This window comes from Mirounga leonina, unplaced genomic scaffold (genome assembly GCF_011800145.1).
Source record: "Mirounga leonina isolate KUSES-001 unplaced genomic scaffold, KU_Mleo_1.0 Mir_115, whole genome shotgun sequence".
NCBI lineage: Eukaryota > Metazoa > Chordata > Mammalia > Carnivora > Phocidae > Mirounga > Mirounga leonina.
Genome location: NW_023270268.1, coordinates 10,356,227 through 10,417,868, shown reverse-complemented (window position 1 = coordinate 10,417,868; position 61,642 = coordinate 10,356,227). Strand labels below are relative to the sequence as shown.

The 61,642-nt window shown below is 55.4% G+C and overlaps 1 protein-coding gene and 1 long non-coding RNA gene across 6 annotated transcripts; one reads left to right on the top strand and one right to left on the bottom strand.

Moving 5' to 3' along the window:
- Nucleotides 1-1,322: 1,322 nt before the first annotated feature.
- Nucleotides 1,323-5,319, top strand: LOC118002389. Of its 5 annotated transcripts, none has more exons than XR_004677032.1 (3): nt 1,323-2,682; nt 4,506-4,663; nt 5,169-5,319. It is a non-coding gene; the product is annotated as an uncharacterized LOC118002389 (long non-coding RNA). The 5 variants fall into 5 exon arrangements; XR_004677040.1 differs by having other exon boundaries at nt 5,130-5,319; XR_004677039.1 differs by having other exon boundaries at nt 4,451-4,663.
- Nucleotides 5,320-10,339: 5,020 nt separating this feature from the next.
- On the bottom strand, nt 10,340-40,956 carry VIPR1 (vasoactive intestinal peptide receptor 1). Its single transcript, XM_034989068.1, has 13 exons — nt 40,857-40,956; nt 30,150-30,261; nt 25,578-25,691; nt 19,604-19,710; nt 18,285-18,388; nt 17,701-17,833; nt 15,294-15,447; nt 14,698-14,758; nt 14,430-14,496; nt 13,972-14,063; nt 11,383-11,512; nt 11,093-11,134; nt 10,340-10,586 (listed from the first exon to the last, which is right to left on the bottom strand). Exons 1-13 carry the CDS (start codon nt 40,932-40,934, stop codon nt 10,395-10,397), a joined length of 1,386 nt encoding a protein of 461 aa, XP_034844959.1. The 5' UTR covers nt 40,935-40,956; the 3' UTR covers nt 10,340-10,394.
- Between the last annotated feature and the right edge of the window lie 20,686 nt (nt 40,957-61,642).

Here is a 61,642-nt window from a genome sequence, read left to right as displayed (position 1 = left end):
AGATGCCCTTGCTGCGCCAGGAGGGCCGCATGCCAGTGCAGGCTGATGAATTGCCTTCCTTTTTCTTGAGCTCCACCCGCTAATGGGGCCCAGGAGCAGAAGCGCCGCGTGACAACTGCCAAACAGCCTCGAGCAGTGCCAGTGAGGAGTGAGGCTCAGAGAGGAAGGGGTCCCCCTGGGTGCCCCTGGCGGGGAGGCGCTGCCTGGTTCTGCAGTCTGCTCTCCGATGTTGCTGGGTCGGATGTGCAAGGCAAACACTAGGAAGTTCACGGAAGAACAGGAAGGAAAGTACCTTTGTGACCTAGGATGGAAAAGTGCTCTTAAAGAAAAATGCTACAGGTACAACCCTTGAGGCAAAATGATTAATCTCATTGCATGCAAATAAGGATGTCACGGGCAAAGTTAAACGAATGGGAGGAGATCTTTAGAATGTCTGAAACCAATAGGGATCACTATACAGCTTCTTACTGTTTTCATGTAATAAAAAGATCTATTTTGAATAAATGATGAGTATGTTTTAACAGACTCTCACACAGTAGTAAAGCCTAAAGCCGTGTTAACGTATGTAAAGAATATTGTATAGCCATAGGTCAGCAAGAAAGACAGCAAGCTCAGTAGAAAAATGAACAATTTACAGAAGAGAAAAACCCAAAAAGCTAAGAAGCATAGGAAGATGTTTAAAATCATTAGAACTACAGAGAATCACATATTTAAACAACAGTAAAATATCACCTCATGCCTATTAGTTTGGCAAAACTTAGAAAGCTGGATGGCATCAAGTGTTGGAGGGTGTGGGGGGATATAGGACTTCGTGCACAGGCCATCTGAAGGGCAATGCACTGTCGTGGGCTGAACTGTGCTCTCCCGCATGCATATGTTGAAGTCCTGACCCCCCACCCCAGTACCTCAGAACGTCTGTATTTGGAGGTAGGGAGAAGGCAGCCATCTGCAAGCCAAGGAAAGAAGCATCAGAAGAAACCAATCCCGTCGATACCTTGATCTCAGACTTCCAGCCTCCAAACCATGAGAAAATAAATGTCTGTTGTTTAGGGGCGCCTGGGTGGTGCCGTCGGGTAAGCATCAGACTCTTGGTTTTGACTCAGGTCATGATCTCAGGGTCGTGAGATTGAACCCCGGGTGGGACTGCACGCTCAGCATGGAGTCTGCTTGAGATTTTCTTTCTCCCTCTGCCCCTCCTGCTTGTGCTCTCTCGCTCTCAAAATAAATAAATCTTTTAAAAAAATTTCTGTTGTTAAACCACCCAGTTTGTGGTACTTGGTTATGGAGGCTCTAGCGAATGAATCTGGCTACCTACCCGAATTTCATGTGCACACTGGGTCCTTCACTCCTGGTTCTATGTCCCTGGAAAATGCTTTGACAGATCCTTGAGGGGATAGGTATGAAGTTAAATTTTACGGAAGAATTACTTGTGTTGGTAGAAAGCAGTCTGTGTCTACCATGGACAGATCAAGTGTGCAGGCTCACCATAGAGCACCACACTGCAGGAAGAAGTACCAGATTTAGATGTAATGCAGCAGCATGGATGGATCTCTAAAATGTAGAACCGAGTAGAAAAATAAGTGTATATGATTAGAAATATATGCACACGAAATGATAAAATACTTTGTAAGAACATATTTTAAAAAAAGATACGTGTTAAATACATTTGAGTGGTTGCCTACAAGGGGCTAGGAGCATGTGAGTTAGGGATAATAAGGAATTTAAAGAAAAGAGAGAAAGCTTGCTAGAGTCAGGGGTCAGGTCTGAGAGCCCTGGGTGAACCCCGGGGGCCTGCATTGCCCCTGGCGATCTTGCCCTGGGTGCGCCCAGCACTCACTGGACTGAGGCCCAGAAGGCCCACCTCTGCGGGGGCTCTAGCCCCAAATGCTGCCAGAGTGTTTGAGCCTCCAGGCTTTTCCAGTGGGCGAGGTGGGGGAACTGAAGCCGAGGCCAGGGGCATAATGGTCAGGGAGGGCTTCTGGAACCGTGGGGGAGGGGAAGGGCAGAAAGCAGAGAGGAGGGGACTCAAGAGGGGAAAGTAGATGCGTGAGCCAGCTCTGGCCACAGGGGACTCCCTCCTTCCCAGATTCTTGCTGTCTGACCAGTAGTTTCCTGGCGGAGACTCTTTCCCACATGAGGCACTCAGCTGAAGGACTCTCTCACAGGGGATTCTCAGGGAAAAAGGAACACAGCTGCAGGAGGGACGGAGGTGCCCCCAAGGCAAGGCCTTCCTCCCACCCCAGAAACAAGTCTGTTCCCTGGCATGAGCCTGGGGAAGTGAAGCCGGAGGGGACTGAGTCTGGGCGGGTGAAGCTAACCAGGACCACCACTGCCCTGAGGGATTATTCTAGGCACATTTTCTGAGGCCCCAGGGGTAAGAGCAGGGGCCAGAAGCAAGGAACACAGGGCTAGCCGTAGGATGAACTTTCTCACAGGGCTGGTGAGCAGGGCTCAGGGAGATAGTGAGCACTCCACTGTGAAGGTGTGCAAACCGAGATGCAATGAGTCGGCCGGGACCTTGGAACACGCTGTCCCCATCTTGGAGACCCTGTCTCGTCCTGGGTGCTGGTGTCCGCAGGGACATCTGCCTGTCTCCCGTCGTGCCTCCTGTTGCGTCCATCCCATGAGGCGAGCCAGACGCCGGTCGCAGGAAACGGCCTGTGCCATCTTCCGTTTGAAAGGGTAAATATTAGTCTTTTCAAGAGCTACCTGTTCTGTGTCACTGGGCACCACTGGGGACACTGAACTGGGATTTGCAAGGGTGGGAGGTGCGTGCTCTTGGTCCCCATGCCCAGACGGAGTCTGTGGGCCTAACTGGTCACTGTTGCAATGGAGGGCAACAAGAAACAAGCCTCCCCGTGTCCAGGCGGGCATCCCCTCCGGGTCACTCAGGAAGCAGTGAGCCCCCGAGCCCCCAAGATGCGCTCTCCTCACATACCGCTCAGGCTGCTGCTGCAGAGGCAGGGGGCTGCATGTTTTGACCTGGATCTTTTTTTTTTTTTTTTTTAAAGTCTTTTTTTTTTTTTTAAAGATTTTATTTATTTATTTGAGAGAGAGAGAATGAGAGAGAGCACATGAGAGGGAGGAGGGTGAGAGGGAGAAGCAGACTCCCTGCCGAGCAGGGAGCCCGATGCGGGACTCGATCCCGGGACTCCGGGATCATGACCTGAGCCGAAGGCAGTCGCTTAACCAACTGAGCCACCCAGGCGCCCTTGACCTGGATCTTAAGGCCTTGGGCCCCGGCTCTGGTGTAAATGGTTTAAAATCCTCTGATTTTGCGGCATTATCGGAAAGGGGAATGACTTGCTTCTACTTCACTGTCACCCCCGGGGAGACCTCCTCTGACCATCCCAACTAACAGAGCACCCCCTCACTCTAGCCCCTCATCTTGCCTTCTTCCTTCTGTAATTTTCCTCATTTATTTTTTGTGAGCATCAATGGTTTATTTTTTATTTTTTGATTATTGGAGTATCATTGACCTACCATGTTAGTTGCAGGTGTACAACAATTCTGTACATTACTCGGTGCTCACCGCACTGTCACCATCTGTCACCGTATGTTATTACGATACTATTGTCCACATTCCCTGTGCTGTACTGTTCATCCTCGAGTAATTTCCTCATTTATGATCTGACTCCTCTGTTAGGGGGGTCAGCGCTGTGAGGGCAGGGCCTTGGTCACGCTGTGCACACCGTCAGCGCTCGGTAGCTATTTGCTGAATGAATATTACGGCATCCATACCTTGAAGATATTAAACCGATATAATTCTCATCTCCTCACCGTCTGGAGCCACTCCATCATTATGACCCAGGGGACAGGCAGGGGTGGGGGATGAATGCCATCTCAGGGAGCAGGAAGGGAGGATGGGGGTGGGGGAGGAAGGAAAACCCACCTTCAGCTGGTGAGGAAGGAAACTCTCAGACATGTCCTGTTCTCATCCTCTGGGATGAAATCTTGAGGTGGGGGGGGAACCCTACACTATGAAAGTGGAGGGGGTGTGGGTCCCACTCTGCACTTGGAATCAGCCTCCCACGCAGCCTGGCGCCCCTCAGGTGGCCCTACTGGGTAAAAACAGTAGAGCTGTGGATTTGATCGCAAGAAAGTCGGAGTGAGCACCACCCAGCCTCCCTCAGCTCCCAGAGGCCTGGAAGGGATCCAGAAGCTCCTGCGTGCTCCCTGGGGCATGAGGAAGATGGCTGAGTTAGAGCCGGTGAGCCTGGCATGATGGCGCCGCCACGGCCAGTGGGGAGGTGAGGGGGGCTCACACCCCGGGCTGGATAGCGGCTTGGCTGAGGGGCCACAGTGAGCCCAGGTGGGGCTGGATCTGCCAGGGCAGGCCCCGGGGCCCCAGCCAAGAGAGCAGGCTGTGGGTAGCTCGGCCACGGTGAGGATCCTAGTACACAGGGTAGCACCAGGACCTTTGTGCAAGGCTCCTTGTCTCTGCCAGCAGGAGGCCACCCGTACTGGACTTGCTGCCTCGTATCCTATGGACCTACTTTTTCCAGCTCCTACAGGAATAACCTGTTCCCTACCTCAGCTATCAACACTTTCTGCCCAGAGTTCCTCGGAAGCCATGGTGGGGACCCACCGGAGAACTCACGCTTGGAAGTATCAGGGTGCTGACGTGGGCGGACCTTGAGCCCTTGACGGTGGGAGCCCGCAGGTAATGCTGTCCTGACCCTCGGGAGGGCGCTTCTGAGGGGCACCCTACCTGCTCCTCATAGACGATCAGAGCAGTGACCGGCACAATAACCCACCTTCCCTTTGGCTTTCCCCATCTCCGTTTCCCACTTCTCTGTCCCCCATTCCTATTTCCTGGCCACAGACTTCTGTCCCAGGCTCTCCCTCTGGGGACTCAGGCTACATGGCCACCTGGGCCTGTGCTAGAAAGCATCCGTTGGCACCCGGCATCCCTCTGCCCCTTCCATATTCCCATGTGTTGCAGGGGCTGGAAGGCTGAAGGCTCCCTTTCCCAGCACCCCCTTGCTGCTGGGGATCTGGACGCAGCCTAGGCTCTGCCAGAGGGACGCACCGCAGGAGGGGGTTGGGAGGCAGAAGGGAGGCCGAGGCCATTCTCCTTGCAGCGTGGTGGCTGCTGGGTGGGATCTGACAGACATGAGTTTTTGCAGCAGCTGGATACGGTGTTCCTTCCACTTTCTTGTCATCAGTTTCGTGGATGTGCAACTAGGAGGTTGGCAATGATTTCCTGCAAGGTGGCAGCTGGGGTGACGTGACCGACCACAGGGCAGAAGTGTGCCCTAACTTCCACTCCAACAAACCTTTCTACATGTAATTCCCTACATTAAATATCTTTCTGCACAAAATACCCAGAGTGTTTTCTGTCTTCCCTGCACTTAACCTTGATTGATTGGGCTTCCTCCCCTCTACCATATGCTGTGCCACCAGGCTCAGGTGGAGGGAAGCTGAAAGCCACGTATCTACCCAAAGAGACATCCAGAAAGAGAATGAGAGTCAGCAGCCTTCCCCACCCCTCCTTCCTTATTAGATCAACTTTCCTTCTGGAAGTTGTAACCAGGGCTTAGGTATGTGAGCTGGTCCCGGCCCAGGACCCTGAGGAAAGTGTGCAGAAGATGGGTTCTGGGATAGCTTCTCTTTCTGATAAAAGGAGTCACACAGGAGACATTCTCTCTGCCACTGGATGGGGTTCTGTGAGAACATGATGCTTGGGGTACTGACCGCCATCTTGTAATCATGAGGGGATACGTCTATGGATGAAAGTCAAAATACAGAGGATGCCAGAGGAGACAGACAGAAACTACTAGGTTGAGCTACTGCATTAACCCCAGAGCTGCCTACTTTTAGTAGGCGTCGCCCAGGCAGGACCTTTGCCCTCTGAGCCACGTAGAGGCTGGTTCAGAACGCTTCAGTTTTTTCCACGCTGCCATGCTGGGACCCAGGGACGCTGGGACCTCTGGGAGCTGGGCTGGGACCAGGCTGAGGCAAATGAGGCATTTGTCTTAGATGCAAAATTTAAGGAGGTGGCAAAAAATAAAAAATAAAAATAAAAATTCAGTAAGCAGGATAAATAAAATTTTAATGCAATATTAAAAGAAAAGCAATGCAAAAAAGACACAATGAACAAGATGCCGAGATCTTTATAAAGAGACTAAAGAATTGGTGTCTCCTGCTAGGTCTGCTCTTGTGTTCCCACACAGGGCACTCTGGATGACTCTCACCTATGACAATCCATATGATGAAGCAGGGCTCCAGGATTTTGAGACTTGAGTTCAAGGACAGGCTCTGCCAATGACCTACTGGCGATTCCAAGTAAGTCCCTTCCCTTCTCTGGACTCTGGTTACCCCAGCTGTCCTGCGTGGAGGCTAGGTCATTGCCAGGATGGCCTCCTGACCCGTCCTCCTCATCCCCATGGCCTGCCGAGGTTACTGTCCCTCTCCCTGGGAGGCTGTGTCTCCTGGGCCATTGACTCCTGGCTATTAATATCTCCACCATCCCTGGCCTGATCAGGGTGTTTAATGACTGTCAGCTGTGGCTCCGCCCCCTCCCTCGGGAGAGATAAGAGCAGTTCCTGTTCCCATATGGGGGGACCTGGGGGGAGGCAGGGTCATGGCTCAGGAAACAGGCCCTGGGCAAGTGGTGGGAATGCAGGGCCTGACGCTGACTCCTCACCCCACTGGGCCCAGCGCTGCTAGATGGGGGTGCCCGCAGCTGGGCCCCCTCCCCCATGGGAGTTGTCCTGGTCTCCCCACCCCTGCCTGCGCCTTGTTGCTTTAGATCCTGAGCTCAGTAGCCTTAGGGCTCTCCCCAGACATCCCACAGACATTACATAAAGCATGTGCCAAATGGGGTCATCATCTCCCCAAGCCCCCTCCTCCTCCTCCCTCACCTGGATGGTGGGTGGGCACCTTTTTCCTCGACTTACCCTTGGGGCCCTTCTCGGGCAGCCAGAGCAGTCTGCCCCAAGTCCACACTCATCCCCTTGGCCTCATTTAAGAAGCCTTCACTGGGTTCCTGCTGCTAAGGGCCAACCGCAGACATCTGCTTACTTGGATTTGGGTGTCCCTGGCATCCATCATGCCCCCTTGGGACCTAGAGATCCCTACTTAGTCCTCAGAGATGCCCCAATGTCTCTTCACCTGGGAAGCTGCTCCCTATCCATTCAGCTGGCACACTGGCCCACCCTCCTTGTTCAGCCTGTGTCCTAGAGTGGCAAGCACTGTCCACATGGTGGCCTCTGCCATCGAATTGATGCTGGTCCTCTGCACCGGGATGGTGGGGGGCTCCTTGCTCCTCTTTCCAGGAGGCACCCACCTGAGTTAACTGGGCTTTGCCCTCAGGAAACTGGGGTCAGGGCTCAGTCAAGGGTCAGGGCCTAATCCGCACCCGAGAGCCCAGCTCTGCAGTTGGGACTCGGACAGGGATCACCGCGTGCCACAAAAGTCAGGGACCTGGGTCTGAGGGCCAGGCCCTGGGTCTCCCTAATCCTAGGCTGCCCCTGGGCTCACCAGTCCTGGGAACTCACTCCCTCTTCCCTCTTGTATTTCACTCTGAAATGGAGCTGAGGAGAGAGGCCTGCCCTCTGTGTCACCTGGCCTTCTGGGGAGGGGCCTGAACCCTGGTGTTTGGGGCCCAAAGGCCAACCTTGGCGAAGTCCTTAAGGTACCCACCAGGTGGCAACAGAGATGAGTTAGACTGGCCTGAGGAGTGCCCTAGGAGGCAGGAGAGAGACTGAGCAGCTGGAGGGAAGAGAGAGCACAGGAGAAATTCTGTTCCAGGGTCACCCCCCCTCCATAGGCAGCTTGGGATGTCTGCCCATGGTCTCTGCTGGCTTCAGACATTGTTTCAGCTTCTCTCTGTTCCTGAATGCCCAATACTGGGCTTTTCACCTACTGCTACCTCTCAGGGCAGGATCCCACCGATAGTCCTCCCTTTTGCTGCCCGTGTCTTGGGTCTCTACATGTTTGCTTCACTTACCACCCTCCTGGCTGATACATCTGGTCTCCCCAGGGCTCTCTCCTTACCCTGAAGCCATGACTCACTAATGGTCGATTTCAGGCACTGTGGTGGACGGGCTGGGTCCAGCTTGGTTTGGTGGCCCCTCCTGGCCTTCCCATAGCCCAGGCAGCCTGTGGGGTCCCTGACTTGGCAGGCGAGGTGCTGCCCTTTTCTCTGCAAATGCCCTGCTTCTAGGATCTGTTAACTCTTTCCATTTGTTTCCCCTCCTCCCCTCGCCACTCCTTCCACCAGCCTGAGCTCATCCCTCAGTTCCAGAGAACTGTTCCTTGTTCTCTCACAGCCTCTGTCCTCTGTGCATCCCTTGTTCCCAGTCTGCTTGGAGGTCTCCCTCCCATTGCTGTCCTCCCCGAGCCCAGAGGACAGAGCTGGTGGCAGAGGGCTCTGGGTAGCCCCTTCCTCCTTAGCCTCTCATGCCTTAGCCAGGAGCTAAGTCTAGCCAGCCACCAGGTGGAAACACTGAGGCCCAGAGAGAGACGGGGAACTGCTCAAGATCTATGAGAACGTCTGAATCAGAACGGGGACTAAAAGATTAGGGCTGGGTCTTCTGGACCTTACTGGTAGACAACGTCTCTGGAACCAGCCTGTAGCAAGACAGCCTCCTTGCAAGTTTGCAGGAAGTGGAAGCCAAGGGGTCAGGTCAGGCAGTGGCTTTGGAGACCTCTTGCTAACTGACATCGATTTCGCCCTCCTGCCTCTGCATCTACCCTTTTCCATTAGTCGTACTGGCTCTGTCACTCATTCTGGTGACGTCTGTTCTGTCCTCTATCTATCTCCTCTCAGCTGAACTCTGGGCAATGTCAACACTGTCGGCTCATACCCCACGCGCCCCTCCCCGTCTGCAGGCATCACTGTGGCCTGGAAAATGCTCCCACTTAACCATTTTGGGGACCACAGGCAGCTCTGGCAGCTGTTTTGCAGTGGTCCAAGAATAGAATTGTCTCCTCTTGGTTGGATTTAGAGGGTCAGGGGACACAATGAGGGCCTTAGGATACCAGGGCCTCTCATCCGAGGGTCCTCATCAAAGAGTGAGGACCTTCATCACTCTCAGAAGGCAGAGGGTACCGCTCAGTGAAACATGAGTTGAAGGCCTTTAGAACTGCGTGCTCCACCCCTGGAAGTGCAGGATTCCCATCCAAAGCCAGAGGGGTGGCGGCGGGGGCCCCGGGGACCTCCCCTCCTCTGAATGCGGGGAAACGGCCGTCCGTTGGAAGCCACATGGGAATATCATCCACCAGAGAAACCAAGCCAATTCAACCCACCATTTATTGTACAAGCCTGCTTGCAGAACTGAGGGGGTCTTCTAGCCGGGGCGCGGGCAGGAGGCCACGTGGCCACAGGGTGCAGGGTCGACGGAGGAAGCTACGACCAGAGGCTCGGGTCCGGATGCCACACGGGCCAGAGGCCTCCGCAGCCACACTCCAGGCTGGGTCGCGTGGGAACGGGGTTGCCAGGAGTCCGGAAGGAGTAGTAGTGAGGGTTCAGCTTGTTACAATATATAAAGTGCAGCAGTTAAAAGAACCTGTGCTTTCACCTTCCGGTGAGTCAGATCCGAGATCAAACGCCAGCTGCGTGACAGGCGAGGCACCGCGCTCCGCGAGGCTGCTTCCTCACCTGCGAGGTCGGGGCCGGACTCCCCACCTGAGTACGCGAGGCTTACGGGGCGCGGGAGTGCGCGCGTCTCTCAGCCGGGTTCTCCCAGCTTCCACAGCCCCGTAGGGCAGTCTCGACTGTTCCGGCCATCCTGGGACCACTCCACTTGGGCGGGGACCATGGAGACGCCGGGCACCCCACGCGCAGGACCGCACCTGCGTGAGGCGGAGGAACGCCTCCACCGGGAGGCGCGGGCAGCTCGGAGGGCGGCGCTGGGGGAGGGCACTGGCATCTTGCAAGCGGTGCCGGAATGGCAATGCTTAACCCAAAGGAACTTGACGGCCGTGGCGGCGGCGGGTGGCCTTCAGGCGCACGAGCTGCGTGTCCTCAGCGCACTCCCCGGTCCCACGTACACCGCGAGGGGACGCGCGGCGGCCTTCCCGGGACGGCTCCTGACCGCGCCGCGCGCCAGTCCCGCGAGCGGCTGCGCACTTCTGGCCCTTGATTGGCGGAGGGGGCGCCTGGGGGAGGAGTCTGACCCCTGAGCTCCACCCCGCATCTGCCCGGGGCCCGAGCGCCCAGCGCACCCGCCTCTGCGCGCCCTCCTCTCCTCAGGAAAACGCTGGGGCAGAGTTCTCTAGGGGCGTCTGGACCGTGCCCTGGGGCGGGGGGGAGAGGGGGGACGGGACAGCCTCCGAGCCCAGGGCTGGGGCTGGCCTCGCCCGGGCAGGCCTCCGTCCCCGGTGCCGCCCCGGGGGTGGGTGGTGCGGCCGGGAGGGGCCGCCCTGGGCCCCTGGGCGCCCGGCGGTCAGACCAGGGAAACTTCGGCCTGGAAGCTGGAGGAACGGCGCGCGCCGGGGCTGACGCGGGTCAGCATGGACACCTGCGTGCTGCACGTGGCCCCGCTGCTGCCTCCCGAGGGGTGCTGGTATTTGAGGTTCGAGCCCAAGATGCCCTTCAGGTGCCAGCGCCGCCACTTCCGCCGCAGCTCCGCCTGTACCTGGGGGGAGTGGGAGGAGGTGGGAGGCAGAGATGATCAGAGTGCAGTCCAGGGAGGGAGAGGGGTGCTGCCTGGGGGTGGCTGGATTCCCGTTCTTCCGATCCCTGCCCTCCAGCTCATTTGGGCTCATCTGAGTGGATGGATTTCTGTGCTTTGTAACCAGGGCTCCACAGTAACCGATGGCTGCCCACCCCCTTCCCCCACCTCCACTCGCCGCACACAGCTGCTTAAAAAACTGATGTGCACACGAATCCCAGGTGTGTGCGCGTGCGTCTTAAAATGCACATGCGAAGCCAGCAGGTCTGGGGAGCGGGGTGGGGGTTAGAAATCAGCCCTTTTAACAAGGTCCTAGGTGTGCGCCCCCACCTGTTTTCTGGCCTGAGAACCACACTCGGAGTAGCAAGATTTAACCCATCCTTGCTCTGCACATATCCCATCAATGCTTCCAGACCCTGGGCCAACCAGAGTGTTATTGCCTGGCCCACCAAGGTCTGGGAGGGGCTTACCTCGCCATTGAGGAAGCAGTAGAGGATGGCCACCACAAAACCCTGGGGAAGAAGGGGGCAGGAGAGGTGAGGTAAACAGACTCCCGGAGCCTCCAGCCCTGTACCACCCCTGGCCCTGGCCCCTGTGTTCCCCTGGTTAACGGAAGAGCTAAGCATACAGCAGGTGCTTAATCAGTACTTATTACAGTGAAAAAAAAAAAAAATGGAAGCCATTGGCAAGGGGCCAAGGCCCCAGGTTGAACACCCTTAAAGCCCAGAGAAGAAAGCAGCCTTCGGTCGACGGTTCATACCTGGAAAGACCCCAGGACGAGCTCAAAGACCATTTTCACTTCAGCTTTGAAGTTGTGGGGAAAGAAGACGAACATGAAGTAGTGCACTCCAAACAGGGGGATCAGCAGAAGGGTGGACTTGGCCAGCCTCCTGGGGACAGGAGAGGGACAGACAGTGGGTACAGGAGGTAGGGACAACCGGGATGTGTGAGGATGGGCTGCTGGCTCCTGGAAATACTATGTGCACCTCTCTTCCTGCTCCAGATCTGCAGTGCCTGTTCCCTCATGCCCCTCAGCTCTCCTAGCCTGGAGGGAAGCATGAGGGAGAAAGAAACTCTATTCTCACCCTTCTAGAGGAGAGACTATAAAGGAGGCCAGTACTGAACCCTGAGGATGAGACATAGTCTTTCAAGCTCTATGGCAGCAAAGGGAGAGATGTTCTCAGCCCTCAGGAGATCTGGTTCCCCCTCTCCTGGTCTCAGTTTCCCTAATCTTTACAGTGGGGTAAATGTCTGCTCAACAGGATCAAATTACAGACACGGGGCCCACTGTAAATTCAGAAGTGCTTTGGGTGCTATAAAATGCAGTGCATCCAGGAGAAACCAATTCTCTACTGGGGATGAGGACATTAGGGAAGGAAGTCTCTGTAATTGGGGTGCTGACCACATATGCCCAAGGCCACTTGGGAGGATGCTGGGCATTCAAGTTTGTGCCTGGTTTAGTACAGCTCCCTGTCTCTGGCTTCTCTGCCGTCCACTCCTCTAGGAGCTGCCACCTTTTCTGGAATTGCTGCCCTCTCTCCCAGCCTCCCCACACCAATACACACCCAGCATGCTCGGAAGGGCCAGCGCCTCCTTCACCAGCCTTGTGTGCTGGGCAGGGCTGATACTCATTCTGAATGACTCTTCCCTCTCCGGTGGAGCAGGGCTCATCCTGGTTGAGGCCTCCCAGCCACCTGAGCTCAGAGCCTGTCCAGGCAGCTCAGTGAGCCCATGGTTCCCTGGCTGGGAGAGGTCTGAGGGGCAGGGGTCTCTGCCTTTATCTTTTCTGCCTTGGCAGTCAGTCCGGGGAACCCTGGTCCTGGGTCTGAGGTCCCACAGCCGACTGGGGGCAGAGAAGCTGGCAATGCCCCTCCTGCTCCTTCCTGGACCCGGTTCCCAGCCGTGCCAAGATCCTGAGCACTGCCCATCCCTCTTGGGCCACAAACCTATCCCACGTGCCCAAGGCTGACAGATGGAGGCTTTCTTTAAATTGAAGGCTTATGGGGAGGTGGAGAGTGGGAGCTGACAGCCCCTCAGCGGGGAGCTCCATCTCCCATTCCCCCCCACCCCGTCTGCCTGCCTACAGCTGTTCTGTTTCTGTCTCACCCACAGGGACCTGGTGATGACCAGCTCTCTTTGCTTCCGATTCGAGCCCTTTGGAGCAGTTGTACGTTGGGGAAAACAGGGCCCCACAGGCAAAGCAGAGGACAGGGATGCACAGGCCTGATGTGCTGCCCCCTGGCAGAGGACAGAGCCCTGCAGGGCCTTCTGTTCTCAGACTGGAAGGGAAGCTCCTCCTACGCACCCAGCAGGGGAGAATGCCGTCACACCGGGAACGTGAGCCTTAGTCTCATCAGAGAGAATCACAGGATTCCAGAATAGAATCCTAAATCCAGCAGCTCGTGACATTCTAGACAAGAATCTTAGAACCACAGCACAAGACTCCCCAAAGAGAAGCCAAGCCAGGAACAGTCCAGAATCCCAGGACTGGAAGGCCCTTGTGGGGCGCCCCAGGGTTGTCCGGTCTCTGCAGCACTGATAAGCCATCTCCTATTCCCATCTGTAGGCAGGCAGACCCCTACTCACCTCCCCACAGCCACCATGTCCATGTTTCTTTAGTTCTGTCCTCGAGCCCTGTTGTTCTCATGAAACCCTACCTAGTTCTCCAGTCCTCCCGGGAGTAGAGGACAGCCTTCACACCTTTCTAAGCAAGGAACACGACCACTGTCCCATGGACACCATGCCCTCCCCTGCCATGGCGATACGCTCCCAGACCCCTGAAGAGGAGGGAGCGCGTGTCTGTTTCCTCACCTGTAAAATGGGAACAGTTTATAGGGGACTGTGTGGATGACATAAGATGATGCGTGGAAACCCCTTAGCACACGCCTGACACGTAAACCGCAGGTGTTATTATTACTGGGGACTGCCGCATCCTGAATGTGGCTACCTCATTGTTCACCTGGGGGCTCCCCCAGGGCATGCATCTACTGTGCATTTACTGTGTCCCTTTTCTGTGCCAGGCACATGCCAGGGACTGGGCACATGGTGTGAATAAAGCACAGGTTATCTGTTGTCTTCTCAAGCTCCCTGGCTTGGCAGCAGGTGCATACCTGGGTCAGATCACCTGCTAGGTAAGTGACTGCAGGAGAAGCAGCCCTGGTGAAGGGGGGGGGGGCCTGGGTCTGGCAACACTTGTGGGCTGAGCCAGGTCATGGGGGTGGAGGTGGGCAAGAGGGAGGTGGCTATTTGGTGACTCCGGAGTCACCAAAGTTCCTGGAGAACTTCAAGGAAATGTGGGCAGATTTGAAGACCAGGGATGGGGACACTGGGGGACCCAGGGCATACTCACGAGTACGGGCTGCTGTCACTCTTCCCAACATCTGGGGACCGAAGTTTCTGAACCAGGATTCGGATGATGCGAATAAACAGGATAAAGTTCACCTGGTGGATGAGGTCAAGGTCAGAGAGGGGAGGCTGGGGTGTCCAGCTCCCTGGGCTGATGGCCTGTTTTTTTCCCCCAGGACCCTGCTGCCTGTCCATCTTATCTCTTCCCTAGCTTTTCCCCCTTTGGGCAGGCCATCTGGGAACTCTACTTCACATCTCTAAGGAATGGGCCTCCCAATCCATTTTCTTTACCCTAGAGGAAGAACTGATGGGGAAAGGGATGGGGATAATCCTGCATAGGCACTGGGAAGCCTAAGTTTCAGGTCTGACCCTGACATGAATCTCTTGTGTGGCCTGAAGAAAGTTGACTACCCAAGCTGGGCCTCAGTTTCCCCATCTCTAAGTGGTGGGAAGAGGCCTTACCAAGATGGAGGTGAGGATGGGGGCCTTTATGATCCACCACAATGAGGAGTTGATGGTGTCCCAGCATCTGGACAGGGCATGGTGGGGGAGAATGAAAGCAGTTGTCCATAGCCGGATTCAGAGACCCTCCCTGGTGTTCCAGCTCTGCCCCCAAACCGTTTAGAAACTACAGGCCCAGAGTCTGTTGCTCCCAGGTCCCCCTCATCCCACCCAGGGGATCTGCCCCAAGCGATGGCGGCCAGGGGGAGGGGGTGGGGTGGCAGCTCACCCATAATCTTCAAAATGGATCATGATGATGGTCCAGACAATGGTGAATGTGCTGGGCACCCCTGTCAGGGCCAAAGGCGAGAGAAAGAGAGGAGAGGGCACAAGGGAGAGGTTTAGGAGAAAGAACCAGGGAGAATGGGAGGGAGGGAGGGAGGGAGGGAGGAAAGGGTGGGTTGCCAGGGCTGCCACCTGCAGTTACATAGGTTGTTCACTGAGCAAAGATACTCACTCCACTGAGGGGGTGGAGCTCTATGCCTGAGGGGCTGTGTCCACCCAAAGGGAGAATCTTTTTCTAATTTTGACGGAGGCACTTTACAGACTAGCAGTGACCCTGTGTTTCAGGGGCTGAAGGGGAAATGGATGCTCACAGAACCTGTCCCACAGATCAGCCCTAGGTGCAGCTGCAGCCTGAGGGCACCTGCCCCGGGGTCAGATGTTTGGGGCACTTTTGTCAACTCTTGGCCAAGAGCCTGGCAGGCAGGACCCGCAGCCCAGGGAGACCTAAGAGTGCAGGCAGGGTTGGCACCCACCCCCTAGTGAGCTCCCCAGGCCTCGCCCCTTCTGTCCCCAGCTTGGAAGCCCTCCCTGGTACCATACCCCAGCCGATGAGTATGTACCCCCAGAAGTACTTCCGCTCAGAGAAGAAGGAGACGGCAAGCAGGGTGTGCAGGTAGAGGCCCTCCACCAGCAGCCAGAAGAAGTTGGCCATGACACAGTACTGGAATAAGACCATGGCTGCCTTACAGCCCACCTGCAGGGGGAGGACAGAGAAGGGGCTCACTGGGGCTCACAGGAGTCCCCTGCCTTCCCCCAGTCTGTTTGGGGCAACAAACACAGTGCAGCAGGGCCAACTTAATCTCTCTGTTGTTTTTGCATTGTCCCCTTAGAAATATCCCCGGTGGTTTTCCCATTATCCTTGATTTTAGATCATATGATATTCTGGGATAAGCTTGCAATTTTAATTATCCATCCATCAGTTTAGAATCTATTCATTTCCCTTCTATATATCTACCCACCCACCCACCCACCTATCCATTTCTTTACCCATAAGATACCCACTACCAGCTCACCCGTCTGTCCATCCACCATCCATGCATCCACTGATCATTTATTCATCTTCCCATCTATCAATCCATCCATGCACTCACCCATCCATCTCTCCATTCTTCTACCTTTCCACCTACTAGACACCCACTAGCATCCATCCACCTAAACATCCAGCAAGTCATGCATCCATCCACCTATCTACTCACCCACCCCCTACCAATCATCAATCCAATTTTTCTTGTTTTACCCATCTATCCTTCCACCTACACAGCCATCCATGCACCGACTTACTCAGCCATCCCTCTACCTACCCATTCACTTAACCCCTTCCTCACCCACTCATTCACCTTATTGCAATAAGGATTGAAGGTAGCTGGAAGAAGGGAGAATTCTTGCTTGAGTTCGCAAGAGTTGCCTGAGTGTGTGGGGCTATGCACTGCGGGCTGTGGAGTGGGGTCCTGATGGAAGTGTTGAGGACAGATGGGGGCAGAGAAGAGGCAAGAGGAGAAGGAAGTAGAAATGAAGAAGAGGAGAGGGAAGGGATGGTCATTCCTCCTGGGGGCAGAGGAGCTGGCAGGAGAGTGGGTTCCCCAGGCAGGTGAGGACAATGGGAGAGTCAAGGGGATCCCTGAGTAGGGCAATCAGGGGCTCTGGGTGGCCCACCTGGCATGACCAGAAGGTCCTCTGGGCCCTCTGTCCTCTCCCAGAAACAGTCTTCCATTTCAGAGCAAGCCCAAAGAGCTGTGAGCCAGAGCTTAAAGCCATCCCCTTCCAGGAAGCCCTCTAGATTCCACGCCTCCCTGGAACACAGGTGCCCACCCTTCCTTCCTGTGCCCTTGGCTTTAAGACATCCTCAGAGAGCAGCTTGCTCTCCTGTCCCTCTGGCTGCAGGCTCCTTCCTCGGGTGGCACTCCAGTCCTGTCAGCTACAGGGGGGCTGGTGTCCCCCATCCTCCCCCACTTGCTTTACAACTAGAATAGCTCATCTCTTTAACAGGACAACTATCTCTGCTTCTTGCCTTAGAAAAGCTTCAGATAGTTGCTAATGAACTGGGAAGCCAGTCTCCACAACTCTCCTTAACAAGTGTGCTGGAGACTTCCTGGCTTCCCAGGGTCCCAGTTCCTGGGTGGGATCCTCTGAGGAGCTCTGGGATTGGCCAGGGTGGCCACTCTGGGTTTTCCCTCCCTCTTTGTCAAGATGCCCGAGATTCCACCATCATAGGTTTATTCTCTGGGGAGAAGGTATTGCTGACCCCCGAAATAATGCACTGCCTTTGATGTCCCTCATGAAACAATGAGTCCCTGGCCATAAGAATCATAGGAATAGGTGGGAGCCAGGGCTGGTCTTGAGCTCTCTGTCCTAGCTCTGGGGCACTCAGAGAGGGGGCCCAGTGCTCACGATCACTTGGAGATGGACCCCTTAGTGATGGGCAATGAATTCTTTAGACACTCTCTTAACTTCCCTTCCCAAGGAAGGCCCAGAACGGGGCTGATGGCAGGGGAAGAAGGGAATAGAAGGGCTGTGTGTTTGGACTGGCTCCAGGTGGTGGTGGTGGGTGGAAGGGTGTAGGAAGGAAGCTTGGAAGTCCTTGCAAGATGGGGAAACTGAGGCAGGGAGTTCCTGAAGGTCACTTGGGAAGTCAGCAACAGTGGCGGGACAGGGAGGTTGTGGACTCTGGCCATAAAATGTCGCATTTCCCACCCAGGAGAGGCATTTGTCATGGGCACGGGCAGATCTGTGAGCTCCTGGGGAAGCTGAACACCATCTCCTGCTGCTGGGAGGGGAGTGGGATTCAAGGAGCTGCAGATGGCAGCAGATGGGGGGTTGGCCATCCTTGGTGAGAGAGAGAAGAGGAAGGAGGAGAAAGGAAAGGGGGAGAAAGTGGGAGAAGAGGGATCAAGTGTGAGAAGGTGAAGGGGAAGAGGGAGAGCGAGGTGGGCCTGGGCAGGGTTCTCACCGAGCCCATGGTGCAATGGTTCAACTCCTCGCTGTCGAAGAGGGTCAAGTCTTTGATGAAGACAGAGGCGGCCCTCAGGATGAAGGACATGAAGAGGTGCATGTGGATGTAGTTCCGCGTGCAGTGGAGCTTCCTGAGCAAGGCGGGCAGAGCTGGGCGGCTGCAGGGGCCTTGGACCCCCACCCCAACCACACTGTCCAGTGCTCTGCGCACGCGCGCGAGGGTAAGGCAGGGGCAGCATGTGGCCTCCAAGCGCAGGCCCTGCCCGCAGGTACCCCAGCCCCAGGGCAGCCTGGCCTCCCAGTGCTTCAGCCTCCAGGGCCGGCCCCACCCTCTGGTGCCCTTTCCCGGGCTCGGCGCCATCCTGTGGGGACTAGGCTGAGACAGGTGGACCACTTTGAGCAGCTTGCTGTCTCCCCAGGGTGTTGGCCTGGCAGGGGATGGGGACAGGGATTGTGTGCTGCCTGGGTGCGAGGGGGGTGACCGGGGAGGGGGCCAGAGCACGACTGGGCCAGGCTGGGCTCGAGCAGAGAAGCAAGCTGGCTGGGTCCGCTCTGAGGCTTGTTGTTGGGGCTAGACCTCACCTGAACAGGCTCAAGATGGCTGTGGCAACGAGAAGGGCAGCGAGGGACAGGCTGTGGCCAATGGTGTAGCTGGTCTTCACGAAACTGTAGAACATGGACTGCTGCTACAGGGGAGAGTGGGGGGGGGGTCCGAGGTGGAGTTGTGGGGGGCTCATCTAGGGGGTACTGGCAGGGGTGTGTGCCCTACACACCCTGCCTCCCATCCCTGCCTTGGCAGATGAAGGGGCCCAGGGCTTGGTCCCCCAACAGCCCAACACTCTCGCCCTTCAAACTCCATATGAGGCCCTTTCCCTGGGCAGCAAGAGAGGCTGCAGGGCATGAGGGTGCCAAAGAAGACACCGCGGGTAATTTGCCCCCGTGGGCTCAGAGGCAGCGGTCTGCAGGGTGAGGGCAATCTGGCCTTTCAGGGGGTGGCAGGACGAAGCTAGAATCCAAGGGCTTCTTGCTGGATGCCTCCCCAGTGCCCTCCCCAGGGACACACATGCAGAGCCTTGGTCACTGGGCCCTTCCCTTCTCACTCTCCACGTCCCACCCCTGCTGGAGTCCAGGCAAGTGGTCAAGTGGGATTTAGGGGATTTAGATCCTGCCTGAGGAGCTGGTGGGCTTTGAGGGCCTCTGAGGAAGTTGCCCTCGTGGGAGGAGTGAAAGCTCTGAGAAGAGTGTCTGGGGGTGGGACAGACGTCACAGCCGACAGACACACGTACACACCTGTGTCCCCACACCAAAGCAGTGAGGGGCTCCTAGCTGACGACTCCAATTACACTCTACCTTCCTGTCAGAATCCCTACCTGGCTCCTGGGCCCACATCCATACAGTGAGCACATCTTCACCTGCTCCAGGGCATCTCCCTGTCCTGGGCCTCAGGACCACGGTCCTGTCCCTGTTCCTGTCCCTGTCCCTGGCTGGCTGCTGGGTATCTGAGGGTGGTCCTTCCAGGATCTGCCCCTCAGTTTCTCCTCTGCATGAGACGGGAAGATGAGGCCTGCCTGGCCTGTCCCCTCTAGGGAGGGAGCAAGGCTCCCACGAGGCGCTGGGGTGGCCCAGCCGGGGGATGCTTCTTCAGCTTCTGCTGCTCTGCGTCATCCTCGTGAAAGCCCCCTTCCTGTTCCAGGTCAGGGAGAGACAAGGGGATGAGCCCTTGGAAGTGCAGGTCTGGTGAGGGAGGAGGCTTGGGCAGGGCGGAGCCTCCCCCCCTACCTGGAGTCCTGGCTTCCACACAGACAGCAACCTTACTCCTTGCTAGGAGAGAGTGGGAGGAGCCTTGCAGGTGGATGCCCGCTGGGGGGTGGGGGGTGGGGCAGGGGTGCACTGAGGCCCACCTGGTCCAAATCTGATGCCTTGTCATCCCAGCCACAGGCAACGGGGTAGGGGCCAGGCTCCAGGTGCGTCCAGCCCTCGTGGGTGCAGCTACGGCTCACGTTGCGGCCTGGGCGGAGGGCGGGGGTGGAGAAGAGAGAGGTTGAGGCTGGGAGCAGGGTGAGTCCATGAGTAGGCGTGGGGCCTGGCTGTCTCTGAGCTCACCTTATCCCTGCTACCCCTGGTTGTGATGGGCTCCAGCCACCCTGCCCTAGACCCCGGGGCATCATGGGGGACTTGGGGTGGGGAAAATCTCCTCCAGGGCTGCCCAGGGGGACCCTCCAACACGAGTGACAGTCAGAGCAGACCTTCCTGGGCTCAGCCCTGCCCCTTGTCATGTCTGAAACTGAACCCCGGTGCAAAATAAATAAAGTGATCCTCGTCACAGCCTGGATTCTTGGTACAGAATGACCTGTGACCCTCGTCATGAGCTGAGTGTTCACCCTTGTCACAGGGCCACAGGCGCTGGTGTGGCAGAGGGTTTCTTTGCCCGGTGGGTACAGACAGGTGCCCTCTGGCTGGGCCGAGGGGCTCCTCCTGGGTCAGTCTGCCTGGGCCGACGGGCCTGCTTTCCTCCCTCACCCAGCGTGGCTCAGACATGCCACTGGAGAGGGACCAAAGGTGAGGCAGGAAGGAGGACGCCTGATAAGGGCGCAAGTCTGAAATCCTAAGTGGAGAAGCAGGGAGTCCTGGCCAGGGAAAGGCAAAGGCATGTGTGAGGGCTGATCAAGCAGCACAGCCCTGCAGGATCTTGGGGCTGAACTTCACTGCGGCTGGGGCTCCAGGGCTGTGGCATCCTCCACTGTCCTCAGAGGCCCAAAGCTGAAGCAAAGGGACAGGACCTACTAAGGGGGCCTGTGGTGTGAGGGCTACCCATGTGGTGGCCCGCTCTCTAGCCCTGGGGAGGGGATGCAGAGAAAATGGGGGAGCCAGAGAAGAGCCCAGGACTCACTAAAGAGCACCCAGGGCTGAGTCCCGGAGAAAGCTGGCTTGTTGGGGTGGGAGGGAGGCGGGGAGAGGAGAAGGAGAGGAGGAGAGAGAAGGGGCAGGAGGAGGAGGTAAAGGGATGGAAGAGGAGGGAGAGTATGATGAGGTGAGATGAGGAAGAGCTGAGAAAGAAGAAGGGTCCCCAATGTCCTCGCCCTGTAGCTCCTTCCCCACCAGCAGCCCAGCTGCTCTCATCCCTGGGGTCACCAGCATCAGCACCAAGTAGCATCACCACCACCAGCTCCGGCACAATGGCAAGTTTGGAGAACCTTCGTTTGTTGCTACCGGACAGAGCACTTGAGGCCCAGCGTCTTACTGGATCCCCTCAACCCTCCGGTGAGGAAGGGAATCCCATTTCCCGCTGGAGAAGCCAGGCTCCTCGAGGTTGGTCACCTGCCCCAGGCCACACGGAGAGGAGAAGCTACGGCAGGTGTGATCCCCAGAGTCGTCCCAGGCGACCTTGCCCCCGCCTGCACTGAGGGGACCTGAGGACTTGTTTCGGGTGTCCAGGCGCAGAGCTGTAGGAGGAGTCGAGCTGTCCTGAGAGCTCGGGGAGGGTCACTGTGCATGTGCATTTAATATTTCTCAGCTTGGCTTGGCATACACCTGACCGGGTGATTCCCTGTCCGCTCTTTCTGGAAATCCTCCTGGCCACCCTTTGAAAGAGGTTCTTAACCACCCTACTCGATGGCCGAGGAATTGAGGGACAGCCAGGGAGGAGTAGCCCGGCCTGGGTCTCTTCCCACTGCGAGGTCCTGGAGCCAGCAGGAGAGACTCCGCTGAGGCAGAGGTGTCGGGCTGGGCCAGTTCCTGACTTGGCAGCCCTTTTCCGTCCCGGCCTCCCAACGGCCCTGCTGCAAGAGGCTCCCAGGGCAAGAGAGACAGCCTCACTCAGCCCCTTAGCTTTCCCCCCATGCAGCCTGGGTAGGCTTCAACCAGGCCTGCCTCAGCCCCAGATCTCAGGACCTCACCGAGGGCCCCTCCCAGGATCTGATTCTTGTGCGGACTTCCCCCACCAACCGGGGGCCTGGGGCAAGTCAAAAAAGGCGACAAGGCCAAATCAGCCAGCCTTGAGGTTGGGACACCAATGCCTCAAGTTTTGAGCTGCTCACTGGCCAGAAGGACCAGGCCTCGGTGAGGCCAGGCCCGTGACATAGCGGACACCTGGTGCCATCATGAATTAGGTGACCCATCAGCATCCACACCGCAGGCGCTGGGGACAGCAAATGTGACTGTGTTATAGCTAGCCATTAGGAGTTATTACGAGTTTCACTAAAGGAGGGGGATGCCAAGGCTGAGAGAGGTCGGGTGACTTGCCTACGGTCACACAGCAAGGAGGGAGCAGGCTTGGGATACAGTCGTGGGTTAGCCTGGCTCTGCATCTTTCTGGGCTCCCAGAGTGGCTGAAGGGGCACCCTGTCCCCTGGAAGGCTGACTGCCCCAGATATCGGGGGATGGGAGCGGATAGCGGGTCATCTTCAGGGTTGGGTGGCCTCTTTGTAGAGCCCTGGGATTGTGGCCCAGGTCTCCAAGGGAACTATTCTTGAAGAGAGCTCTCAAGGGTGGCCACCATGAGACCCCAAGAAGCAGTCCAAAGTCTGTCTCCAGCCTGGGCCTGGGAACCAGTAGAACTTGTGTGTGTAGAGGGAAATATGGAGGGGGAAAGGGAGGGGCTAGGGACTTTAACCCCACAATCTCCCAGGTTCCTGCGGCTCACTGGGTCACACCAAGAAGTCACTGCCCTCCCTCCCCGCCTCCCTGGGCTCTCCATGAGAAAAGCACAGCTCAGTGAATGGAAGTAGAAACGGGAATTGCTTCCTCCTGCTGCTCTCTCCTCCCCTCCCCCATCAGTCACCAGTCCCATCCCAGCTACCCTTCCTCACCACCACCACCATCTTCTCTCTCCGGAATTAGGCAGGAGCCTCCTGATGGGTCTCCCTGCTTTCCTGTCCCCTCCAACCCGCCCCCAAACCCGAGATAGCTGAGGAGATTGCTCTCAAACCTAGCTCTGACCATGGTGCTCTCCGGCTGAAATCCTGTCAGTGGTGCCCCGTCCCAGTGAGCCGGGGCAAACGTCTCAGGTTGGCGTCAAGACTTTCTTATCTAGGGCTTCACGATGCAGGGGGTGAAGCAGGGTGAGGAGGTGTCCCACAGACCCACAGACATGGGTAATGCAGCCCATGTGGAGTCTTCTCAACGAAAACATCGATCCTAGTTGTCACTCTTAAAAAATGTCTCTTCAAATATTTCAAGGTAAAAACACCACAGATGAAAGACGTGAAGACCAGGAATCAAAGGACTAAGCCCCCATAGACATTTTGGTGCCTTGATGAGCAGTCCCTTGCCTGGCCAACATGCCTCCTCCACGGTTGTTACCACCCAGCCTGGGGAGATGGCTTCTCTCTAACTCTACAGTCTTTATCCTCTTCAGGTGTCTTCAGCTTTCCCTGTAGAACTATGACCCTTCCAATACTTCCAGGGAGGACATTCCTTCCCCAGTCCTGTTACCCAAAGGGGTAAGAGTTGGGGTTGGCATTGTCCCTGCTCTACACTTGCCTTCTCACAAACCTCCCTCTTTGGAGTTTAAGGTCACTGGCTCACACCTTCTTCCCAGGAAAACACGCCCTCTTTCCCTTCCATTTTTAGCCCCTAACCTGGTCTCCCATTTCTCTCCACCCTTTTCAGAGGCTAAGGCCACCAGGTATAGCTGTGCAGGTTGTTCACTGCGCAAGGGCATCTGGCTGATAAACATGGCGGCTACAGTCTACCTCATATTCAACTTGTCATTAGGTGGGTTCTGGTGAGAGGCTGAGGAGGGGCTGCCTTCTCATCTGCACAAAGGCACATGTGGGCCTCGATGAGGCTGGCAGCCTTGGGGGGGGGGGGGGGCTAGCCAGATGGGGGGTTGCCGCCCAGGTTCTTAACTGAAGGGGCGGCCTTGACAATTCCAGCAGGGACAGAAGGAAAAGCCGTCAGGAGGAATGCAATTAGCCGAGTGTCAGGGAGGAACACGAGTAGCAGGCACTTCCAGGGATCTGAGAGAAGGCTGGTTGCCAGGCTCTGCGGATTGGACACACCAGAGCTGCCGGAGTTCATCGCCTACCTGCCCAGGTGCTGGGTTCCCCCGGAGAGCTGGGCTAGGTGAGAGCTGGCCTGGATTACGGCACGTTTCTGACTGCTCCCAGACTCCTCAGGGAGGGCACCGACATATCTCTCTCACTGCTGAGGTCATGACACTGAGCACTGGGTGGAGGGGGAGGGGGGTGTGCAAAACCAGCCTGCAACAAAGAGTCCCTTTGGCCCACCACCTGTCCCCATTTTACAGAGAAACAGGTACAGAGAGGGAAAGGCCACCTAGAATAAGAGATGTCCAAGAGTCTTTCTGCTCAGCCTCTGAATTCTTATCTAGGTCCTGCTCCTCTTAATCCTTCCCCCTCCAGACCTGCTCCTCCCTTGGGTCATTCCCCCTCCAGACCTGCTTCTCCCTCAGGTCCTCTCCCCTCCAGACCTGCTCCCTCCTTGGGTCTTCTCCACTCCAGACCTGCTCCTCCCTGGGTCCTCCCCCTCCAGACCTGCTGCTCCCTCGGATCCTCCCCCCTCCAGACCTGCTCCTCCCTTGGGTCCTCCGCCCTCCAGACCTGCTCCTCTCTCAGGTCCTTCCCTCTCCAGATCTGCTCCTCCCTCAGGTCCTCCCCACTCTAGACCTGCTCCTCCCTTAGTCTTTGATGAGTCTCCCAGCTCATCAAACCTAGACCCAAGGAGGACATGCTGGATCCCTCACTCCCTGCCATGAGTCACGCACACCCTTCTTAGGCAAGTTTCCCACTTCTCTCCTCTGCCATGCTCCAGGTCCAAACCATTACCACTTCTCTCTTCTGCCATGCTCCAAGTCCAAACCATTACCTTGTGACTGGGTCTTCCCATTGCACTCCCAGAATCCTTTCTTTCATGGAAATCTGAATTATCGGTTAAAAACCTAAACCTAAATTGGACTATGTCAGTCCCCTACTGAGGAGGGGGAGCCACCCCAGTGGCTTCTCAGTGAACTTAGGAAAAAGTCCAAGTCCTCAGTCAGTGTTCAGGGCCAGCAGGGCTTCTGCCGCCGGTCTCTTTCCTCTCCTCCCTCCCCTTAGCTCTTTCTGCTCACCCTGGGGCCTCCACTGCATTTCCTTGGTGTCCATCCCGTGGGCTGCTGGTTGTCCCTCTCCGTGATCGCCCCACCCAGGATCTTTCCTACCTCCAGGTCTTTGGGCGGCAGCTGAAGTATCACCGCCTCTACCCATGAACACCTGCCTTAATGTTGTGCCTTACCCCCTTCTCCTTGCCAGGACTCCTCACCGTTTATGACATGTGTTTGTTTTCATGCTAAATGTCTCTTCAACTAGAGCCAGGCAGACAGCATGGCTGTTCTAATGCTCCTGCCCTGTGTTTGTCTAGCCCACGCGTATCATACTAGTAGATATTCAAGAAATGTTCACGGAATGAAAGAATGGCTGAATATATGCTGGAAGCTTCCTTAGCTAGTCGATAGCAAGAAAACCCAGTTCCTAAAGAGGTTCCTCCTTTCCTCCTTTTCTTTTCTGCCTTTTATGAGAACATTTACTGGAGCAGAACATGACAAGGTGTGTAAGCAAAGCCCAAAATGTCGTCGGCACCATGGGAGCCATAATTTAGTCATGCATCTGTCAGTCAATCGGTTATCAATTGCTGAACAAATATTTAGTGAGCTCTTCCCACGTGCTTATCTTTTATGTGAAGAGCTCATCAAGTCCCATGAATCCTTCGAAGACCTGATGCCAGCACACCTCTTCCAGGAAGCCCCCCAACCGATGGCTCGAGCCGCTTTGACCACTGCCCTTTGCCTTCTCACTTCCTTGACAGGGGAGGACCCACTCCAGCTGGAACCACCTGTGCTGGCCCACCTCCCTGGCTTCGATCCAGGCCTCTTACCTTGAGCTTGAGCTGGGGAAAGTAAGTTAAAGATGAGGGGGCAGGCCAAGACGACCACCTGGCCCGGAGGGGTGGCTGGCCAGCAGGTGAGGTTGTCCCACATCTTGCTGCAGCCTGATGGCGGAAGGGGGGAAGGCAGAGGACACACAGGTCAGCACGGTCACCGGGTTCCTCCAGCCTTGGGGCCTGAGCCCACAGGCACCCATTCTTCTTCCTCCTCCAGGGTCCCACCTGGAGGAACCTCCAGTCTGAGAGAGCTGGCCCCACCCTGCCCAGGCTGCAGAGGGCCTGTCCAGATGGGCAGCAGGACTACAGCTCCATGGTCCTCAGCAAGAGATGGAGCGCCCCTGGGGGTGTTTGGAAGAGTGGTGGGGGTTTTGTTTGTTTGAGATTGAAGGTCTCACCCTGCATTTATGGGCAAGTGCCAGGGATGTCAGGCAGACATCCTGCAAGGTGTCACACAATAATTAATTGTGTAGTATTCTGCAAGACTTTCAGATGATCCCCTGGGCATTTGTGTAGGTGAAAACCTTTTGTAATGACCAGAGCCTAGACTCTTACTCCATTTCGCTTATAAACACCAGGCACTTACTGTACAGATTTAACATACATGGGGTTTTCCAGAAATGCAACTGAGTAAAGGGAGGGAAGACTGTGCTTTGTTGCATGTTGAACATTATTAAGGTTTTGGAAAATCACATTACCTCCAGCAACGTTGCCCGTGGACCTGAGTCAGGGAAGCAACCACCGTCTAGGTCAACCTACCTGGCACATTTCCAGAATGTACAAGGACAGATACATTCTTTAGACTATGTCTTATCTGTCAGTGTGATCGTGCCTGAATACGTGCACAGTATTTCATTTTAAATCACTTCCCTTTTTATTTTTCTTTTACAACCAGAACTTCATTTAAAAAAAAAATGAATGCACATGTCCTGAATTTCGTTTTATAGTAAAGGAGACATTAAAAAATATTTGTCATAAAAGGAGGTGCTGGGTACGATGGGGTGGTGGGGAGATTGGGATTCAGCTAGGTCTTGAGGCGTCTTCAGAAAATTAAAAAAGCAACACATATGCCCCCAACTCAGTCAAACTGTGACTTGCACTGTGGGGTGGTGGTGTTCAGGAGGTGAGTTCAGAGAAAACCCCGCCCTGCAGGTGAGCCCCGAGGGCTGGTTGGTGAAGGGTGCACAGCGGGGTCCCTAGGAGTCTGCTATAATAGGCAGATGCATGATTTTGCCTGTTCGGGGTCTGGGTGCCAGTGAGGGACTAGGACTCCTCTGGATCCCCTTGCCTGGGGGAGAATTCATTGTTTCTTTGCAACCTAGCCGGGCCCATAGATTTTCTCAGGAAACCCAACCCCAAGCCAAAGTCAGTGCCAGTTGCATCCAGCCCAGCCCAGCCGAGGTCCGAAGGTTCATAAGTTCTCAAGAAGGGGGTCTGGGAAGAGGAGTTGAAAGGATGTGCCCACTTGGGGAGGAGACTTGGGACCCTGAGTGCCGGATGGGCTGGCAGTGGGGAGGGGGGGCCTTCTGGGGCTGCAGCAGTGGGGGGGCAGTGGAGGCTGGACCTGAGTGCCAGATGGGCTGGTAGTGGGGAAGGGGGCCTTCTGGGGCTGCAGCAGCCTGGGGAGGGCGGAGGTTGAAGGCTGACAGCACCTGGATCTGCGGGGCCTGGCCAGAGAGCACAGCCTCCCCTCCTTGGGGGCCCCAACCACTTCTGTCCACTCTGTCTTGAGGCTTCTGTGGCCTCCCTCTGGCTCCCAGTCCCTCCTGCACTCCTGTGCCAGCCTCTCTGGAGGCCCTGGAGGGGTCCACGAGGCCAGGCACCTCCGGCTAGCCGTTCAAGGCCCTGTTAATAATATCAGCAAATGCTTACATAGCCTTTGTATTTGGGAGGCACTGTTCTACTCTCTTTAAATAAACAACTTATTTAACCCGCCCATTTTACAGAGGAGTAACTGAGGTATGGAGCAATAAGGTAACTAGCCCAAGGTCACATCGCTGGTGAATGGTGCAGCCCGTTCACACGTTCCTACGCTCCCTTTCCAGGAAACCTCTTGCACTCCTCCCGTTCTGAAGGGCTCCAGGCCCATTTCTTGTGGGGAATTTTGCTCTGCTGGACTGTTTAGCCCTCTGACTAGGCTGGGCACACCTTGTTTTGTAGGCCAGTTATTGTGTCTGGGTCCCCGCCAGACTTTGAGCTCTCTGGATCTCGAGCTCAGCACGGAGCTGGGTCCCTGGCCCTGAGCTCAGCTTCCCCAGAAGCGGCACAGGGAGAGGGAGACTGGGCATTGCCCTTCGGGAGGATGCACTTGGCCTCAAGGACTCTCAACACCACCAGACTGGGCTGTGAACTGTGACATGGCAGGGGAGCCAGGGAAGAAAGGCCATTGAGGGCATGTGGTCAGGGAAGCCTCCTGGAGGAGGCAGCAGGTTCAGGAAGTTGAGAAGGAAGTGACAGGCAAGCAAATGCCAGCAATCTGGAGAGCCTGTTGTCTCTGTGCATGCCCCAGAGAGGCTCCACAGGCCCCACCACATATGTCCCCAGGCCCACAGAGATGCAGGGCCCCGGCTGGCTGTGTGTGCCCCCTGGGGACTGCCACCTCAGCAAGAAAGCAAGCCTGGAGCCTGGGGTGGGAGGTGGTGAGGCAGGGCGGGGGGCTTCTGCTCTGCCATTTTATAGGCATGTGCGCACCGAAGCGCACTCCCAGACACAAAGACGCGCACTCCCAGACACACAGACGCGCACTCCCAGACACAAAGAACCACAGCCATATATGCAAATACACATACACGTATACTTACTTGGACATGGAAAGACCAGGCACAAGCAAACAAAGGCACAGAGAGACCCATGCAGCTCAGAGATACACACGCAGAGATAGGAGTGGGCATACTGCAGATATTCACACTCGTACACACACATCCACAAACCAACACACAAAGACATAGTGCACCAGGCCTAGCCAGGCTGACAGAGACACATGCCCCTGCCACACAGAGACACTCAGAGTCCGACATGGGGCTTTACAGATCCCAGAGGCACAGGCAGCTCCAGACCCACGTGGGCCAAGAGCACACATCTGGATATGCACGAACATGCACAGAGCCCCACAAGGTCACGGGCAGACTCATCGCCCACAGACACATTCTCGCCCTCCTCGGATCCCAGGCCGCCTTCCTGGTGACAGGATGTTGGCACCCGACAGGTGCCCTGTGCCAGCAATGACCTCATTGGGATCACGAGGGTGGCTTGCCCTCGGGGCCTAGGAGGCACCGCAGTGGGGCCTGGGATTCTGGGGTCTGGGTTTCTCTGGGCTGCCTGCAGCCCCAGACCCCACTGCGGGGGCCCGCTGAGGCCCGTCTGCCGCATCTCCTGCCTCCCTGCCCTGGAGGGTGGGGGGTGGTGCATAGGCAGTGGGTGGTCTGGCCACCCCTCACCCAGGGCTTAGTCTGAAGGCCCAGGAGGCAGGGCTCTGCCCTTCCTTAAGAGCTGGGGGAGGTAAAGGCTCTCCAGGAGGCTACAGACACTCCCTTATGATGCAGGAGGCAGAGACTCTGGGCACCAGGGCCAAGAAGGAGGGATCCAGGAGGGGTTGCATAACTGTCAGCCTCAAAGAGGTGACAGGAGACTGGGGAGCCCGGGGGGTGTAAAGATGCTCCCTACTCCTGAGCAAGGTGGTTACATAACTGCAAGTGTGGCCTCAGGGAGGTGACCTGGTAGGGACGCCCAGAGCAGGCACAGCCCCCCACCTGCTCCGGCCCTTCTCTGCCCTCAGGGAGCCTCGAGCTCCATACCCACCCCCACTCCTCATAAGCAGTCTGCCCAGGCACCTCCCACCCCCCACCCCCACCCCCCCGAGTCTCTCTGCTTCTCCAGGTCCTGCCCACCCTTCAGACTGGCTCAAGGGTACCTTTCAAAGGAAGGTCTCTAATTCCTCCCATTCCTTCCCTGGGCAGCCGTGAGTGCGGGGCACCAGGGGTAGAGGGTGCTGTCTGTCATCTGATGGGATGGTCCTGCCGGCTCTGGGCAGCTGGGCAGCCTCGGCCTAAGGGTGCCCCTGGCATCACCCTTCCCACCATGAGGCTGGAGCTCTCCCACACCCCCTCAGGAGGAGGAACTGGGCCCCCATGTGTTCAGCCTCTAGGTTTGACTGTGACTCGTCTCATCAGCTGGACAATGAATGAGCTGACGGTTCATCTGGCCTGCTGAAGGTGGGTTGGGCTGGGGAGGAAAGTGTGTGTAGGTGGCACGTCTGGGTGCAGAGTCTGGGATTGGGAGGAAGGAGCTGGACCTCAGAACCCCCAACCTAGTGTGTTCTCCTTGGTTAACAGCAGGGAAATCCCAGACCTGGGGCAGGTGGTGGGATCAGAGAGGCCTGTTAAGGGCTTCCTGCTTCCATCTGGTCCCCCAGCTTCTCCCAGCATCCTCTCCTCGCCCCCAGCAGCTCCACGGTGCCATCCCCACCCGACATGTGTGGGAAGAATGTGCCTGGATCTGGGCTCACAGTGTGATGAGAAGCAGGGCTCCCCGAGGGGCCCGGGGCCCTCTCTTCCTGCTGGCCCTCACCTGCTGTGTCATTCTCCAGCTGCGCTTCCTCCAGGCACCTCTTGTGCTGCACCTCGATCATCCGCAGATGGTAACATTCCTCCTCCCACTGCAGGTTGGTTGCCTGGCCACCCTGGGGGACAGAGACAGGGAGGGGACCTGTCATCCTCATCAGTGGCCTACCTTGCATCCACAGACTCGAGGAACGTGAGGCCCAACAAGGCCTGTCACTTGACTGACCCAAGTTCCAGACAGAACCTCAATCCCAACCCCAGACTAAAACCCGACCCCGACCTGGATTGGACCCAGAACTCCTGTCCGCCGTCCCCAAAGTTGGGTCTGCCTGGAGGGCCCTGTCATGGCTTCCTGGTGGCTTCTAACAATGCTGCAGCTGTAACAACTTGGTCTTTTTTTGGGTGGGGGGCACTATGGCATTACTCTGGATGAAGGTTGGAGGGCCTCTCTCTGGAGCCCAGAGCTGGCCCTCCGGACTCTGCCACCCTCCAGCCTGGGTTGGGAGTCCTGGGTCCTTGCCTCAGTCTCTCCGGATGAGTGGGGCCCAGCTAGTGCTACCGGGTTATGAGGAGTTAGGTCCCTGGAGCCAGGCCTGGGAGGAATCCAGGAGTCTGGCTGCATCTTCCAGGCTCTGTCCCCATTCCAGGAGGCTGTGCTCAGTCTCCTGGGTCACCAGGCTGGGAGGAGGACACTGGCCCTCCTTGCCCAGACCTCACCTGCTTTCTTCTTAGCTTCCAGACGATTCCAGCTATATCAGATCTAATGAAGGAGGGGCAAAGGCAGGTTTCAGGAAATACAAGAGGCCCCTCTAGGATGGCTTGCCATCCCGCCACACCTCCTCTGCCTCTGCCTCTGTCCCTGCCCCTGGGAGGTGGGGACAAGGGATGGGAAGGCCCACGCCTCCCAGCCTCCCCTTTGCCGCACCCTGGCCAGGGATCAGGGATGGAACTAGACCTGCCTGCTGGCGTGGGGGACAGGCGGGCATCGGCATTGGGGCCAACATGTGAGTATGGGTGATGGCTGCCCAGGGACAGACAGGAAAAAACAGGTCTTGAGAACCACTGGGTGGGCAAAGGCAGGTGAAGACCTCCATGGAGGAACAACTGAGCCGGTGGAAACTTCTGTGAGTCTCTTTGGCTTTAGGGAAGTGGCTGCCACCCCTGGACAACCCCATATCAGTTTCCTTCTCCCTGCTCAGGGAAGAGAATGCCGCAGTTCCCCAACAGGGCCATTGGAGAAAGTTCAGCAAGGCAGCTCCAGAATCAAATACTCTTGGCGTCTCTTCCATCTTGTCCCTCCTGCCCTGGGACAAAGTCCTCAATTCCCTCAAATGGGCCTCAAGCAGCTCCCCTGCTGACTCAAAGGCATGTTGCAGTGGGGCTATGGAGGAAAGCATTTCCTGCCTTCTGGCCTGGTACCAAGGATGTGCCTTTGACCACTGTTCTAAGTAAGGTGACCCCACAGAGGGATAAGCATCCCAGGTGCCAGAGAGCTCTCCATTGCTATAGAGGAATGGGGTCCAAACAGAAGCTGGACAACTCAGTGCTCAAGAGGCTGCATAGCTGAGTCCCTTCCACTCAACACTCCTGTCCCTTGTGGAGGCCTTGGTGGAGCCTCATTGTCACAGAGTCCTCAATGTCCAACTTTCCCATACTTGGCTAAGAACCACAGCTGGCCTAGCCCAGATGCAAGGGAAGGCCTCATTGTCCAGGATGCCTTTCAGACTTCCCAGCACCCAGGCCTCACCTGCCCATGTGCCATGGGCCTGGAAGCCCCACAGTGAACCTGGGTTCCATCTTGGACTGTGAACTTTATCAGCCAATGGAGGTAAAGACATGAGCTGGTAAATCATTTAAAACTTGGCATATGGAAAGTAACACAGATCTATTATAGAGCAGGATATGGTTATTCATATAATTGTTTCAAAGAAAATACATGGGATTTGAAGGATATGAGCTGTGGTCCCTCTTTGGGGTCACATGCTTCCCTTCTTGCCCCAAAACATTACTCAGACTCAAACACTCGAGATGCTCTGTCTTCAGTGATCTGTGGCCGGCGCATGCTGCTCAGACATGGGAAGAGGGGTGGCCAAAGGACCCCAGAGGTGACTTCTGGAAGAAGAACCTGGGGACTGGCTCATGTTCCACCATTGGTCTGTCTTGTCTGGAACACGCTTCTCCCCAGAATGCCTTCCCAGCCCTACTGCCCTCCAGCAATGCAGTTTGTTCTGCCTTCTGGCCCCCTCCCAGCCTCGCCTGTGTCTCTTGCCCATTCTCCACAACCCACCCCCCACCCACAACATGAACATGGGATGGATGGTAGTAGACCATCTCTTGTTGCTGCCTTCTACCATCCTTTACCCTCCTCTGGTGCCATGTCCTCATCTCTATCTGGGAAACCACCTCCTTCCCCACTTCTAGTTCTTGGGGTTCCCCACTCCTGGTTCTTGGGGTTCTTGGTGTCTTCTAAGAGGTGATCAGACTTGAGCCCGTCAGAGCATTCCTGGCCTTAGTGCCTGGCACATGGCCCAAGTCAGGCTGCTCAGAGCCAGCAGGCTCATTCCTGGGACTTTGGATTAAGCGATTAGACAAGTAGATTTGGTCTTTCCAACTAGACTGGAAACCTCAAAGGGTGCAGGGGTTGGAACTGCTGCTACCATCTTGTTGCTTCTTGTGTTGTTGTGGAACACAACAATGAAGGCCACACGGGCAAAGGCTGAATAAAGACATGGAGGAAAAACTGGGTCCTCTTTACATTATCTGAGTCCCTGGATGCAGCCATGCCTGAAAATAACCCTGTTTCCAGCAACATGAGTCAATATTTTTGCTTATTGCTTGAGTAAGTTGAGTTTCTATCCCTGTAACCAAAAAAGTCCAGACTTATGCTCTGAGGACAGGACAGTAGATGCCCTCATTTGCTGGGTCCTCTTTTTCTTTTTCTTTTTTTAGAGAGCACGCAAGTCAGGGGGAGGGGGAAAGGGAGAGGGAAAGAGAAAATCTCAAGCAGCCTCCATGCCCAGGGTGGAGACAATGCAGGGCTCAATCTCACGGCACTGAGATCATGATCTGAGCTGAAATCAAGTGTTGGATGCTTAACCAACTGAGCCACCCAGGCACCCCTTTGCTGGGTCCTCTTAAGCCAGAGCTGTGGCCATGCTGTTTGCCAAAAGATAATTCCTTTTCAATCACCAAGGGCACCATAGGGTTCCTAGCAGCTTCTGCTTACCACTCTCTGATGGTGGAAGGATATTGGGTCAACTTCTCTAGCCAACTCTGCCTGCCCCACTCAGCAGCATAGCCACAAAGCCTTTCCTGAGTGGCAGTTTGCAGAGGAGGGGCAGGAGGCCCTGGGGTAATCTGGCAGTGTGGGCTGTCTCTGAATAAAGTGAGGGTAGTTTGGAAGATATGCTCAGTCTTCACCCCAATTTAGCTGAGTGTTAGACCCCATCTGCAGAAGGGTAGAGGAAAGAGAGACCCAATGAGGGACCTGAAATCCCCTAGCAAGTGCACATTCCTAGATGGGACCTGCATCTCTGACCACTAGTCTGGACTACATCAATCCTGCTCCATGACCTTGCCTTGGGCCATCTGGTCTACCATTGCTCTTTGGGGGACAGGGCCAGGGCAGCTCCCTGTAGCCCTTATCACTGAGGAATTCTGGCAGACTTTGAACTTCCTCTTCCACTTATTTCCCTATGCTAAACATCCTCATTATCCCTCTGGACTCCAGACACACTAAGTTCGAAAATTCCCAGCCAGATACAGCCAAGCCTACTGATTCTAGGAAAGGGTTCCAGGGTGGGATATAGCTGGGGTGTGGGCTTCACAGAGAATGCGTAGTAGAGGTGCATCTTTGAAGAGGTGTAAATTTGATCATTAGAGGTGGAATAAGAACATTCCAAAAAATAGGAGCAGTGTGTACAGAAGCATGGAGGTTTGAAAATGCCTAATACACACAAGGTTGCAAATACACGGTGTGGCTGCAGCAAAGGGTCCTGAGGCATCGGGAGACAAGTTGTGGGACACAGGCAGGTGCCAGGCCTCATCAGTTACTGCCTGGACAAGTGTACTAGCTTTCAGCCCCACCACCTGCAACCCAAGGTCCCCAGGGCCTAGGAGTCAAAGCCCACACTTCAAAACTGGCATTCAAGGCCTTCCCTAGTTCTACTATTGCCTACATTTCCTGACTTGTCTCCTGATGCCCCACGTGAAAAGGAGAAAGCAGGGCTTTCTCTCAAGCCCTAATTCCCCTGCTGGGCTGAGCTCCGGTGAGCTTAAAGTCACCTGACCTTGTGGCTGGGTTGAGGTGGAAGTTTCAGGCCAGATGGAGCCCCCAGCACGCTCCCTATCACAGGAGTTCCTGAGCCCAGAAGAGGAGACCCGGGCAAGAGTAAGGAAGTCTTTAGGCTCCCTTACACCTGGGTCCTCTTCCGTCCCCTGCCACGGTACTGGCTGGATGTGGGAGGTCACGGACTGGATGTTGGCAGGAGAATCCTGAGTCTCTGGTTGGGGGCAGGGATTAACCAAAGCCTGCTTACCTGGGTCCCTCCTCTCTATCCTCACTGTGAGGGTCTTGGGAGAAAGTCCAGGTGGGGCTCCCTGAGAGCTGGGGTAGGGTGCAGATGCTGGGATTTGTGGCTGTTAGATGCTCGGGGCTCTGAAAGACGGGGAGAGGGGCTGACTCAAGTTTTGTGGGTGCCCTACCCACCCCTCAACGGGAGCTTGAGTTCACAGCTACTGGCCTGGAATCAGAACCCTCAGCCTCATCCAGGGCCAGAGAACTGTGGCAGTAGAAGCCAAGGGAGCCTGGTGAGGGAGCAGGAGTCCCTCTGAGGGGCAGCTGGTTTCTGAGAGGGGTCTAAAATGCAGCAGGCTGTTGGATTCGGTGAGACAGAAGAAAGAACCTCCTGCCCGCAAATTGCCAAGCCCTGGGAGCTACCCTGAATGACTTGGGCTTCTGAGGCTTGTGGAGGAGGGCCCTTTGCCCCTGACAGGGATGACTGGGGAATGGGGGAATAAAGAGCAGGGGTGGTCCCATTTACCATTCCCCCATCTCCAACTCATATCCCATGATTTATCTGAGCCTCCTACCCCCATTGAAATAATGGGGCAACAAAGAACCACAAAGGGAAACTGAGGACCCTGAGAGAAAGCAGTGTGGTCAAAGGCATGCAGGACCCCAACCCAGCTTCCCAGGTTGTGCCCTTCATTCTGGCTTTTGTGTTTGAATTGGTAAGAAGATGGAGAGGGTGCAGTGGGGGAAGGAGAGAAGGAGACAGGGGGCAGTGGGGGTGGGGCACAGGAAGGTGAGGTAAATCATGGGATGCAGAAGTCACAGAAAAGAGGAGAAACATGCTCCCAGTTTTGCAGAGGGCACTCCAAGAAGTTGAAATAAGGCCTCATCCTATTGGGAAGGGGCACAGGGGAGACGTCCGGGGTGAGGGGAACGTGGGCTAGCTTGATCTGGGTGGTGGCTACACAGGTGTGCACACCGTGTGACAACTTCCTGACCGGTCACTGCAGATTTGCACATTTTACAAATTAAAAAATGTCTCTGAAGTCCTGGGGCAGCCCGCAGCAGCTACGGCGGCTTTGGTAGAAGCAATTCCTCTTGGTGAGTCCAGAGGTCCCAGAATCAGACTGCCCGCCACTTCCTGGCTGGGTGACCTTGGGCAAGTCTCCCCACCTCATCTGTAAAAGGGGGACAACGACAGCACCATCTACTTCCAGGGCTGTGTCCAGGGTCACCTGTCAAGGACACCAGGGGACCACCAAGAAAGGTTAGCAGTCATTGCCAAGGGCCCAGCCAGCCCCTCGTGCCCGGCTGGCCTTGCCATCTGCGTCTGGACCCGGGCCTCGCCACAGCCTGGGCGTGTTGCAGAACGCCAGGCAGTCTGCAGGTCCCGCCAGCTGCCGGGTGGCCGCTGTGCCACCAGAGGGGAGGCCTCGAGTCGGGCATTCCCTCACCCCTTACTGCTGATTTCTCCCCCCTCCCTATTTTTACATCCTTTTGCCAATAATCTGAAGCCTCCCCTTTCTGAATATCCAAATTTTGCCAACCACACCTCCTCCTGGGAGAGGCCGAGCTCTGGGTGGTATGGGGGGGGCGGGCAGGGGTAAGACAAAGAGGGAGACCCAGGGATGCTGGTGTGGGCGTGGGGCAAGAAAGAACTTTCCACATCTCAGGGTGGCCCCAGCGCAAGGGCTCTCATTATTAGAATACAAGCTTAAAGATGTTCCATTGGGGGTTAAGCCTGGCCCCATCTTTAAGGGCCCTTCTGGCGGGGCGTCCTTAGGGACACAAAGCCTCTCGGGGATTCTTTGTAGAGGATCACTGTGGCGATGGCCAGAGAAGCAGGAGCAGTAGGGGCTCAGGTTTAAATCCTCTGCCTCTTGAAAGCCATCCTGGGCACCCCGGGGGGAAAGAGGACTCAGTTTACACACATGGTGTGTGGGGGGGCCACCTGCAGAGCGCTGTAAGCCAGCATGGGCAGACATACAGAGTCGGTTGGTGACCTCTTCCCCTTCTGATGCATACAGGAAGAACTTGTTTTTCAGATAGCAGGAGGCACTTCCTAAGAGATACAGACCCTCATATCATGAGCCACATGAAACTCGGGTACAGATAAAGACTGGGGCCCTGTCCAGGGAAGGGCTTGATGTTCACCCACCCACCAGCTCGCTGTACAGGCTCATCACAACCCAGGCCAGAAGGATCCTTGCAGTCAGACCCCTAATATCACCACGCAGCTTGGGGTGCTGGACCAAATGCTGTTTGGGGATATCCAAACATAAAATATTAAGGAATCCTTGTTCATTTTGTTCGGTGTGGTGGTGGTATCATAGTGATACAGGAAAATGTCCTTTGGTTTTAGAGAATGCATCTTAAAATAACGTGTGGTGCAAGGTCATAATGTCTATACTTGATGTTAAAATACTTCAGCCAAAAAAAGGGAAATGATGCCAATATTAACTGTTATGGGTTATTGGTTGTCAAACCCAGGGATTGGGAGGGGACAAGCACGGGACGTTCCTATACTGCCATTTTGCTGATATCACCCCAAGGACTGGCTATTTCCATGCTCATTATATTCTTCTCTCTCTCTCTTTTTTATATGTTTGAAAATTTTTTTCACAGTAAAAAGTTAATTTAAAAAACCCATAATGTGGTGGAGAGATGAAGCTCTGTTTCTTTTACTTTGGAAATACATCTAAGGTATGGGAGCACCTCTGCACATATTATACATTTGTGTTGGGAAGTCCAACTGGGGAGGGCAGAGTGTGGGAGGTTGAGCAGCAAAGGCAGGGAGAGAGGGACAGGGCTTCATCTAATCCCCCAGCCCCTGCCTGCATCCCTGGCCAGAGGGGCCACAGCGAGGGGTCCTGCGAGGGGCAGCCTCAACGTAAGTTGGGTTGCCATTGAGGGTGCCCACCATGTGAGGAGACTGCTGTCTCCCTCCCGGCCTTCCCTGAGATGACCCATCACCCACCTGGGCCTGGAGCTCACCCCCACATTGCCCGGCTACCTCATGAAGACACCCCTGTCCCCAGGGCTCCTGAGCTGGGGATCAAGAGAAGAGATGGCCTATCCCAGGTCACACAGCACTTGGTCCTCCCTCAGGTCTTACAGAAGGGGGAAGACTGTGCCCCAGTCACGGGGTGGAGCCGGCCTCCAGCCCAGCCCTCTCTTCCTATTTCTCCTGGGGGGGGGAGGGGAGGGGCAAGATTCCCACCCTCCCTTTTGTGATGAGGAAACCGAGGCCCTTCCACAGAGATCAAACATGTTCTCAAGGGCAACTGGCCATTGCCATGGAGTAAGGTGAGGACCAGTTCTCATGGCTCCAGAAACATCAGGGAGGGCTGAGACTCAGGGCGCCAGGATGGGAGGCTGGAAACTTCTGAGGGGAGGTCACTCTTCCAGCACAGTCCCCTAGGAGCCCCGGGTGGGCCTGAGCTTGTCACTCCGCTCGAAGAGGAGGCTGGACCCCACTGTAGCCATGTTCCCTAAAGCCCACAAGGTGGTCTGCTGGGGGCCAAGAGGGTCTGGCCAGCTGTGGACAGCCTCTGGAGAGGCTGAGCCCTTAGGAGCAGGTGGCCAGCAACCTGCCTCAGAGAGGAGTTAGGAGGAGCCAAACCTTTCCCAACCCCTGGGCCATCCCAGCTTCTGGGGGCGTGGGGGGAGCTGGGGGCTTCTTCCTCCTTCTGGGACCAGGCCCATTGGTCCTGCCAACAGAGGCTCTTTTATAGTTTCTGGTGGAAGGTTGGCCCGTTTGGCCAAACTCTTTAGGGCACTGTCCTGCCTCCCCCAGGGAGCCTTCCCTGACTGCTCCTCTCAGAGACCCTTGCCTCAGGGCTGGGAGGCTGCACCCCACACACCCCTGGGCTCTTCCTCGTGGGCCACTGGCTCTGCTCTCCCTGACCAGCCTGAGACTCTTCCCAGGGCAGGACCTGGATCTGCTCCTCCTCTGACAACCGCCCCCCCCCCCTCCCTGGGCTGGGCATTGCCCCCTGTGCCTGCTGTCCAGGGGGTAGGAGCCGTGGAAGGCCTGGCAGGTGGCCTTGGGGCAGACTTCCTCTTCTGAGACACTAGAGGTTTTCTTTCCTTTTTGCTTCCGTGTTCAGAGATTCCTCCTTCCCTGACTGAGGTCAAGGCACCATAAACAGGAGTGATAAGGCCTTGGGCCTTTACACTGAACTTTTGCAGCTGCCATTTTATGGCTCCAATAACGTCAGCCCCCCTCAACCCTGAGTCTGGCTGGAGCGGGATTGCCTGGTGTCCCTTCAGGGTGGGAGCTGGTGGGGAGGAGGGAGAAGTGGTGAAGGATGTGGGGACTCCTTCATTCCAGGCTGCCCTCATCCAGTCCTGGGTGCGTCCCTTCTCCCTCTGCGGGCCCAGCCCTGCACGGCTCTGTGGGGGACAGCGAGGATGACAGGATGATCAGAAGAGCCCAGGCTGGGAGGTGGGTAGGGCTGAAGAGTAGGGTCAGAGTGGGAAGGGCTGAGTGGGCTGGAGCAATCAGGGAAGGCTGTCTGGAGGAGGTGATGGAGTAGGGTATTAAATGAATAAAATGTGGAAAGACGGGGGGGGGGGGGGCGTAGGCATTGGAGGAGCCAGGCTTGGATGGCCTCAGGAGGTGGGGGCAGATGTGGCCGAGAAGGAAAGGAGACCCTGCTGAAAGCACCCTGCCCCTGGGCTGAGAAGCCTCCAAGGCTGGGGAATGGGGTACCAGTGGTAATCCCAAGAACTGTGGCTCATCCAAGGAGAATGCGAGTGGTCAGAGCCCAGTGGGGTAAGCCAGAGGGCTGTGGGTAAGGCCTGGAAGCTCCATGACACTGAGGGGCTCTAAGTGGTGCAGAGGTCTGGAGCTGTGGCCTTAGGGCCAAAACCCGGTGAGGCTTTGAGAGCTCAGGAGGTGGGTCTCATGCCTCTCAGTGGGAGGAGGCGAGGCTCCCACCAATTGTTATCAAGTTCTGCTCCCAGGACAGGCAATGAGTTTCTCATCCCCAGGATGTCAAGACATTAGCTAGATGGGAACACAGAGATTCCTGCTTTGATGGAGGTGATGGTAAGGGAAGTAATCATGGGATAGAAGACACTAGGTGATCAATATACTCTACCCACCCACCAGTCAACCTGAGCTGGTGTCAGATCTGAGACCCACTTGGTTTTTAGGCTCTGACTAAGCAGCAAACCCAGATTCCTCAAGTCTTGGGATAGGGAGGGAGAGAAAATCAACCTCAGTCCAGGACTGATTAGTGGGGGACAGGTGTCTTTGGGACTTATTTTGCCCATCTGTAAAATGGGCTTGGGTGGATTCATTGAGTCTTGAGGTCTTCCCTGATCTTAGAGGGAGATGATCCGTGCATCTCCCGCCTGAATCAGCATCTGTCCTACAGGTGAGCCACCCAAAGCGACACACGAGGGTACAGCCACGTGCGGGGGCGGGGGGGGGGGGCTCACTGGCACACATACATCAAAGGCATACAGACACCTATGTGGGGAGGAAGTAGAAGTGGGAGAAAGAGGACGCCACTGCCTCTTGGCTGTGTGCACCTTGCTCAGCTTTCTCCGAGCACATGTCGGGCCCTTCCTCATAAACACCGCCCTCAACCTCTCACTGCCCACCACCTTCCACCTTGGGCTCTTACCTGTCAGCTCTGCTCAGTGGGAGGGCGCAGGAAGGGCCTGTCAGTCAGCCACCTTATCCCAAAAGCCCTTTCCCAGCGCTGGGTCTGAGGCTGAGACGTCACTCCTACACGTAACACACAACGCCCCGCCGATACCTCCAGAGGGGCACAGCACACAGCGACGACCCCCACAGCCACCCTCTCTGCCACCCACTGTCTACCAGGCCTTCCATTTCAATCGACCACAGTCCCCCACCCTGCACCAGCACTGACTTCCCCGCCCCACGCACAACGCAGCCACTACACCGAAGGCAAGTTTATGGAGCACGCTCTCTCCTGGCGCCCCTCCACCGGTGTCCCAGATCGCCGCTCTGAGCGGGCCCTCAGCCCCGCTGGGAGGGACTAGGAGCGACCAGGACCCCACCCCTCGGGTCTGGATCCGGTCCGAGGCTGAGCTGGGAGGCGAGACCCGGTGCTCCGTGCCCCGCACTCCCCTTACACCGACGTGCGCGCAGACGGCCCGGCTCCCGCCGCCCCCACTCCCCCCGCGGCGGCCGGGGCTCTGGGCTGCCCGGCGGGCACTCACCGCGGGGCCGAGGGCGCAGGCGAGGGCGCTGGCTAGCACGCATAGCCAGCCGGCCGGCGGCGTGCTGGTCGGACGCATGGTCCGCCCTGAACCCGCGGCAGGCGGCCCGGCGCCGGGAATGCGCGGGCAGGCGGCGCACCGCGCGGTCGACGGCGGGGAGCCCCGGCAGAGTGGCGCGGTCGCGGTGGCCCCAGCGCGAAGAGGCGCAGCTCGGTGCTGGAGGCGGGCCCCGGGGGCTCGTCTGACAGGCGGCGGGTCTGGCCAATGGATCGGCAGAGGCGGGGCCGCCGCTCAGGTGTGGGGCGGGGCTGGGGGCTCCCCCGCCACTGGGGAGTCCCCGCGCTCCCTCCGCCTATCCCCCCACGTCAGCCCTCAGTCGCCTGGAATTCACAAGCCTTCACCCCTTCCGACCGCATCCTCGGGAGTCTCGAGACCCCAACACGCCGCATCCTTCCCTGCTTAGCTCACAACGTTTCCAAGCGCCTGGATGGCATCTCCCACTCCCGCGCGCCCCCTCAGCCCCGCCCCAGGACGCTCTCCACGTCCACCTTCAGAGCCACCTCCTCCAGGAAGCCTCCCAGCCAGCCTCCCCATTTCCCATTTCTGCGCCTCGGAAGACAGGTGCGGGCGGGCCGGACTAAGAGACAGGACATGTCACTTCTTATCCCCCAGGCTGTGGGCTGCGGCCTGAGTAGGGTCCTAGGTTGTAAGCGACCCGGAGGTGGGGCACGTGGTTTGATCCATTTTCAATCGCCCCAGCCCATCCCTCCTCCCGACGGGCCGAGCGAGGGGAAACAAGGGCGCGAGTGAGGCCCGACTCTGGGTTCCTCGGTGCCCCCCCGAGCTCAGGCGACCCGGCAGGGCGCGCTTGGCACCGGCTGGGCTCCCGGGCCCTTCACGACCAGAGAGTGGAGTGTCGTGCTTGAGGGAGGATGGCACGTCCGCGCCCTCGCGCGTCTCGGCCCCGGCACCTCCCGAGGGAGGCTGGGCCGAAGTTCCAGCGCCCCCGCGCGGGGAGGGAAGATCTGTCCCTGGTGCTCAGGACCAGACTGCACAACCTACCTAAAATGAAGCAGGAGACTTCCTCCTCCCGCCTTCCCTGCTTTCCAGCCGGGGAAACTGAAGTGCAGAGAAAGGCCTGGCCTCGGGCCGCCTGCCTCTGGTGCCTCGCTTCCAAGCCTGAGCGGGTCGGCCGCTGGGTGACAACGGACCAAGCTTGTCTCCACTTCGCGTCCTCAGGGCTCAATTTTATTCGTCCCTAAAATGAGGCGACGGTTCAACCAGCGCCGCGCCCCGGGAGGTCTTCTTGTAGACCAAGAACAGGTGGATGCCTTGCCCTCTTTCCGAGGGCTCGGAACGGTGTGATGGAGGCTGGAGGTGGCGGTGGTGGCGGCAGAGATAGGGTGGATGGTGGATGAATGTGATAAGGGGATGACAGTGTCCAGTGGAGAGGCGGGGACGACTGGCGAGTTCCCTGGGCTCCCAGCGGGATGCAAGGCTGCTTGAAGGAGGTCCAAATCCGGGAGCTGGCTGACCAGCAGGTGCGTCAGAGTTCCCTGCAGACCCACCTGGCTTCCCTTCTTACAGCGCGGGGACACTCCGGCCGCTGACTTTCTGGCGTGGGATGAAGTTATGGGGAATCAGGGAAAAGCCTGAAAGGGATGAGCTCCCAGCCTGTCCTCAATTTAGGTTTATTTGGGGTGCTAGCATTTGCTTCCTCCTTCTCTCCCTCTCTCCCTGCCCCCCCCCACCCTTGCACATTTATTAATAGCTTGCAGTGTGCCAGGCTCTGTGCTGTGGGTAAGACATTGGGGCCTCTTGCCAGAGGAGAGCTATTGTACTCTCCACAATTTCTACCTCCTTCCAGATGGCCTGGACATAAGCCCTTCCGCCACAGGGAAACAGGGGAGATGCCTCTGCTTCTGACCTGGCCATTCTAGGGTTTGGACCCAACCCCTTAGTGGAGGATGTGTTTGAAGAATCTCCAGGCTTCTTGGCCATTTCTGCTTCTGGGGGCCAGGTTAGGCTCAGGAGCTAGGGGTTCTTGCCTCCCCTTGTGACCCTGACAGAACCCCTTCTCAGGCCTCAGTTCCCCAGCAGGACAGTGGAATTGGGTCCGAGTTCTGGGGAGTCACCTCTGCTGGCACAGTGTCCTAGGAGTCCTAGACATGAATGGCAAATCCGTGGGCTTTGGCTCTCATAAACCCTTGCTCACTCTACACACACACACACACACACACACACACACATGCACACGCACATGTACACACACCGCCTAGCCAGTCACAGAATGCTGAAATCCCATCATTAAAGCTTGTCTCTTGGTCTATTGAAGTTCTGCTGTCTCCAAGGACCGGGATCTTGGGTATTTGAGAGTCCTTTGTGATGGGGGTGAAGATTGGGGAATTAGGAAGGAGCCAGACCCCACTTTGCCACCTGACACTGGCCTAGCAGGGAATCTTAAGGCTCCCAACCAGAGACGGGCTGCCTTTCCCCTTGCTCGGGAGGGTGGTCCACAAGAAACCTCTTTAGCTTCCTGGGCAGGCTAGTGGCAGTGAGGTTGACTGGCAGGGCCTCTCCACGCTCAGGCAGTCCCCTGGCTCCCAGGAAGGAAGCAGGTGACTAAGGGAGAATAGTTTCCCTGCAGATTCTTTGCCATGAAAATTACTCCTTTGTTCTTTCAGAATTGTTCCCCTGGGGGACCCACCCTTCCTTACATATCAAAAGGCACAAAACAAATTCAGAAGGGAAAGAAGGAGCAGAAAAAAAGAAAAGAGCAAACACAAACAAAAACTTAAAGAATTCAGCCCAGGTTAGATTTGACCACGTTTTTTACTAACGGTTTCCGCTTGTTCAGTTCTGTGTTCGGAGGCCCAGGGGGCATCACCCAAGAGTCCTGAGGGATCTTATAGGGAAGCCATCCTTTCACGGGTCCAGTGGTCTGGGAAGGCTTCTGGGGGGAGGGGGCCAATTTCAGAAGCTGAGGGTTGGGTGGGGGGCAGGTTACCTGAGGGGGTAAGAAGCGGGGACTTGGATCTTTGTTCCCCATCTGGAGTTGTCCTTTGCTTCAGCAGTCCAGGCTTGGGGAGGGGGCGGCAGCCACCCTCTGCCCCCCGCTCCCCCATATCTTTTTGCATTGATTCCTATTCTGAGGTGTCCCTTCCTGGATCCCCTGTCTGTGGCCCAAACCCCAGAGCCCTCCAGGCTGCCGGCTGACTGCCGGAAATCAAGGGGTGCAGAAGATGGGGGGAAAGAGAGAGAGGCAGTCACTTGCCATTCCCCGTGACGACAGGCACGGCAGGAAAGAATCTGCAGTTACTCATTTGGAGCCTGCCTGGCTTCCTGGCTGCCTGCCTCATTCCTGCACTGAGTGCCACCCTTGCCTCCCCCAGTCCTTCCCCACGTCCCTGAGTCGTGCGCTCACTGCTTCAAGGCTCCCAGCTCAGGAACTCCCTGGTGGTGCGGTGCTGCGGTAGAGTGGGAAGGGTGCCTGGGCACCACAGTGTAGTTTTGGCCTGCATGGGGTGGGGGTGGGTGTTGGGCAGGCAGGGGTCTGGCCTGGGGGGTCACTGCTCCAGGATTCCCCTTCCAGAGCATCCACATCGCTGTGAGCATGCAGCCTCTCTTGCCCTTCTTTGGGGCCCGTTCTTCCTGTGAGAAGATGCATTTTCACCCCAAGCTGTGGTTTGGTGGAGGGCAAGTGGGGCCCAGACAGGTATTTAAAGAAACGATGTTCCATCCGTTGTCCCTTCCCTAACAGCCGGCAGCAAATAGCATTCCTTTGTCCCATGTGTATCGCCTACCTACACTGGTGCTGGACAGTGACGGGTTCTGCAGATGCCTCTAGGAGAACCTAGCCCTGCTTGGTGGAGGGGACCCTGGGGGGAGATTCTGGCCGTGCTAGAGCTGCACCTAGGAAGAAACCAAAGTTCACGGGAGCACAGGTGATGGAGGGAGAGTTGTCCTGACATGACATGTGGGGACCAGTTCTGGAACGGCCTCTACCATCCCTTGGTCCTGGAGGTCAGGGCTCAGAGGGAACAGAGGGGACGGTGCATCATTTCAGGCCCTCCCATGAGCAGATGCCACGATGGAACTAAGACGGTGGAAGTTGGTAGGTGGCAGGGGAACCCTGAGAAAGATAACGGAGGAGAGAGCAGGATCAGGCAGAGCCTCTGCCAACCTGTCAGCCAGCTCCAGAGCAGAGATGGCCCACAGAGGCCTTAGTAACTCCACTGTGCTCAGTCCACGGCTGGGAGCTGTCTGTGAAGAGCAGGACCTCAGCTCCAATGCTGGGGTAGATCCTGAAAGTGCCACCTCCAGGGGCATCATCTCACTGCGTTCCTCATAGCTGAATGGCGAGTTTCTTTCTTTCTTTCTTTCTTTCTTTCTTTCTTTCTTTCTTTCTTTCTTTCTTTCTTTCTTTCTTTCTTTCTTTCTTTTAAAGATTTTATTTATTTGACAGAGAGAGATACAGCGAGAGAAGGAACACAGCAGGGGGAGAGGGAGAAGCAGGCTTCCCCACTGAGCAGGGAGCTCGATGCGGGGCTCAATCCCAGGACCCTGGGATCATGACCTGAGCTGAAGGCAGTCGCTTAACCAACTGAGCCACCCAGGCGCCCTGGCGAGTTCTTTCTTGAAGGAAGGTCCAAGTGATGTGTGTCTAAGGCTACCACAGAGGGGAAACTGAGGCATGGATAATGAAGGGAGTCGGAGCACTCCTGCTGCGGAGTCAGAAAGAGGAGACTTAGGTCCTACTCTCAGGGAGAGCCAAGTCCATCTGGGCACACAGAGGGATGACTTGAGAAAGAACTCCTTTCTTCAAAATCCCAAGGCTCAGTTCAGTCCAAGGGGTCAGCCGTCTGTCATCGTGCCATTTGGCATGCGGGTCATGGTGCAGGGATTCTGGGAGACTCTAGAAAGGGAGGACTCCCCATTTGCTCTCTAACAGCAGCTACAGTCTCTTGGTCAAATGCTTACTGCAACGTCTTTGTGCGCGGGAGCGCATGTGAGCGTGTCCATCTATAAGAGCATGGCGTGTGAGAGCAGGGCTTGGCCAGTGTGTGTTGGGAGGTGGAGTCAGGGGCAAGGTTCTGGGTAACTAGGGGCAGAGAGGGAATGAATGTCATGGAGAGTGCCCAGGACCACAGTACCAGGGTGTCTCTCAGAGCTCATTCCTGGGGCAGTGGACTCCCGTGGGGGTTGGAGCACTCCCACCCCAGGAAGAGCTCAAACTAACCCCACAGGAGATCTAAATTTACACACTCACCTCCCCACTTCCTGGCCCTGTGTTTCTGTGAATCGGTGTGTAGCTGATCTCAGGCAGAGATTCTGGAAAAGGAAGATAATGTGGGTGGGACAAGACAGACATGGGGTAAGTAACATAATCGATGTCATGAGAGAATAGTGTGTGTGTTAAAATGTAAGGGTATCAATTAAAAAAAAAAAAGAGGTCTCTATGTAACTCCTAAACAGCTAGAAGAAGGAAAAATTAAGAAAACGCTACCAATTCAATAAAAGACCATATGTACAGGGGAGGGGGTAGGTTAGAGACAAGAATACATGGCAAATAAAAACAAAGAATCAAAGATCAGGAATAATTACAAACACTAATCACCACAGTCCATGTGAATGAAGGAGAATTTAAGACGGAAAATTTGAGAGAGCTAGTTCATATTATTAGCATGTCCAGTCTATCAAGAAGATGTTTGGGATTATTATAGGAGAATTCTAAAACCTGTAAGGAACAGATGATTTTTATGTAATCAAACTGCTCGACAACAGCAAAGAAGACAGACTGTTTTCCAAGATATTTTATGGGGTATCATCATGCTGATATTAAAACAAGACACGGAGAGCACCAGTGGAGAAGACCATAATTCTGTTTTATAATTTGCTGGATGTTAACAAATAAGGAATTTTACGAATTATGTTTATACATAATTCAATTTAGCGTTTAATGTTTAATTCACGTTCCTACATACACATAGAAGCAAAAATGGAGATAAAGGAGGCACACCATGTCCGCTGGGGTGGGGAACGGAGGGGGCAGGCCTGTCGTCAGTGGACGCCCTCAGACAGGATGCTGCCAGCCATTGCCTGGTGGGGTGGGGGCCCCGGGGCCCAGGAGGTGTTTCTGCAGAGGCCAGTCTCACCTGCCAGGTGGGAGCTGAGACAGGAGGAGGGAACCCTGGCTGGTCACACGGAGGGTGCTCTTGAGAAACCAGGTGTTTCCAGAAAGGGATGGGCTCAAAGTTGGGCTGACGTGGGCCACAGAAGACGGAGCACAGCCCGGGCCTGGAAAATGTCAGGCATGACCGTCATCCTGGTCCTTGCAGGGCTAGGGGGAAAGCATCCAGCTGGCTTCCTTTGTCCCATCAGCAAGACCTACAGTCTGACGTGGCCTTTGCCGCAGCTACTGTGTGACTTCCAGACCAAAGAGTGGGCTCGGGGACTGGGGCTTGGCTATGGTTGAACATTGGGCAAACAGAGCAAGGGACTTAAGGGGAGGGTGGGGACAGCCTGTCTCTGGTCCCTCTTCTGTCCCCCACCCTAGCCACCAATGTCTAGCAAGGAGGCCTCTGGGGTCTTTACGGCCTGACTCTGCCCATGGGTGGACACCCATACTCCTTAATGCATCTTACTATCATCTTTATTACTGTGATGATTATCAGAACCCCAACCACAGGCTGTGCCCTCTGATTTCTCTGGGACTGTGTGTGGACAGCCTTCCTGTGGCAACAGGCTATGTCAGGGTCCCCAGGCCCTCGTGAGAGGGGCAGAGATCCCGATGGCAGCCCACATGCTGGTGTACCGCCCCTGGGCAGGGACCGCCGTCTGAGGTCTGCGGTCTGGTGCAGCCCGGCTGGGGCCTCACTGGAGCCAGAAGCCCTCAGTTCCCTTCCTTGCCATCCCCTTCACGTGGGTGGGACTCTCAGTCCACAAAGTCCCAGGTCTGTGAAATACAGCTTGTCTTTATTTTCTTCGAATTAAAATTAATATCGACTTGATCCCCTCATCACACCAGATTGGCAGAAAGTACAACTTCAGCCTTTCTTTGGTTCCAGAGTGCCTTGTGCTGGGAAAGTATTAGGGAGCCCTTTCCTTCTCTATCCCCCTTGGTTATTGGGCCTTATTGCTTGATTCCAGGACTCTCTCATTAGCCCAGCCTTTGTGGTGTTGAGGTTTCAGGGCCTGAGAATCTTGATGGGGCCGGTGGTCTTGTGTCCAGGGTCCAGCCTCCCAGTATAGACTGCAGTCCCCTTCTCAAGGTGGGGAGCGATGGGTGCAGGCAAGGAATTTAGTGCTGCTCAAGGAAGGCAGTCCCAGGAAATCCCGAGGAGGTCTTCCCCTTCTCCTCCCCTTGCAGGGTCAGCTCCCTCCTAGCTTCAGCCCTGCTCTGTGGGGAGAGATCATCTGCCCAAGAGAGGACTCACTTCCAGGGAGAAGAACAGCAAAAACCACGTCATGGTCTCCTTGCCAAGTTGGGCCCCACCCCACCCTCCCGAGCTGGGCCAGAACTGCTGAGGTACTGTTTTGAGGAGTGTAAGTAACTCCTGCAACAGCCTTTCTTCTCTGGAAGACACTTGAAGGGGGTAGCCCTCAGCTCGGGGAGAACAGGCCTGGGAGGCTGGAAGGGGGTGGCGACTGGCATCCCCACTGCAGAGAAGCAGCAGCTGGGTGGGACCACCTGCGCAGGCCTGGGAACCAGGCCAGGAAGATGCTAGCTGGAGGAGAAGGGAGGTGGGAGGAAGAGAATTGAGGAAGGAAACATAGGGGAGGGATGGGGAAGGCAGGCGGGGGGGGGGGGGCGGGCAGGGGGTGGTGGTTAGGAGTCGGGGCAGAGGAAGGAAATTTGGGAGGGAGGAAAAGAATGAGCAAGGCAGGAGGGGGGAAGCCAAATGCTGGAGCCAGGGGGAAGTCTTGCAAGGGGAAGTCTTCTCTGGCAAGCCCATCCCTGCTACCCGCCCCTTCCTGTTTCATTCAGTTCATCTGCATCTCATCCCTCCCCTGCTCAGGGCAGTAGCTTCCTCATAACCTCTGGCTTCTCCCTGCCCCGCCCCCTCCTATCTCAGCAGCCAGGTTGATTTTTATTATTTGTTTAATTTATTAAGAAGAGCTGCAAAATATACAAAGTAGATAAAATAATATAATCAGCTCCCTCGTTTCCCCCATGACTTAGTTCTTTCCCCGGGTCCCCATCCCAACCTTGATCATTTGGAAACAAGTCACAGATCTATCATATTATCTGTAAACATTTCAGTATGTCTCTCCAAAGGATTTTCTTTCAAAAGAAAAAAAAATGACCACAATAGCGTGATCACACAATACAATTTTACACCTAACCCTCCATTCCTTAATAGCATTAAATATTCTGTTGTTATTTAATATCTATTTTTTGCTTTATAAATGCTTTTTTTTTTTCTTTTAAAGAGAGAGAGCACCTGTCCAAGAGTGACGCATAGGAACGGGATGGGGAAAGGGAGAGAGAGAAAGAATCTTAAGCAGACTCCTTCATGCATGAAGTCTGATGTGGGGCTTGATCTCACCACCCCGAGATCACTAGCTGAGCCAAAATCAAGAGTTGGGCACTTAACTGACTCAGCCACCCAGGTGCCCCTAAATGCTTAAAAACAAAAAAACAAAAAAACTCGAACAGCTGTTTGTTTAAATCAGGTTCACACATTATAATTTAATACAGAGGTGCCCTCCACCTCTCCGTCCCCTGCAAACTCTCTTTGGAAGAAACAGGGTTGGTCCTGTCCACCTGCTTCCCACAGTCCGAGTGTGCTGATGGCATCCCTGTGCTGTTATTTAACTTATCTCTCCAAGGCTGGTGATTTTAAAATACATTTGAAAACAAGTGAGATCCTGTTGCTCCGCAGTTCCAGGTGCCTGTGGACCCTGAGTAAGTGCCCCGTTGTCGCCCTTCCCCCTCCTCTTGTCTCCTGTCACACTGGCCTCCCTGCCTTTCCAAGAACTCACTGCTGGCCCACTCTTGCTTTTTAGTCTTTGCACCAGCTGTTCCCTTCGCTGGCATTGCTCTTCCCAGAGTATCTGTCCTGAATCCTGCAAAGAGCTCCCCCCGTCGAACTCCTGGGTCCCTACACAGTCTACTTTCCCCCATTCATTCACCACTTTCCAAGGTACCGTGCTCTTTAATTATTTGTGAATCTACTTTATTACATTTTATCGTCTATCTCTCCCTGCTGGAACAGAAGCTCCCCAAGGGCAGGGATTTTCAGGTACTTTGTTCTCAACTTATCTCAAGTCCCTAGAGTGGTGCCCGGCACACAGTACAATCTATTCATATCTACAGGATGAGTGAGTGGATGAGTGATTCTTTCTACAACACATAGCCCTCTGTGTCCCAGGTTTCTAACGCGGCCCTCCCACGGCTCTAGGGGAAACCTCTCTTCCTTCTCCTTAGCCTGGCCTTGGAGGCTGGTCCTGCACCACCCAAGCCTTCCAGAACGCCATGCTTTTTGTGCCTCCGTGCCTTTGCCTGGGCTGTTCCTTCTGCCAGGAATGATTTCCTCCACACATTGCTTGGGAGTGACTTTGTCATGCTTTTGGGCTTGAATTCATGTCAGTCATCCCTTCTGGGAAGACTTTTGGGGACCTCTGCTGGGGATGATAGGCCCAGAGTGGGTGTCAGTGGAAGTTGGTTAGCAAGAGAAACGGATCTCCTCTAGGCTTTTCCTGCTTAGACCTATCCTGACTCTAGGCCAGAGCTGACCCTTGACCACAGCTGATCCCTAATTGCAATCCTGGGCCTCCACCCAGAGTTACCCATGACCCAGACTGCTCCCTGACCCCAGCCGGACCCCTTACCCTTATCATGGATCTTGATCCGGCCTAACCTTTGACTCTGATCATGGATCCCAGCCCAGAGTGGCCCATGACCCCAGGGTGATATCTAACTCTGATTACAGGGCTTAGCTCAGCTTGACTTCTGAGCCAGGCTGACCCCTGACTTTGACTCCTGCCGCAGTCCACACTGCCTGTCTTAGGGAGTGAAAGTGTGTGGCTGGTTACTAGCAGGCAGTGTGTGAGCTGCTGAGTCCACAGGCCAGGGCCTCAAAGCTGGGAGCCTTGGGGCACTTGGGAGGCGGTCCTCTACCCATCCTTCCCCTCTGGCTCCCAACCCGGGGGTGAGGCTCAGCTGGCAATAGACTTTGAGGTCAAGCACCAGGGGAGGGGAAAACTGGCCGGACCAGCCCACGCCTCTGTTTGCATGGGTCTGGGTAAAAATAGCCTCAGCTACGCAAGCCTCTCTCACTTCCTCCTTATCCTGGATCCTGCCCAGGCCCAAGTCACTTGCCAGCTCTATCTGGCCCTAGGCCTCTTCTTGCCTGGGGTGGGACAGGGGTCCAGGTAACTTCAGCAACTCTGCTGCAGCCCAAGTAAACCCTGACATCTGCTGCTGCCTCTGGGAAGCCACCCTGGATTGACTGTTAGCTCTCTTGCTTTGTGGTGGCTCCACATATGAGACTACTTATCTCCCCTTGGGTTATATGTGACATGTCTATCCTCTGCCTTGACGGGGGAGGATCTGGTTGGGGAGAAGAAGCAAGGAGGGAGCCCCCAGGGTAGTTGGAGAGACCAGAATCCTCTACAGGGACGAGTTAGCATCTAAGTGGGGGCTGCAGGCCGTGCTTGGCCTCTTGGGGTGGTGCAGGCCAGAGAGAGGGGTTCAGTGGGAACCATGCACTGAAGGGAATGGAGGACCAGGGAGGCGTGGTGGAGGTGGTGATGGAGGAAAGGTGTGTGTGTGTGTGCGCGCGCACACCCATGCGAGTGTGTAACCTACAGTGGGGGAACAGGAAGGAGCCAGAGAGCAGAGGCCTTGTGGGCTGGAGCCAAGACCACATTTGAGGGTAACTGGGCCCCACCAGAGGACCATGAGAGGTTCTGCCCCAGGAAAGTACAGAACTGTTTGCATTAAAGAAATGTCCCACCCCCGGTCTAGGGGAAGTGCCAGGTTGCTTCACCTGGGGCCAGAGCTGGGTTGGGGTCTTGGTCTCCCCTCCCCATGGATGGGCTGGCTGTGTTTTACCACGGCCGGGCTGCTCTCGCCTGGCACAAGGTGGCCACTCAGCTACCGCAGTCATCTCCTCAGTCCTCTGTCAGTGTGAGAAAACATCCAGGTAGCACACACCCATCATCATCCAGGGGCTTGCTGGTAACAGCCCCTTGGTGGTTGGGGTGAAAACCACAGCTCCCGTACTCTTGGCTTATGCGGTCCGGGGGTCGGGTGGGGTTCATCCGCCATTCTGGCTCCAGCCGTGGGTACGGTCACATGCCCCGAGCTGAGCCGATGAGCATCAGCCCTGGACCTTTGCCACAACTTTGGGAAAGAAGGAAGCTTTTTTTGGCTATAGGTCAGGAAATTATAAGCCGGCTGCTGTGGTGGCCGTGTTTACCTGCTTGAGATTTGAGCCAGTACACACAAAATCGGATCCAAGAGATGGTGAGAGATAGATTTCTGATGACATTATTTGAGTCCCTGGATCCAGCTGCACCGAAAACCTGTCTCTCTGTGGACTTCTCCGTTTCTGAGCTATACATTCCTCTTTGCTTAAGCCAGTGGATGCTGGCTCTCTGTGACACGAATCAGAAAGAATTCTAGTACTGCAACCCCGCCTCCCCCAGGAGTGAGAATGTGCCTGTACATTTTTGCTCTGCCCGAGAGACGCATTTCCTTTGACTCTCATGTTGGCCTCCGCTCCTGATCGCTGGAGTCTGTCCTGCCTCTGGTACTTCTTCATTTTCCCATAGTGAGATGCTCTGCTGCATCTCCAAATGGTGGGCAGGTGGTCCCCGGTGCCTCTCCCTCAGTCCTGCCCGGACCTGCTGCCCTTTCACGGCGAGGAGAGTGGGGAGCTGGCCCTCTGCATCTCCTCCAGCCCAATCCCACCTGCTTGTCCTGCGGAAGAAACGCTAAGAGTCTGCGTGTGGAAGGCAGGCAGGCTTCCCGTCGATGAGAGCGAGGGTCTTCATTTACTTATTTGGCGGAAATCATTTCCGTATGAGTGCTGGAGAGAGGGGAGGGCATGTGGGAAGGAAGTTGTATTTGTTTCTTAAAATTATTAGCATTTTTTTCATGTGGGGAGGAAGTTTTCGATGCTGGATTAATTAGGATATAGCTTCAACTGCATGTGGTAGAGACCAAACAGTGGCCTAAGTAAGACGGAAATTTGTTTCTTTGGCACATGGAAGCCAGAGCTGTGTGGAGGTCCTCCCTGAAATGTTAAGGGCCCAGATCCTTCCGTTTGGCTGCCCTGTTGTCCCTTGGCTGTTACCTGGGTCAGTCGCGCCATTAGCTTGGGAGGTCCTGCTGTGACACAGGGCCACAAATTGGGTAGCTTTAACACCACAAGTGTATCATCTCACCGATCGGGAAGCTAGAAGTCTGAGGTCAAGGTCAGTTTCTTCTGAGGCTGCAAGAGCGGATCTGTCCCATGCCTCTGGCCTAGCTTCTGGTGGCAGCAGGTGATCTCGGGCATTGCTTGGCTTGTAGAAGCATCACCCCAATCTCTGCTTTTGTCGTCACCTGGTGCTCTCCCTGTGGGCACGTCTGTCTCCAAATTGCCCCTTTTATAAGCACACCAACCATATTGGGTTAGGACCCACCCCAACGACCCCATTTTAACTAGATTACCTCTATGAAGACCCTGTCTCCAGATAACATTAGATTCTGGGGTATTGGGGGGTAGGACTTTAGCATATGAATTTTGAGGGGATGCAAGTCAACCCCTAACAGTTATACAATATTGTGTAGCAAATTACTCTTAAACTTAGTGGTTTAGGTAATTCATTTATTGTCTCTCCTGGCTTCTGCAGGTCAGGAATTTAGGAGCAACTTGGCTGGACAGTTCTGGCTTGAGATCACTCATGTGGCTGCAGTCATCTCCACCCCCCAACCCCCTCCCCCAACCCGTCCACAGGGCTGCTTGATGGTCCTCACGTCAGGGTTTCTCACTTCCCCCAAGGTGAGGGGTCCTAGAGACCAAGACGGAGGAAGCTACCATGCCTCTTCTAACTAGTCTTGGAAGTCACACCCAGTCACTTTTGCCACATTCTTTGGGTCACACCGGCCACTCCTGATTCAGTGTGGGAGGAGGCCACATAATGGCTTACACACAGGAGGTGAAAATCCTTGTCCATGTGGCCCATGGTTGCTCCCCACCACCTCCACTTTCCAGCCAGTAGGAAGGAGAGAGCACACCTTCCTGGTGACAGACTGACCTGGAGGTAACACAGTCCCCTGGAGGGACATGTCTGCTGGCTTTCTGTGGGATATCACTTGTTACAACTTAGTCACGGCCACACGCAGCGACAAGGCGCAGCTGGGAAATGTGGTCTTTATCAGGGGCAAGCATGTGCCCTGCTTCAAAATTCTGTTACTGCATGTCTTAGTGTGAGTCTCTCTGAGAGCAGGACCTGGGACAGTGGATAGAAAAAGCCAGGTTTCGGGGCGCCTGGGTGGTTCAGATGGTTAAGCATCTGCCTTCGGCTCAGGTCATGATCCCAGGGTCCTGGGATCGAGCCCCACATTGGGCTCCTGGCTCAGTGGGGAGCCTGCTTCTTCTTCTCCTTCTCCCTCTGCCTCTCCCCCTGCTCACGCTCTCTCTCTCTCTCTGTATCTCTGTGTCTCAAATGAATAAATAAAATCTTTAAAAAAAAAAAAAAGAAAAAGCCAGGTTTCCCCTCGTCAGTAGGGGAAACCCCAGTCCTCCACTCCTTGCAGGTCTCCTTTACTACTCACATGGAACACTTCCCTTCAGATGCTTTTGGTCACCAAAGGTTGGGGGTTGGGTTCCCTACCAAGCAATTCTGTGATGGGCTGTGTGTCCTGCAATTTAACTCAGTTCTGACACTTCCACTTGAAGATAGCCTCAGATCCCACTGGTTAAGGGCTCAGTCCCACAAGACCACCCACCACACTTCTGATGCCAATTTGCCCAGTCCAGGTTGTCACCTCTGCTTCTACTAATTAGCTATAAATCAGCGTTCCCGTGCCCCCTCCTTGTGTTGGATTAAATTGATGAAGTGGCTCACAGAACTCAGGGAAACACTCACATTCCCCAGTTTGTTAAAGGATATGACAAAGGATTCAGATGAACAGCCAGAGGAAGAGATAAATAGGGTGAGGTCTGGGAGGGTCCCGAGGGCAAGAGCCTCTGTCCCTGTGGAGTTGGGGTACGTCACCCTGCCAGTACCTGGATGTATTTGCAAACCCAGAAGCTGTCCAGACTCTGGACAGGGCACATTTCTGTGAGGCCGCTGCTGGAGAGTCAGGGAGGGCGGGACAGTAAGAACAGGCCCAGAGATGAGCAGGCAGGCAGGCTGGGCCCCAGCTCCATGGTGCTGAGCCCTCGAGGCGTTTCCTCCTGTGGGCACCACCGGGAGAGCCGGTCCAGCCACCAGTCCGCGTCTTGGCTTTAGGACAGCTAGCCCCAGAAGTGTCCAGCTGGAAGCCACTGCCCTCATTAGCTAGTGTGGGATCAGCTGCTTTGAGGCTCAGCAGCCCGGATGCCGTAGAGGTTTGTAAATCACCAGATTAAAAAATGAATTATAGCATTTGCCCTAAGCCTGGCTCATTCCTGTCCATGTCCAGTGTCATGTCATTTCTGGTGGGGGCTGTGGAGGCTGTAGGGACAGCTCAAGGGGACCCAGGCCAAGCCTGGGAGGGGGTGGGGTCTGTGCCCTGGTGACACTGGCTATGTCTGCCCCCCATGTGCACCCCTGAATGCACTTCCCAGGAGCCTTTGGAGGAGGAGGGAAGAACATGCCCAGCGACTGGCTGGGGGCTGTGGACGGGAGGCCCAGCCTCCTTCAGCCTCAGAACCCCCTGAGAGGTGACAAAGCTCAGGGACCAGACTGGATCACTTCAATACAGCCCTGACCCCAGAGATGCTTGCTGGTCTCAGTGGCTCTTTATCAGCATCTTGGCTTTGTCTCTTGTCCACTCCCCAGCGCATCCGCAGGTTGCCTTGCTTGGGTCTCCCCTCTGACACCTCCATCCTTCACAAACTGCCCCAGCCTCCAAATTTTCCCACAGCCTGCCTCCTCACCCTCTCTCCTGCCCCGTCAGAGAGGACTTTCCAAAACATACAGCGGATGGTGCCACTCCTCTGTCCCTCCAATCGAGGCCTCCCACTGCCCCAAGAACACAGTTCCTCGGACTGACATCCCAGCTCCCTCTCTCTTGAAGTCACGTGGGAAAATGCTTTAAAACAGGGGGTTGGGTGAGTGGGGGAGCAATGCAGTAAGGCATCTTGGCTTGAGTTCCAGCTCTACCACTTACCGGCTGTGTGACTTTGGGCAAGGTGCTTAACTTCTCTGCACCTCAATTTCCTCATCCGTAAAATGGAGACAGTAATAGTCCCCACATCCTGGAGTGTGTGAGGATTAAATGAGTTAGCACATGTAAAGCACATAGCATAGTGCTTGGCACATGGTATGTGCTCGGTAAAAGGTAGCAGTTATCACCTGCTTCATGCTGCCCTCCCCCCACTCCCACTGCGACCCAATATTTTGTCACCTGCTAGCCGTCCTCAACTATGCCAATGACCAGAAGTTCCATCAAGACTTCCCAGTGCAGCCCTCTATTTGTTATCTATTGTTGTGTAACCAATGACCACAAACTTAGCAGCTTAAAACAATGAACGTTTATTATCTCACGGTTCCTGTGGGTCACGGGTCTAAGCATGGTTTGCTGGGTCCACTAACTCAGGGTCTCGTGAAGCTGCCATCAAGCTGTCAGCCAAGGCTGTGGTCTTATCTGAAGCTTAACCAGGGAAGGATTGACTTCCGAGCGCACAGGGGTGTTGACAGGGTTAAGTTTCTTGTAGCTTAGGACTAAGGGCCTCATTTTCTTGCTTGCTGCTGGAGGCTGTTGCAGGCTGCTAGGGGGAGGCTGTCCTCGGCTCCTAGAGGCTGTCTGTGTTCCTTGCCATGTGGCATTCCACAACATGGCTGCTTGCTCCCTCAAAGCCAGGAAGGGAGACAGACAATAGCAAGATGGACACTACATTCTTTTTTTTCCCCTTAAGATTTCATGTATTCATTTGAGAGAGAGAGAGAGTGTGTGTGCGCAAGCATGAGCGGGGGTGGGGGGGAGGGACAGAGAGAGAGGGAGAAGCAGACTCCCCGCTGAGCAAGGAGCCTGACACGGGGACTCCATCCCAGGACCCTGAGATCAGGACTGAGCTGAAGGCAGATGCTTAACCCACTGAGCCCCCCAGGTGCCTGCAAGATGGGCACTACAATATTATATTACACACTCACACACTTTCCATCACCTTTGGGATGGGATGCTATTGGTTAGATGCAAGTCACACGTTCTACCCAAACTCACAGGGAGGGGATCACACAAGGAAGGCGTCAGCACCAGGAGGCAGGGATCTCGGGGGCCACCTGTCTGCCACGGGCTTCCATTCTCTATCTCTGCTCATGCTGCTCCTTCTGTCTGGAAGGCTCTCTGCATTTCAGGGTCCAACTTGCTCCCTCCCTCCCAATGTTTCCTGAGCGCCTACTCCATGCCAGCGTCTGGGCTGGATTCCGGGGGTACCAACATGACTGAGACAGTCCAGCACATCGAGTTTTCCCTGCCCAGAATTCTCAGCTCATATGTTTAATACTTGCTCCTTTGCCATGTGTAATGCCGTAATTGCCCATGATTGGTGTAAACACTTCTGCCTTGATGGGCTCAGATTTCTTTTGGGCTCATGGCCTCTCCAAGGTCAGGGCCAAGTCTAGGTCAGGGTTGGGGCTTGGTCTCAGGCCAGGCTTGAGAATGGAGCCCTACTGACATTAGAAAGGGGCTGGGCTTTTTTTTTTTCCGCCTAGGTCTACCAATGAGAATGGATCAATTTGTTTTCAGAAACTAGCACCAGTCTTTTCAGAAGCTGCGCATCCAAAGCTATTGAGACTCTGTGTTCTGGCCATGAAATACGGTGGCTGCTAACTGCAGTGGAGGCTGGAGGTCCAGCCCAGCTGACAGCAGGGGCTTATTTTTCATACTCAGCAAAGCTCTTTACTGATCTAGGGAAACTGCAAGTTATTCAGGGGCCGTTCAGTCCCTTTGCCCCTTTTGGCTCAGAAAAAGGAATGCACAATTCCTGTTGGACCAGACCTTTGTAGGTGAGGGCTGTGTCTGGGCTTGATCATCATCCTTAAGATGGAATTCCACGAATTCCCCGTGAGAAGGGGTCAGCTGGCCCAGTTTTCCCTGTGGCATGAGAATGAGTAGAGGGTGACAGATCAGGGGACCGCTGGGGCAGAGAGCAGAACTAAAGAGGTGTTAAGGGGAGTCTGGGCCAGGCCCTGGACGATGTGTATGTTTGTGCCCATTTTATTGGTGAGGGAACTGAGGCTGGGGAAGAGGAAAGGTCCTGGGGAGGGTCACGTGAGGAATCAGGCTGAACATTCCCAGTCCCTGCCCTCCCTCCTGCTATGTGATATCATGGCCCTTAGACCCTCTTGGTACTTTGTGTTTTTTACCCGTCTGGGGAAAAGAGATGTGGCTGAGAGATCCAGGTGGCCCCAGGACTGAGGAGCACAGTTACCTCTGGGGAGTTGCAAGGTGTCCCTGCTTTGGAGAGGGCTGGGGGCTTCAGGGCCTCAGGAAGACACCTGGTGGTTTGGAGGAGGGTTTAACCCCCCGGACCCCACTCCATGGAGGCAGAGCACAGAGCAGGGGGATGCTTGGGGAGTCAACAGAAGGCAGACACGGTAGAGCCAAGAGGCAGTCTCCAGATGAACAGCCCAAGAGATTGTCTGCCCACCTCTGAGGAAGCTGAAACCCAGAGAGGATTCAGAAGATCTCCAAGTACACAGAGTAGGGCTGGGCTAGAACTTGGGGTTCGTCCTCCTCTTCTGATGGCCTCTCTGGAGGCCCAGGGGCCCAGGAAGCACCCACAAGCCCCTGACCCACACTGGAAGGTTCTCCCGGCTGGCAGATGAGGTTCTGGGTAATTGAATGTTTTGGTTAATGGAGAGCTATCATTTGACGATAGATGAACTCAGAGCCCCACAAAGCCTTACTGACCTAGAGGATGGCTAAGCCCTTTCTGTGGAGGCAGCCAGGTCCCATAGCACCGAGAACACCACCACCTACTGCCCTGGGGAGGTGTGGCAGTGTGGGGACCTGTTGGAGGGTTATCAGCTCCTCTCCTCTCAGGGCTGAGGCCTAGAGTATTGGCTCTGAACAAAGGGCACACATTGCACCTGGGAGGGCGGGGGTGCTGACCAGCCCCACCCATCCACACCCACACAAAGCCTGAAGTTGTGTAACAGCTTTTCCTAGAAGCCAGAGGGAACTGGCTGGAAGGAGCCCGAGTGAATTAGGTTTGTCACAGGATTGGTTGTTGTTTTTTGCGGTCAAAGGCCCAGTCGGAAGGGATCAGAGGCAAACCCACCCTCCCAGGAGCCTACTAGTTCCAAGGTCTGGGTGCTCCTTAGCTCCAGGGAGGAGTCGACAGCCTCTTCGTGCACCAGAGTGGGAGGCTGCCTGGGAGGGATGGGCTACCTTTCAGACACCTCTCAGCAGGCTCTCCGAGGAAACCAGATGAAACTAGATTGTCCAAGAACAGGGAAGGTGGAGACTTTGCTTTGAGGATCAGGCTGGGGGTTGGTGACCAGACCGCAAGGAAGTGTTGAATTCTTGGGCTCTGAAGCAGTGGGTGGGCCTCAAGGCCGGGCAAGGCCAGTGGCTATATATGAAAACCAGAAGTCACACCCTCAGGCTTAAACTTTTACTCCATCCATGGGTCTTGGAGGTCCCAGGGATTTGGTGCTTCCAGGGGCAGGGGCCTTGGTTGATAGCTGCACTGGATGATGTGGTGCTCACCCAGATCCTCTTCATTAGACCCCCCATCTCAGCCTCTGTAAATGTGGTTCTGATGGCTCACAGCCTTCTCTGGAGAATGGCCTTACACTAGTGGGAACTACATCACTTAGAGGGGTACACCTCCCACCCCCAGGGGCTGTTCAGGGCCAAAGACCAACCAATACAAGGGATAAGAGAAAAAAAAATAATCTGGGGCGCCTGGGTGGCTCAGTTGGTTAAGCAACTGCCTTCGGCTCAGGTCATGAACCTGGAGTCCCGGGATCGAGTCCCGCATCGGGCTCCCTGCTTGGCAGGGAGTCTGCTTCTCCCTCTGACCCTCCCCCGTCTCATGTGCTTGCTCTCTCTCATTCTCTCTCTCTCAAATAAATAAATAAAATCTTAAAAAAAAAAAATAGTCTGACTCCTTGCCATGGGTGGGACCAACTTTGGTGCATTTCCCGCACCGATACTCCTATGCGGTCAGGCTGAGCTTGGACCTGTCAAAACCATCCTTGCTTAGCTCCTCCCCTACTCCAACCTGCTTCATCTGTTCCCCGTCTCCTGAGTCCCTCCCTCAATAAACCCTGTCACAGGATCCACTTCTGGGGACTCTGACCTGACATTGACCAATATAAAACTTCTTACCCATTTTCATGAGTGAGTTTGAGTCAGAAAACTAGTGAGCGTGAATTTAAAAAAAAAAAGAACTCCGAAGTCACCACAGTGTTCCAGCAGGACGATTGGAGCGATTTATGGCTATCTCAGACTATAAAAGGGACTTGCAGCCCTGGGGTCGTCTGGCTGACCATGGGTGGGTTTGAGATGATGGGTTTTCTTGGGGTAGGAGAGTTGAGATCCTTAAAAAGGAGAGTTTCCAGTGTTTGAGAGCACTTTATCCCTGGACACCCAGAAGTGCACTACAGCCTGGAGGGGCCAGGGACCCATAGGCCTTCCCCCATAGCCTTCCCTAGAGGCCTGGTCTCATGTTGTGTGGGCTTCTGTCCTGGTGGCCACAGTGGTTCTCCTCTAAGCTGGAGTGAGCAGCTTGTCAAAAGCCAGAGCAGTTGAATCCTGAGCCAAGATTCCTGTTTCCCACCCCAATGCAGGGACTCTCCTGAAATTAGAAGGATAGGCTGGCTCCTGGCTCTATGGTTAACTTGGCAATGGCATTGGTTCAGCTTCTGCCCCTTCTGGACCTCATCGTCCTCACCTGTGAAATGAGGGCATTTAAGGGAAGGAGAGATGGGGGGAGGGAAGAGAGAAGAGTTACGGTTATCAATCTGCTCAGAAGAACCCAAGTCCCTTGAGCTATTTGTTGGCTTGGAACTTTGACCTGTTGGTAGTGTGGGGTGTAGGGCATGCCCTTGCTTGTCAATGGGGCATATCTGGTTTGGGGCTCAGGGCTCTGATGTTGAGTTTATGGAGGAAGGGAGGATGTACGGAGGGTGACTGAAAGTGGTGCTGAAGACTACTCTGGAACCACCTCTACCCTCTCTGCCTCAATGTTTGAACTTCTCAAGGACAATCTTCCATTGACTTCTCAGGCATGTGGGTTAACGTGTCCAAACTGGGACACTTAAAAACATTTTTTATTGTGATAACATACGTCTAACATAATTTTATTATCTTAACTATTTTTAAGTGTACAGTTCAGTGGTATTAAATACATTCATGATGTTGTATAACCATCACCACCATCCATCTCCAGAACTCTTTTCATCTTATAAAACTGAAATTCTGGACCCATTAAACAGTGATCCCCTCATTACCCCTAACCTGGCTACCTACCTGGCTATTCTTTCTGTTTTAACTACTGTAAGTATCTCATATGTGGAATCACACAGTATTTGTCTTTTTGTGACTGACTTATTTCATTTAGTATAATGTCCTCAAGGTTCATTCATGTTGTAGTATAGGTCAGTATTTCCTTCCTTTTTTAGGTTGATGA

What these genes read in the sequence shown, in the direction of transcription:
- VIPR1 (XM_034989068.1), bottom strand. Translation starts at nt 40,934, where the DNA reads ATGCGTCCGACCAGCACGCCGCCGGCCGGCTGGCTATGCGTGCTAGCC. An exon ending in CCTGCGCCCTCGGCCCCGCG is followed by an intron (nt 30,262 to 40,856) that starts GTGAGTGCCCGC and finishes TCTGTCCCCCAG; the next exon opens with GGTGGCCAGGCAACCAACCT. An exon ending in AGGCATCAGATTTGGACCAG is followed by an intron (nt 18,389 to 19,603) that starts GTGGGCCTCAGT and finishes TCTCCCCTGTAG; the next exon opens with CAGCAGTCCATGTTCTACAG.